A 72,089-nucleotide genomic window follows, 5' to 3' on the forward strand; every position below is an offset into this window, starting at 1 on the left:
ATAGAGAGCATAGGCAGGCATTGAGGTGGGGAGATTATACATATACCCTGGAAAAGGTAAGGAGGGGGTGTTTACACAGTTATTCTGCAGTTTCACACCACTTAAGCAGTGTTTACTGTGTTGACACAATTACCTTGTGAAGAATGCTAACAAGAGGGGAGTCCCCTGAATTGCTGGTGCCTGACTACTACAGCTGCTGGTCTCACCACACCCACTATCTCCTGGGATACCATGCTCCTACATTTTGTCTCTCACCAAAAGCAAAGCCTTACTACCCAATCCCACATGAGGAGCAGGCCACAGCCTGTCTGTTCATCCACATAGTTGTCCTATGTCATGCAAGGCTGTTTCGGCTTGATATACCCTTTTTCCCAGTAGATGGCTTGAGTAGCAGCCAGAGGAATCTTTACAGTTTAAATCAAAATCAAAAATGAGATGCCACACAGAGAAGGTATAAAACTAATAAAAGTTAAAATCCAGGATGAGCGCTTTCATCCTTTTAACTCCTTCTTCACATCCTAAAAAACAGGTAATCAGTTCCTCTTTTTCAAAATGTAATCAGCCAATGAAATGTCATCTTTGCAGCTCCCCGCCCCCACAGTATGGGCTTCAAAGAGATGATACCATTCAGTCCCAGGGGTTGGTAGGCTTGCAAGCCAGCTGTCCACCTTGTCTCTATTATTTATGTTTTATTTACAATATCTTCACCTCTCAAGTCAGCCAGTGTTAATTTCAGTGCCATGAAATAAAATTTGTGCCCTGGATTTGATATTCTGTGTTGTCAGAGTGCATTATTTTTAACTAAGGGAAAACCCTACTTCTCTAAGAGGAGGAGATTGGATGATGAGACTTCAACAGATTTGGATCATTCAGAAGAAACAAGTTACCTGAGATGCTTAATGAGCTATAGTAGTGATATTCCTGAAATATATGATATTGTAAGAAAGAGTTGGCGTATTCTGACCATGGGAGAAGATTTGAAGAGAGTAACAGCTGAGATTCCACACTTCTGTTTTAAAAATAAGAACTTGAATAGGTTACATTGCTATATAAATGGAAATGTTCAAAACCATATGAGTGTCAGGAAGGGCACCTTCCTATGCAGGAATTGCAAGGCTTGTACTTTTATCAACAGTAATAATCTATTCATATATCCCATCACAAATAGGACCCATAGGTTGAATAATTATGAAGACTGTAATAGCAAGAACTTGATATACTTGGCCAGCCAGGGGGTAAATATTAAAAGTTTTGTTTTACTGGGACTGAGAGTGACATGGTTCTGGGGCATCCGGGTTTCAGTGAAAGTAAATGCTTATTGGATGAGATGCTGTAGAGTGGATGCAGATTTAGCAGAACAGATGATAGTTGCTGGATCTGCATATTGGATGGCAGTACTATGGGTGAGAGAGGAATGAAAGTTATTGACAAATATGCTGAATAAGAGGGTTCCCAGTATTGAGCCTTGTGGGACACCTGTATTTGTAGATATGAAAAGGGAGGTAGAGTGTAGCCATTTAGTAGATTGCTGCCTGCTACTGAGATAGTTAGTAAACCATTGTAGGGTAGGGGGAGATAGGCCGAGAATAGCGAGTTTATTAAGCAGGATGGAGTGTGATATAGTGTTGAATGCCTTTGAAAGATCTAGGAATAGTGTTGAATGCCTTTGAAAGATCTAGGAATAATGCTGAGACTATGCATCCGGCATCTTGAGCTCTGTTTACTGTGTCAAGGAAGGAAATGAGGGCAGTATTAGTACTATGTCTTGGCCTAAAGCCATGTTGATTGGGAGAGAGGATTTAGTGTTTTATCAGATGACTGAGGAGCTGAGTGTTAGCCCAGGAGGAAGAGGCAGGAGTGCCAAAAAAACAGTCAGGTACAGGATAACAGGTAAGTAATGTTTTATTGGGCTGCAAGACAAACTTTTGAAGGGGAATTTGAGTGAGAGTGAGGAGCTTACGTTCCCGACTCGTTACATGTGTGGTACATATAAATACAGAAGATGGCAGGGATTTCACTAGGAGTTATTTGTATTGGGTTCTTATTGTGTTTTTGTCCTTACAAGGGTGATTTATGCAGTGCTTATTGGCTTTACATAGATATCTACTGTCATCTTGTGGTTTCTAAAGGGAATGACACCTTACTTAACTGAAAGTTGAGAAATAAAAATGGGAGACAGAGGGGGAATAGAGATGACTTTGGTGGGGTCTGCAAGTGTGCAATCCACTAATTACACCACAATTACATAAAAAATAACACCATAATGCTATAGGCTGGCACGTACACTCTGGGGTAGGTTGATAGGCTCTTGCTTGAAGTTTGGCCAATGGTTTGTGGCTAAATACTGCAGAAAATAGAGCCAGAGTGGAATTGTAGGATGCAGTAGTGATGGGAGGGCAGATTGGGTTGGATGGAGGTTTTTCAAGACAGTAGGGTAGGCTGGGAAGCTCTTGCTTGAAGTCTGGCTGAGGGTTTGTGGCTAAATGCTGCAGAAAAATAGCCAACGCTGAATTGTAGCATGCAGTAGTGTTGTACATCTAGATTATGTACAGAAAAGAGACATTTGAGTATGAATCTAAACAACTCCTGGAATGTTTTAATGCAAATGGCTACAAGGACAGAGACATGAGCCATACTGTCATAGAGAGACAAGAATTTAGAAAAACTAAGGTATGACCCTATTTCTCTAACAGGAGGAGATTGGATGATTGCATCGTTCAGAAGAAACAAGTTAAATCAGATTTTCATTGACATATAGTAGTGATATTCCTGAGATATGTGATATTGTAAGAAAGAACTGGCATATTCTGACCATGGGAGAAGTTTTGAAGAGAGTAATAGGTGAGACTCCACACTTCTGTTTTAAAAATAAGAACTTGAAGAGGTTACTCTGCTATAAAAATGGGAATGCTCAAAACCATATGAGCGTCAGGAAGGGCACCTTCCCATGCAGGCAATACATGGCTTGTACTTTGATTAACAGCAATAATTCATTCATATATCCTATCACAAATAGGACTCATAGGGTGAATAATTATGCAGACTGAAATAGGAAGAACTTGATATATCCGGCTACCTGTACTCAAAGAACAGATTCTCCATTATTTAAGCGACATAAGAAATAAAAATAAAAATAATGCATGCCACTCTCACAACACATAATATTAAATCCAGGGTACAAATTTTATTTCATCGCATTGGAATTAACACTGGCTGACTTAGGAGGTGGATATATTGTAAATAAAACTGAAATAATAGAGACAAGGTGGGTAGCTGACTTGCAAGCCTACCAAACCCTGGGATTAAATGGTATAATCCCTTTCAAGCCCAAACTGTGGGGGCAGTGGCTGGAAAGATGACATTTCATTGGCTGATTACATTTTGAAAAACAGGAACTGATTACCTGTTATTTAAGATGTGAAGAAGGCCTTAAAAGGGTGAAAGCACTCATCCAGGATTTTAACTTTTATTATTTTTATAGTGTATTAACAATAAACCTTCTCTGTGGTGGCATCTCGTTGTTTTCATTTTGATTTACTCAATTGAAGAATGAGCTGCCTCTGGTCATTCTAAATAATTTTTAATTGTTTCTTTTTGTGTCCAGAAGGTTGCAGGTGGCTGATGGTGGAATTGATGTTTCTGAAGTGAATACTTGCCACAGGAATAAATTGTTAAGTGCCATGTGTTGTATGATGCTGGATTTTTTAATCAGTCAAGCAAATTTGTTGCTTGGCCTTGATTTAGTTAATACTGCACCAGCTGACTATGAGGATTTGAGCAGAATGGAGAGTTTTGAAAAAATACTTTCTGAGGTGGAAAACAAAGCCTACCAGCTCAAACAGCTTCAGTGGCAGTGATTCCACCTTGAAGCATGCATTCACTATAATGTTGTTCCAACAGGCTTATGAATTAAGATTATGCCAACCTATGGAAACACATATCCTCAATTGCTAGCATGCGGGCATGCACTTAATTTGGAAACAAACTTTTAAGTACATGAGGATGCTTATAGATTATTTTAAATCTGTGGAGGAACAAGTAGCCAAGCAGATCACATGTAAACAGATGGAGCTGGAAGACACAGTCTTACTGGAGACTTTTTTGAACAAGATTGAAGCATTACAACACAGCCCCAGCCAAAATGAGTACAGGCTTAAATTATTGAAGAGTCTCAAACTGGCTAGGGATTTTCAGAACTTTAGATCTGGAAATCTTTTTGATTGGCCAAAGACACAAATGAAACAGGATGCAGTTACATCTGCAGGAGTAACTGAAATAGCAAATGGTTCACATATAACACAGGAGGTACACGGGCAGAGTTCAAATATGCAAAGTGATAAGAATAGAACAGTGAGTAACAAAGATACAGTATCAATAGATAAACTTCAACAAGGTAAGTGACTCATAGTCCCTGACAATGCACTCACCTTCCAACATAAATAATGGGAGTGACACAACAATGGCAAGCACTAAATGTATACCTGATTTAGGAACAAGACTTAAAAGTAATATATCACACATTCTGTTTTTCAAAGCTGCCCATTTTAATCAGGTCACATTGGCCATGCCCACAGAAATAACTGAGCAGAGAGAGAAAGAAAGAAACAAAAAGTGAATTAACGTCTAAGGGTATGAATTGGTTCTTTTGGTCAACACTTCTAGTCATGAAGTGAGCGAAGTGCAGATCAGAGTTAAATAAAGGACTTTCTTTTATACCAACCTCTCATTTGAAATTAAGTGAATTTGTCATTAATATAAAATTATTTTTAAGAAGTTTAATGCTAAACAACATCTTTGGAAACAACAACAATGAACAGGCATCAGACATTTCTAAAAGACCCAGTACTTTTATTCCACTACCACATCCAATAGTGGAAACCTTTACAAAGCTGTGTGAAATGCGTGTTGCTAAGTTAAGAAATTGTAGTAATAGCAAAGGCTTTCACAACCTAACAGTTGATGAGAAAAGTGGGCTACAATAATTATACTTGATGATGCCATAATAGTGAAGCCAGCAGACAAAGGAGGTGCCATAATTGTGTTAGACGCAGCAGACTATCATAAAAGGATGATTTCTATGTTACTTGACCCCAGCAATTATCTTTGAGTAAGAACCATTCTGGCCACTTTTACAAACACTTGTTCCAAAAACACACACACACAGAGACACACACACACACACACACACACACACACACACACACACACACACACACACACACACACAAACTATAACTGATTCCAAATGAAAGGTTAGTGAACTAATAAAAAATGTACAGAATACAGTATATGAACTATTCATGATGAGGATCATTACACAGGAATTCGATTACCTTACAGTACAAATTCCAAGGATACCTGTCTACATAAGAGAATGAATGACCCACTCCTCTGTCCCATAGTATCAGGTGAAGGATGGGTCATGGAACCTTTGTTTATTTTTGCTGAACACAAACTGAAGATGTTACTTCATAATGCAATAGCAGTATTAAGGGACAATTCCCATTTCCTGGAATCACTCTTTGAAAAAATACATCCACTTAATGACAGTGAATTTGGTAATGGCCACAGTGGATGTGAAGAATTTGTTCACTGTTATTCCCAATGAACATGACATGAAATACGTCAAAGAGTTCATGGAATCTAGTGGAACAGTTGATTCTAATACAACAGTAATGTTATGCATATTATTGGAACTTATATTGAACAACAACATTTTACTATATGCAGGAGAATACTACTGGCAGAAATGGGGAGTAGCTATGGGCACCTCATGTGCCAAAAGTTACTCCAATATAGTGATGGCCAAATGGGAACATGAATTTCTACTTAATGAGACTAACCCATGGAAAAATAATATTAGATACTACAGCCTGTTTGTGGATGATATTTTTCTTATGTGGAGAGATGATGAACAAGTCTTGCCTGACTTTATGAGATATTTAAACTCTACAACATATTTTTGTGTTTTGAAGTATACATACCCACAACAACAATAAATTGTTTTGGTTATTAATTTAGCCATCAATGACAATGGGGAGATTCATACCAGGCTACATAGAAAGGACTGATGGAGGAATCATCTTCTCCACAGTTCTAGTATGCACTCACGGCATATTTACTTACATGTTGTGAAGGGGCAACATTTACATATATCTAGATTATGTACAGAAGAAGAAACATTTGAGTATGAATCTAAACAGCTCATGGTATGTTTTAAAGCAAAGGGCTACAAGGACAGGGACATGAGTCATACTGTCACAGAGAGACAAGAATTTAGAAGAACTAAGGGATGACCCTACTTCTCTAGGAGGAGGAGATTAGGTGATCGGATCATTCTGAAGAAACAAGTTACCTGAGATGTTTAGAGACATATTGTAGCGATATTCCTGAGATATATGATATTGTAATAAATAATTGGCGTATTCTGACCATGGATGAAGATTTGAGGAGGGTAGTGGGTGAGACTCCAGACTTCTGTTTTAAAAATAAGAAGAACTTAAAGAGATTACTTTACTATAAAAATGGGAATGTTCAAAACCATGAGTGTCAGGAAGGGCACCTTCCCATGCAGGAAATACATGGCTTGTACTTTTATTAACAACAATTCATTCATATATCCTATCACAAATAGGACCCATAGGATGAATAATTATGCAGACTGCAATAGCAAGAACTTGATATATCTGGCCAGCTGTACTCAAGAAATGGATTCTCTGTCATTTAAGTGGCATAAATAAAAATAAAAATAATGTACTCTAACAATGCATAACGTCAAATCTAAGGCACAAATTTTATTTCATGGCATCAGAATTAATACTGGCTGATGAGAGAGGTGGAGATATTGTAAATAAAACAGAAATAATTGAGACAACGTGGATAGCTGACTGGCAAGCCTACCACATCCTGGGATTGAATGGTATAATCCTTTGAAGCCCATACTGCAGGGGTGGCAGCTGCAAAGATGATATTTTGAAAAAGAGGAACCAATTACCTGTTATTTAGGATCTGAAGAAGGTCTTAAATGCCTGAAAGTGCTCATCCAGGATTTTAACTTTTAGTATTTTATAATGTTTTAACAATACACCTTCTCTGTTGTGGCATCTCGTCTTTTTGATTTTTATATACTTGGTTGAAAAATGAGCTGCCTCTGGTAACCCTAAGGAATTTGTTTTATTACAGTCATTACAGTTTTGCATGTGTTGTGCTTTGTATTCCAGGGTTCTTAGGATTTTAGCAGAGTAATGAACAGATGTTGAGTAGGAGCACAGCTCCAGTGTCAAAATATAATGTTCAGTGTCTGCTGACATACACATCTAAGATTGCTTGAGCAAGCACCACAGTGGTAGTGATCCTTTTTGGTGACAATTTCACAGCTCTTCATGCAGCCTGACCTTCAAAAGCCTCATGGGGCATGTCTGCATGTCATGGATCTGAGGCATACTGTAGAGGAGTGGCCACCTTTTGCAAAGTGTGTGTACCCACACATGTCCCATGTATGTCATACTGTAGATTTATGTAACTGGAACACATGTCTATATTCCCATATCATGTCACACATCTAGTGTGTTGTCTGGTTGCTTGACAGCACTGCAGACTAGCAAGGCCAGAGTAATGATAGCAGAGTTGAACAAGTTCTCTGTTCATGCATGGACATTTTCAAAGGAAAAACAACTTCAAAAAGATCAACACACAGCAGGTTCAGGTTAAGGCCTATCAAATTTATCATTTTCCTGACCTAGCAGATAATAGCAAATACTAGGTCATTGACATATAAATTAATACATATTTTTCTGACAGACATCCACATCTTGACTGCAAAGAGTGCTTAAAGGCAGTGTGTTTGAGGATGTCAATACCAAGGGTATGCTATTGCGACCATGGCTAATCACTGGATTATAGTTAATCCAAGGGCCACATGCCTGGCAAAGCATTGTACTCACTCAACCATGTTATGGCAAACTGTCAGGTGCTGTGTTACATTAGGAGAAGTACATAAAGGTGATAACATGTTACATTTCAGCATCTGTCAGGCCACTGCCTAATGAAGGCCTGCTGTGACATACACACAAGCAAGATTGTATTGGTAATGCCATTATCACTGACTGCTGTTGAGATGTGGACAGTGTCCCTGCCCCTATACTGCTATGCCACACAAACAAAACATGTGAGAGATGTGACTATATAACAGACTTTGATTCCATGCTGCCTCACTTTGACAACATGCACACCTCACCATGTACTCCACCCGCACCCATATCCCACACATCTGCATGTGTGTATCTCCTTACCAGACACATATGCAAAGAACAGACACCTCAGAAACCCAATTGCAAGCTCAGTGCACATACTTATACCTCTGCTGAACACAGTAAACATAATAGCACATGCACCATTGTCTCACCAGTCAAACACACGAGGCAAAACACAAACTCAACACTATTTTTCATAGGTGATAACATCATGTGACACATTGATGTCCCTCTCACAAGGCTACACATAGGGAAGGTCACAGTTAGTGGTCTGTGATGTGCCAGGATATGTCACACCATACATGCACACAGGTTTGTCAACATCAGGTGGCATTATGATGATGTCATGGTTCAGGTTGATGTGTACAACTTGAGACATACCTCAATGGACTGTATGCATTCACATGACTGAGCTTATAGAGCCTGTTTGTGGTGGGTATGCTCATAACCTTCAGCTGCATTACACCTTCACCTAGGATGATGGCTCAGTACACATGGAACATTACTGAAGTCAATAATTGGCTTATTGTGTAGTGTCATTTTAAGGAGACACAGTAAATGCCAGCCCAGGATGAATTGCTCAACAGACCTCAATGCTTTGCCACAGATAGTGTTCATTTGTCACCACTGGGAGTTTGTGTAGTGACCAGTTCTGCTGACATCACCATAGTGCATCTTATAGGTGTTATCTCATGGGAAAACATTCCAGAGAGGAAACATCAGCCTCAAACAACATTGCAGATATGCTGGTACACGCTAGGAATTCCAACACTAAACTGCAGTTACTGTAAGGTGTCCCCACCTTGGAAGATACAGACATTTGTGCAGTCACATACACCTGGTTCAAGGCTGTGGACAGCAGCACAGCCATTCCAGGTTACACGCCCTACCACATGTTAAGAACTCCCACTAAAAGTGTGCCAGTTAATGCAGGTGGTGTATCCATAGTAATTAAATATAAATACATATTCAGATTGGTTAAACAGAGTGCTTCCCTGGAGACACTGCAGGTGCTATTCAGTGCTGGTAGGCCACCTAATGAAGCCATTGTCAGCTACAGGGGCACCTCCATGAATCAGGACACCTGTTGTGCTTACTTGAATTTACCTGCATCTATGAAGCTATATCACAGCACCATGGTGTGTGGGGTGACTTTCACTAACCACCAACTGTGTTGGTCAGTCATGCTTAAACTCACTTGGCCAAATGTTATTCCATGTCCTTAACTACAATGCCATGAACCAGTGCAGTGATATCCCCACAAGGGGAGCCAACTTACTGCATCAGGTGTTTACCACTATGGCTGACCACTGTAGCACCTGCACTGTGAGTTGTTCCAGGGTAAAATCTGGCCACAAATTGTTCACCTTAAATATAAAACTCACACCTGAACCCCCTGCTTCAGCAAACACAGTAGCAAACTTCAACAAAGCAAGGGATAACTTCCTATGGGATGGCATAAATAGTGTGACTGCACCTCCACCATCAGATGGGGCAGGCAAATATGACAATCTCTACAACAATGCTTTATGCAATAACCTGTATAACTGCATAGACTCAGCTGTAGTTGACAGGAGGACAAGAAGCACCTAATGGCACAGCAAACTGGGAGCAGTCATACAGTCTCCTAGTTATGTCACTCTCCTACAAGAGGGTCTTCATGAACATATGTTTGTTCACATACTCATGGCTGTAACCCTATGCAAATGTGTTTGTCATATAATTTCCATCAGTAACAGCAATGTTCCTGGTAAGTAGCACATCATTGACAACACCTGATGTACATACTCAGGGGTTATAGGCCTGGGCACACAGGTTTACACCTACATTAACATAGATCGCCATGTCTCCCCAGTAGTAAGAAGGGTAGTCTATCATGTTCATGTCATTAGTGACGGCACTGTCACCTGATAATGATGTAGCTATAACCTCCATGTATTCTTCCCTCAGCATGTCAATATTTCACTGCAATGGCCATTTTCTCTTGTACTTTTGCAAGTACCAGTGTCAATTGCACACAACTCAAAGTTTCCTCAGAAGGGAACTTCAAGTCCCTAGTATCTGTCCTACAGGGATCATGTGCAATTACTGTCATTGTAGCTTGTGTCATATAGACTACACAGAAGTGATCTCTGTCTTGCATACAGGGAAATATATTACTCTGCTGTATTGAAAATGCTGCATACCTGTTGGCATGATACATGTATTACCTGCTGTAAGTACATTACCTGGTATGTGATGTTACTAATACATGCTAGTGGGGTAGGTATGTCTACCACACTTCCACAATCTACATGATTGTCTGGATGACTGTCATGTCATGTTACCATAGGGTTTCTGCATGTGTCCCTTGTGGACAGAGGCAATATATGCCGATTTTGTAAATAAGAGTAAGAATGTGACAAGGATTTTATAGGACCTAGACCCATTAGGCTACTAATGTACAATGATCCTATAATCCCATAAGCTGATGTAAAATACTTTAACATCTGCACACACACACACACACACACACACACACACACACACACACACACACACACACCTGGCTACAGTGAGAAGAGTGACACTATCTAGTAATAAGCCACAAGCCACTTTGTGTGTGTGTGTGTGTGTGTGTGTGTGTGTGTGTGTGTGTGTGTGTGTGTGTGTGTGTGTGTGTGTGTGTGTGTGTGTGTGTGTGTGTGTGTGTGTGTGTGTGTGTATGTATCCTCCTGTAAACCACAAACTGAGAATCCCTCATTGACTACGAAACTGCAATGGTTCTGCACTTTATGGCCCTATAAGTTGATGCCAACTTCCAAGCTGCCATCTTCTGCAAGGCCTGCTGATGTGATGTATCTTAGGACTACCAGTTGCCACCATTGTAATGTTAGATTTAAGCTGTGGCATGTGTGATAATTACTGTGATATATTGTGTAAGCCTAGATAGGTAGGAGCTCTAATTTCACTTGACACCACTCAATGTGTGTGTATCTCCATATTATATAAATGTGATCAGCTCAGTAATTTAGGCAGAGGTAGGGTTTTGCTGCATTTTGGTTGCATCAGGTGATGTGAGTCTCTAAATGCCTTACCACACCTAGGGCTGTTGATGCCAGTAAACATAAGATGTCCTAAAGAGATTGTAGTAGCAGACTTGAGGTGTAGTGTGTGCATCATGTACTGTGATCTATAGTGTGTACCATTAGATAGGTAAGTGTTCTAATCTACATGCAGCTAACTTGGAGTGTGTGTATGTGCTGCACTCTGCTCTATAAACAGGAATTGGAAGTGGTGCTGTCCTCAATGTAGCCAGGTTTGTATGTGTGGCTGTAAGATAATTTTACATCAGCTTATGGAATCATAGGATCTTTGAACTTTAGCAGCCTAATGTGGCCCTACAGCCCTCACAATCCTAAGTACGTTTTTACCCTTATTTACATGATCAGCACATATTGCCCCTGTCCAAGAGGGACAAAGGTAGAAGACCTGTGGTGAAATGACAGTCACCCATCCAATCATACAGATGACATCTGATGAGGTCCATTGAGGTGCTCTGTTGTCATTAGGCAGGTTTCTGGTTCAAAGGTGTTTCAAAGGTGTGCTAAAGTCTGCTAGGCAGATCTCTCCCACCAGCATGTATTATTAATGTCACATACCAGATTAATGTCCTTGAAGTGAGTAATCAGTGTACCATGCCATCTACAGATATGCAGCATTTCCAATCAAGCATAGTCACACATTGCCCCATTTGCAAAGCAGAGATCACCTCTGAGTAATTTATATGCCACAGGCTACAATGACAGTGGTTTTAGATGATCCCCATTTGACAGATACTGAAGACGTGAAATTCCCTTGTGAAGGACCATTGTGTTGTGTGCAACTGCCAGTAATGCTTGGAAAGGTACATTACCAAATGGGCATTGTAATCAAACATTGGCATGGTGAGTGAAGAGTACATGGAGCTTATGAGTATGTCATTTTCAGGTGACTGTGCCCTCAGTTATGGCATATGAGTCCCGTATTATCACTGGGGAGACATGGTGATCTCAGGTACATTAAGTATAAACCTATGTTTCTAGGCTTGTGTGCCTAGGTCCATTACCCCTAAGTATGTACATCACATGTTTCTACTGGTGTGCTACTTACCTAGCAACATAGGCATTACCTATGAAAATGATACTACATATATATTTTCATGGAGTTTATGGCTATTAGTATATCAACAGGCATTTTGTTCATCAATACCTCTTGTAGGATATTGACATAACTCACAGATTATATGACTACTCACAGTTTGCAGGCATCAGCCAACATTGTCAGCCACAGACATTCAGTTTTTTCTTGTATTGAGGTTAAATGGATTCCAAGCAGTACAGGACCCAGGACTGAGCCCTGTTGAACTCTGCTGCTTACAGATCAATATTGGAGGTGGATTCCTCTATTTTGAGTATGTGTTCCATAGTGACCCCTATAATGATATTACTGTGAATGAGTAAGTGGGTGCTTTTGTCAATGAGGCCTAAGTAGGGGATAGAGTCACATAGCTTGGCTAAGTCCAGGGGGTTGTATGCCCTGATGTCCCCTCACCCAGATCCTTGGTGACTGCCTCTGACATGTCCACCAGTATTTAACAGCCATGATCTCACTGTTAGAAATCCAAACTGTGTACAGTCAACTGTTTGTCGATTACATATACGTTTTCTGCTCAGCTCCATGATAATTTGCCCCATGGGCATACAGATATGGCTACTCAGGCAAATAGGTATAAAGTTCTGGTGGTCAGTGGATGCACCACCTCTGTGCAAGGGTATAGCAGTTGCTGTTGTCCAGTCAACTGGGATGCAGCCAGTGGTTTCAGTATGATTGCAAGGTGTTCGCAATTGTGTTAGTAATACTTGTTGGATCCCATGTAGGACTTTGCGTGGGATGTTAGCATGCCCAATAGATGTTGTGTATCCCCCATAGAGAGGCAAGTTATGACCTGCTCTGTAGATATAGAAGGTTTGGGACAGGTTGTATGAATGTCATGTGGCACATGTGGCATGCACAGGGGAGTGAAGTTGCAACAGAACCTGTGGGACAACAGTTTAGCTCTGAGTACTTACCCATTATATGTGGTATCATTAAGTACAAGTTCACTGACAATCTGGACCGTTCCTCTGAGGTTACACATGTAACTACACTGTGTGTTGTGGTTCTGCTTTGTGGGAGAGACTAATTATGTCACATACTGTGTCTGCATGACTTCACAACAAAACTATGTGCTTGTTTTAGCTGAGGAGGTTGTGCTTCCATTTTAGCGGGCACCCTCACCCCAGCTGTAACACAGCAGTGTCCAACTTTTATTGTACAGCCTGCTAATGGCAGTTGTCCACCAGTCAGGTTTGCTGTGGCATGAGGAGCTCATTTTCCTCCTGTCAGCTTCAGCTGAGTCTATGCAGTTGTACTGCTGCCTACTTAAAGCAAGGGTATATAGCTCTGCATACTTGCCTGTCACATCTGGGGGGGAAGGGTACAGTCAAGCTATGTAAACCATTCCATAAGATGTAATACATTGGTTTGTTGTAGTATATTTCTGTATTTTCTGCAAGGGGGGTTAGTTCTGATACTTAGTTTTAATAAGATTGATCTGTGGTCAGATCTCAACAGGGAGGACCTTACAGTGGGGGGGGGTTGCAGTGGACACCCATATTGGTAAACACATGATGCACTACATTGTCTCCCCTTGTGGGGATGTCATGCCACTGGTCCAGGGCATTGTAGTAAGGCTGTGGACTAACCTTTCTGCAAGTGAGGTTTATCGTGACTAAGCAACACAGTTGGTGGTTATTTAATGTCACCTCAAACCATATTATATCTTGATAGACTAGTACATTCAAATAAGCACAACAGGTGTCTGGATACATGGAACTGCTCCTGTAGCTGGCAAAGGCTTGATTAGGTGCCCTTCCAGAAATGAATAGCACCTGCAGTGTCTCCAGGAAATCACAGTGTTTCACCAAATATGGATGTGTATCTATCCTTAATAAATATGTATATACCACCTGCATTACCATGCACACTGCCAGTTTGAGGTCTGAACATGTGGAAGGATGTATAGCCTGGTATGGCTGTGGTGCTGTCCAGAATGTTGAATCAGGTGTCTTTGACTTGACTGCACAAATGTCTGCATAGTCCAAGGTGGGGGACACCTTCCACAGAGTGGGGTTTAGTGTTGCCATTCCCAGCGTGTAGCAGCATAACTGTGATGTTGTATGAAGATGAAATTCCCACTGGAAAGTTTTCTCTCCAGATAGTGCCTATAAGATGCACTGTGATGGTGTCAGCAGCCTTGGCCAGTACTCAACATCTCATGGGTGAGAGATGAAGACCATCTCTGGCAAAGCATTGACATCTGTTGAGCAAGTCATCCCAGGTGGACATGTAGTGGATCCCCTTACAATGACACCACATGCTAAGGCAATTATTGACATCCATCATTTTCCATGTGTATTGAATCATCATCCTAGTTGTTGGTCAAATGCAGCTAAAAGCTATGGGCATACCCACGAGAGGCACAATGTGTCTAAGCACAGTCATGTGTCTGCATACAGTCCTGTAACGTATGCCCCTAGTTGTACACATCTGCAGGAACCATGATGTCATCATTATGTTACTTGATATTCCTTTGATTGCAGCAATGTGTGGTATGGTGTATCATGTCAACCCACAGACAGCTAACTGTGACCTTTCCTATAGGTAGCCTGGTGACACAGACATAAATTTGTCTCACAATGTAATTACCTATGAATAATAGGTTTGATTTTGTGTTTTGCCTCAGGTGTCTGACCGGTGCAACAGTGATAGCTGAAATATGTGTACTGTGCTCCCCAGAGGTATGATTTTCTGAGGTGTCTTTTGCTTGGGAATGTGGCTGGTAAGGAGCTTCATGATTGCAATTGTCTGAGATGTGGGTGTGGTTGGACTAGAAGGTGAGCTGTGCATGTTGGAAAAATGCTCATTGCCATATGTACTGACTGCAGTTTGAAACACTGTGTAATCAAGGTTTGAAATAGAGACACATCTGTCACACATTGTGTTTATGTGGCATAGGAGTAGTGGGGTGGGGACACTTTCCACATTTCATCAGCAGTTAGTGATAGTGCCATTAGCAATACGGTCATGCTTGTGTGTATGTCGAAGCACACCAGTGTTAGGCAGTGTCATGACAGGTGGTAAAATGTAACATGTCACCGTCATCTGGGTCCCCTAAGGTAACACAGCACCTGACTGTGAGCGATATAATTCTTTGCCAGCCATATAGACCTTGGATTGACTTTAATCCTGTTATTAGGCTTGGTCCCAATGCCATACTTACAAATGTAACACTGTGCAAGTCCAGCAAAGTTAGGGTTATGTTGTCACACCCTTGGGTTTGACAGCCTGAAACGCAGTGTTTGTACGCACTCCTTGCAGTGAAAATGTGGATGTCTGTGCCTGCACAGAGGACTTGTTCACCTTTGCTGACATTACATTGGCCTTGCAAGCATACAATACTTGTCAAGCAACCAGACAGCAAACTGGTTGAGTGACATGATGTGAAAACATAGACATGTCAGGTGGACACACTTTGACCAAATTGGCCGTTCCTCTTCAGTAGGTCTCAGAGACATGTCATGCAGATATCCACCATTAATCTGTTGAAGGGCAGGATGCATGAATTGCTGTGAAATTATCACCTAAAATGGATCACTGCCCCTAAGCTGCTTGTTTCAGCAACCTTGGACATCTGTGTTAGTTTACCTTCAAAATGTTGACCATCACATCATTGAAACCACTTCCGCAAACAACTAACTGTGACTTCTCAAAATCACAAACACTGGTATTCTGAATCAGAAATCTTGCCCCCTTCTTTACCTATGTTAGCACTTGTTTTTGGGTGTGGAGTGGTCAGATATCCCAACATTTTTTTTTTTGGCTTTCTGAAATTTCAGCAGTACAGATTTCACAGAAGCATTTTGACAATGTGCACATTCGACTATGTGCTTTCAACATTTTGAAGGTAAGCCTCTATGTCACTAGACATTGCACATTATATTGTGATGCTGCAGCTGTGCTCCTAATCATCATCTGGTCAATTCCCCAGTCACATACAGCCAACCCTGGTACAGAAGGCATAATACAATCAAAATCCAACTGATTGCTCAGGTAGCTAATCAAGACATCTACCTGGAGAAGGGTATGTGAAGCCTACAGAGCATTTTATGCTGTGGGATAATTATGTGGATGAGCAAACAGGCGGTATCCTGCTTTTCATCATGAGCTTCATAGTAATGTTTTGTGTGTGATGACAGAAAAAGTATCAGAGCATGGTATCCCATGAGAGAGTGGTTGCGGTGAGAGCAGCAATAGTAGTAGGTGGGCACCATCAATTCAGGTGGATTACCGTACTTTCTGAATTCTTCACAAGTTAATTGTATCCTTTCAGTACATGCTGCTTGAGTAGCATCCAACCACAAACTACCTGTGTAAAACCTCTCACCGTACCTTCACAGGGTATACATATTACCCTCCCCTCCATTGTTTGTCTGTATTCTGTACAGACACCTTGGATGACTCTTTTCTTGGAACATGATGGAAGTAACTGCAATACTTAGTTGTACAGAGGACAACTAGCATGCATTGCCAAGCAGTGTCCCCAGATCTCTCAGTTGTCTGATATGTAAAGCCATGAAAGGAGTCAGCATGGATATGATATGTAACAACTGACACTGGACCAAATAAAGTTTGTTGTGCTCACAGGTAGATCATGCCTACCTCCCCTAACTGGTGGACCTCATTGAGTGTTAAACTATGCAATGGATGTAGTCTGTCTCCTACATGCTTTGGAGGGGATGTGTATTGCTGCCATACAAGGAGGTGTCAGATCCTACTGTGTACTTCCCGCTTATTCAAAACAGGACTAACACGTGCATTACCTGTTTTACACATCTACACCATCACTGTGGTATAAATAGTACATGCTGGAGAGACAGGTATGTAACACAGACACTACACCCTATATATAACAAGCTCTGCATGCATGTGAAGCACACTCCTGCTGTAACACACATCATGTGCAAGTTACACAATGGGATGTAGAACACGATAATCATAACTAGTGTCGAACAAATGTCTGTAATGGACACAGAAAATTTATATATGGGTCATCTCTATCACCACAGCTTGTAGATGTGGTAGTTCCCGAAACTATGGTGACATTAAGCAAGGGTATCAGACATTTTCATAGCTTAGTGATGCATGAGTAGGCTGAATGATGCCATTGTCCCTGTTAGCCTGATATACACATATGTGCCTATGGAAACATGCACCTATAGTGCTGTACCTTGCTGAACACATATTTCTTCTGTCCTGACATTCCATCCTGTGCTGTGATGGCTATGAGTTTATTGCGGCTGTGTATTCATAGATTCCCCTGCAGACACCTGAAACTGAACCATAAACAGGTCAATGATACACCTTTCATTGTGTACGTATACAGCCATTACATCATACAATATAAGGTACACAAAATAATGTGGCTTACTCATTACAAATGTTAGCATACAGTATCTGTCCGTAACCTGTACAAGTGGCATGGCAAAGCAACACTGGATTACACAATTGCATATTAATTAATATAGTCACGCCATGCATCAGAAACATAGCTTAATTTCCCTGCCTTGATGAAGAGGATAACAGGGATGTGGCATAGGTATTATCACTTGCACGGGGTATTACTCCTACTCCATATAATCTTTCTATACTCTCTACTGTATCCCCCCTTTACTCTCTCTACCTCAGACAGTAATAATCTATTCTAATAGTTCCCCTCCCCCAAAAAGCCTTATGCACCTATCTACTCACACTTCTTATCCTTGTGCCTATGATATAATGTGTAGGGGTGCAGAAGGCCTAAGCTGACCAAATAGGTTGAAAGCATGTGTGTGAGTCAGGAAGGGAAGCAGGCAAGATGGACCATGGAAATGTGCAATGTGTGTCTGTAAGTGACCTGATTTTAACAGTGGTTTGTGAGTGTGTGCGTGAACACAGTCAAGCTCAATACTAGCCCTACATTTGTGTATGTCAGACAGCGTTGAACCATGCATGGTAGAGCTGACATTTCACAGTCTCTGCCCCCAAACATGGAAACTTGCTCCACCAGGTGTTGCACTGACACAAGAAGCAGTGCTAGTACCTGATGGTGACTGCTGTCTGCTGGGACTGTGTCCTCCAGAGAAACACCCAGGAACATAAGCCTATGGCCTGCCACATCTTAGTGTGGACAGCACACTCATCTCTGGAGAGCTGGATGTGCTGCCACTGCAGAAGCATGATTGTGCACGGCCACGTGGACTTTCAGTAGATGGAGTTGCTGACCTAAGTCCATTAGTCCAATGCTCAACTCCAACCAGACATTCCATCACAGAAAATTTGCATTCCAAGACAGATATTCTGCGATCTGTCACAGACCAACATCTTGGATAAAAAAACAAAGACAGGAACAAACTACTGAAATCCAAACCAGAATAACAGCAACCGTAGGAATAACTCAAAAGCTTTTATTAAGACCTTTTCATCCAGTTAATAACTTGAACTTCTTCAAATAAAAAACACAGAAACTTTTACATTTAAATAACACACCATCCTAATCATGTGATGAGTCATCTGACCATAAAATTCTTCCCCTTCCTTCCATTTAAAAAAATACCATAAAGTAAATATTAAAACTGCCTGTATGTTAAGTAATTTAATCTGTCTAAACTTTTTAATTTTAACAGACAAACTATAGAACAATTATCATTCAGTCCAGGCTAACAATATGCATTCAAGCATATCTGCCACAGGAGTTCTAATTTATCCAATTTTAAGCCACTAGAACCACTAGAACCATTAGTCCCTGCCAATTCCATTTCTAAAGTGGGTTAACTCATCCATGTCCAATGAGTGAACTAACTGGTTACTTAGAATTGGTTTATAAAAAACAGTATTTCTTTTGTTTTCCACCTCAGTTATTAAATCTACAATTAGAGAGTCAGGGTAACCCCATCTCAAAAACATCTCTCTTAAGTTTTCACATTCCAAAGAAAATGTGTTATTCAAAGTCACCATCCTTGCTGCTCATACGAGTTGGCCCTTTATCAGAGACCATTTTGATGAAATGGGTGGGTACTTGAAAAATGTAAAAAAGCATTTGAGCAGGTACTCCTTCTAAAAGGTTAGGCCACATATCTTGCACTACACCTATCCCTTCTGTGTTCTACATCTAAATAGGAAACAACTTCTTGATGATAGCTTGAAGTAAATTGTAAAAAATTGGTAGTTGTGTTAAAAATTATGTAATAACTCAAAAGCTGTCTTGTTGTCCCCTTTGATTATCATAAAAATGTCATCCAGGTACCGAGTAAAACTTTTATCCCATACTTTGCTATTTTTAAATATAAATTCATGTTCCCAGTAATCCATTACTAGATTCACAAAAGTGGTTCCACAAGGGGACTCCATTGCTGTACCTGTTCTTCGTAAATAATATTCATTATTAAAAATAATGAAATTATTGGTAAGAATGATATCCAAGATTTCTTCTACTAAAGAAATATCAGTAGGGGTGCACCTTTCTACCTCAACAAGTAGGAAACCCATTCTATACCTGTACATGTGGTATTGATGTGTATAAATCTTTCACGTCCACCATCAAAAAGTTGTAGTCACCATTAAATACCAGATTGTTTATTCTACTTTAAAATGACTAGGAATCCTTACATATTTGATATTCAGAAATTACATATTTGTTCAAAATGGTGTTGACTACATTAGCACTTGAATAAGTTATAGAATAGCTACCATCAACAATGGGTCTCATGGGCAGATCTTCAAGGGCTTTATGGACTTTTGGTATAGCAAACATTATTGGTATTAATGGTGCTGACATGCTTAAGAAATTATATAAATTAATATCTATCTTATCTTCAATAAATAAATCATTAATGTACATTTTAATATGTTGGTGTGCTCTATTTAATTCATTTAAGGAAACTTGTTGGTAGGTGTGAGTCCATAAAAAAATAGCCCACCCCCTTTATCCGGCTTCATCACTCTCACCGGTGAAATTCTCAAGTTATTTATAGCATTCCATTCTGCCTTGTTAAAATTATTAATTAATCCAAAAATGTTAGGTTTATTATACATGGCTCAAAAGTCTAGTTCAAAAATTCAGAATTGGCAGGGCTAATGGTGTCAATAATTTTACCATTGGTTTCACTACATCATTCAGTTCTGATGTATCGATTTTAAAACAAATTATTAATAAAAACTGGGATCTGCTTACTGAAGACAGGGTTATTACAGAAAGAGTGGGTGCTTACCCTAAATTTATTTTTAAAAGGGGATTTAACCTTAAGAATTTACTGGAGAGTAAGGCCCAATTAATTTGAGATATCCTGGCATGTTCAAATGTGAAACTTGCTCGTAGACACATGGATTTGGGTAGATCATATAATGTGAATAACATGAAATTTAGCACCAATATGAAATTCAACTGTAACTCGAAGATGGTGATTTACTTAGCTACGTGTCAGGGATGCCCTGGTTATTGTGTTGGGAAAAATAAATGTAAATTCAAAGAACAGGTTTATGAACACTTATACAGCATAAGTAGGGATAAACTGGAAAATGCATTAGCTAGACATATATCTCAAAACCAGACCCATTGCTTTAAATTTTGTGTTATAGACCAGATTATTTTTCCTGACATTAAGGGTGGACCTAGTGGCTTAAAATGGGATAAATTAGAACTCTTGTGGCAGATACGCTTGAATGCATATTGTTAGCCTGGACTGAATGATAGTTGTTCTATAGTTTGTCTGTTAAAATTAAAAAGTTTAGACAGATAAAATGACTTAACATGTAGGCAGTTTTAATATTTACATTACGATATTTTTTAAATGGAAGGAAGGGGAGGAATTTTATGGTCAGATAACTCATCACATGATTAGGATGGTGTGCTATTTAAATGTAAAAGTTTCTGTGTTTTTTATCTGAAGAAATTCAAGTTATTAACTGGATGAAAAGCACTTAATAAAACCTTTTGAGTGGTTCCTGTGGTTGCTGTTATTCTGGTTTGGATTACAGACCAACATCTTTCCACTGCATCAGTGAACCAATCCAGGGTGTCAGCAATGCAGTGGAATAAATCACAGATGTCAGACTGTGATGCTTCTATAACCCTGAGCATTTATCTGGAGTTCCATTCAGAACATATCTGTGCCTCCATGATGGCCCAAAACATATGCCAATTGATCCATGATGAGACACCAGTAACAGGTGGTGGAGTGACAGCAGGCCTCCTATGAGCACCCTATCAATCCGCATGGGTGGAACCTCACCAGCTCTCTAGCTATGGCCAGTGTTGATAGTCACTGGAGCCATAGTTTCACACTTTCCTATTCAATGTCCCCACCCTCTGACTGTCCAATATTTGTGGCCTCTGGGGATTGGGTATGTGTAGGCATACTGATTGTGTGTGGTGATGAAGGCAGAAAAGGGATGTAAAGCTCTGGGACAGATTCAGCCCCTGACACTTGCACCTGTGCCTCACATTGGCAGCTATCATCATTCTCAGAGTCTGAAGAGACACTGACATCAGGTTGTGTAGGGGATAGAGACCAACCTCCCTGGTCACCTGTGATAAAAAAAAAGATAAAGCAGTACATTAATACCTGCATTATTATGCTCTGCAGTACTATGTTGCAATATATGTAAAGCTGTATACACTGTTGTCACTATTACAGACTTGTTTAACCCCCAACCTCATATAGTAGGACATGAGAACATTACTTTTCCCACAAACATCTGTAGTTACTTGTAAGTAAAAGCTCATTACACTGCAATCTCATTAGCAACAATGAGGTACACTGTTAACATTTGTAAAGACTCTGCACAGTTGATGCATATGGCAATCTGTAAAGTCTTGACAATACTGTCACATTTATCATTGTGGTCACACCTAGAAGGCATAGGTATGACTCTAAAGTGTGTACAGTCAGAAAATATCTGTGTATTTGGCAATCATGCTGACAGTACAGCAATCCAGTCAGCAAGCCTGGGATGACACCTTATGGAATACATTGCAGTAAATCTACATCTGTAACAAACCAGTGTTATGTTTACAAGGAGCAGGACTACAGCCCTGTCCGATTCCTGACAGACCTGTGAAAAGTTGAGGGAGAGGTAATGTAAACACCACTGCATCTTGCATTATAACAAGGTAATATGTCCATATATCTCAAATTTACAGTAGATAGTTTGTCAATTGTTATGTTGGTCAAAATCTGAGCATGAGAGTCAAACTGCAGTTAAATTCCTCCCCTCCCCAAAAACAAGCGCCTGACACCCACGTAAAAGTATGTACACTGTAACACACTGAATGCTACAGTATTCAAACGCTGATCAAACTAAGCCTACCTGGACACTTCTCTGGCATGGAAACTGTGGAAACCACATTCATGATATACAGTATGTTGGAGGCCTGGGAGCTGTCATGTTTTCCTAGGTTCACCAGGAATTCCTCAGTGGCTGAGAGCAGTTGTTCCACTGCAGACCATCAACCAGTGACATCACGATCCCTGGCCACATCTGCTACTCTTCTATGTGCAGAATTTATCATATCTGTCACACAGTGTCAAACCTGATATGTCCTGCTCTAGTGACCTATGGCATTAACATCACAGACAAGGTCAGACCACAATGCTTATCGCTGTTCTCTGTTTTGCCTTCTCCTGGACAGTAGGAATTCATGGTGTTGATGGAGACCTTCCAGGATTATATCATTCTCAGTATCCGTAAAAGGGATATGGTATCTTGCACACATGTTTCCTGAAAGACAACAAAATGGGAACACATGTCATGATCACGTAAGTGGGAGTATACTATGTAAAGATACAGCAAGAACAGAATGGCTGGCAGTATCCACTGCTTGATCACACATGTCATATTCCACAGTGTGCAAACATACTAAGGGTGTGGATACAACTAGGATACTAGCAACTGTCAGCTATTCCTTTCTGTGCCATGACAGGTACTGCTGTATGACTACACACCCAACACAAGACTCCATTGTAGTGTGTCCCCTAGGGGCAACCCCTGATAATATGTCAAAACAACAGTGGCAAACAAATAGCAGTGTGCTATTATAACCACTATAAAGGGCAGTCAGTGTGCCACATTGACAAAAAGCATTCTACCCTTGATGTATTGTACATCCTCTGTAGGTATAACAAATATGGAAATCAATGACATGTCACCATTACAGTTCTCAGAATGGCTTAAGGTTGTAATCCCTATTCCCCCTACATATATCACACATATGCACCCTATTGTAAACAAAAAGGTTACATACCTGATGGAGTACAATACTCCTCTGTTGATATGTGTGGATATATAAAGTTTTTGGCAATGCATTTACTGTGTTAAGAAAGTCTCATACAGACTGGTTCCCCTATCCAGCTGCTTGCCTTTTTAACATGGTTCTCATTACCAGGTGATTGGCTCTTATGCAATCTGTGGTTCTGAAATGCTAATTGCAGCCAACACACCTGATTTGCAGTATAATCAACCAATGACATCCAACCACTAAAAAATATATAAGACCTTCATGCAGATTAGAAGCCCTTTCTGATATATTGTGCTGGACATTAATGGGGTCAAGATACTATATCATTGCAGAGGGTACATCTATAGCATCTACTTTTACATACAGGTGTGTGTGCTACAGGCTGCAGCTGATGCTACAGGCAATAGACATAGACAGAGAGTGTGAACACTTTGTAAGACAACAAGCTGTGAGAGTAACTGTGGCAGCTATGGCAGCCTTGTTGTAGAGGCAGAGCCAGATTGAGGGTACCCCTTCCACTGCAAATTAAGGCATGTGTATAAGGTAGGTATGTTAGGCAATGGTATAAGTAACACAGGACTACACAACATGTGTTTGTGTCCTTGAGCAACATGGGGGTAAATATACCATTATTTCAACCATGTGGGCAACTGCCAGGATATGTGTTACATTATGGTAATCATTTGGAATGTGTGTGCTTGCAGTCCTTTTTTGCTAGCAGGACCTGCATATGTGTATGTTAGTTGTGCAGCTGTGCTAATCTATAATATCATTAAGAAGTGATTGTGTGCTGCACTCTGATATTAGTCAGCCTTATTTGCATTACCTAAGTTAAAATCCTCTTTGAATGCATATTAATGCATGACCTGAGACTTTATGTACTTTATAGTGCTGCTATAGGGGTATGTCGTGTGTTGCTATCTGCAGGCCTTTGACTGCCATCATTTAAAATCAAACATTGCATTTGAAATGCATTGTGTGGATAAGAGTGCATGACTCAGTCATTCATTGATGACTTCACAATAATGTAACATAAATGCTACACACCACTGGATTTGAACCCAGGACAATGTGTGGTAAAACTTACTATTTGAAAAGCATTTAACAGACTGAGCTACTGAGTCACTGCTACAGCAGGTATATTTGTGAAGATATAAGTGCACACATACAGGCTGTGACATAGCTCTATTACATTCATAATTATGTACCTGGCTTTATATGGATGTATTTCTCCACCAGAGTCCCAGCTGAACATGTATTTTGCCATTAATGTCTTAGCAGGTGTATTTATACATGTTGCTGATAAAAGTGCACATTTACCTGTTATTAGAGACCTCACTTACATCCATTATTCTGTGTCTGGCTTTCTAATGGTGTAGTCCTGTACCAGACTCCAAGTTACACTTCCAGTTTTTCCATTACTCTTTCAGCAAGTTTGCGGGATGTGGCACTGTGTGCAGCTCAGCTTAAATATGTTTAATAATGGTAACTTGCAATTACTATATTTTGCTTAAACCACCTGTTTGAATTAACAGCTGTGTGGTGTGGTAAGGTAATGCAGTGCTCTGCAGGTGCAATGGTGTTGGGTTCAAAATAGAGGACAGCTGTTTATTTTGTATGAGTTTATCATCATTTAAAACACATTTATTAATATAGCTCCATTTAGCTAAGCTTATAGACGCTGAGCGAAGTGCTGAGTCATGTAGGGTCATGCAAAAAATCTTTAAAGAAAGGAAAAACGGGGAGATAGGATGGTGATGAAATGGGGTGCAAGCAGGGGGGAAAACATAGTGAAAGGCAGGTAGTGATATGCAGGAGGGGCTATCCATTTCTTCATCAGCAACAACTGTGCACTTTGACAGAATTTGTTGATGAATTTGGACTGTCACCCCAGAGAGAGGTTGTGACAACATAACTGTGTTGTCAAGCCAAATGGACTAAATTACATGTGTCCAGTGGACATGTGCAAAATGGAGAGCTATGTATGGGACTATATATTTTTGGGGGGACAGTGCACATTTTTTAAGGTGAGAGTGGAATGTTGGGGAAGGGACATAGGTATATGTGATGGAGGTAAGTTGGGAAGGTGAGGAAGATTTTGCAGCCAGACAAGACAGCATACAGGGGTGGTGTGTGACACAGGAATGGGTGAACATCTTGGATGGGGAGGGTGTTGTGGAATCCCAGTCTCAGATGCCTCTACATGTAGCAGCATGACTCAAGTCCTCACCCTTGGGACTGTCGGCATTGCTCCTTCACTGCCCCTGTGGTGGAAACAGTGGAGGCTGGGCTCCAAGGTGAGGCTGCTCCACCAGGTTGGCGAGCATGCCCTCCATCTGATGTAGGCAATGTCCAAACGTTCAGAAGAACATCCTGTGCACCAATCCTGGTAGTTTGTCATGGGTGACAACACCACCCCCTCCACCACTGCTCCCAGGGCCCAGCCCCAGCCTGTAGGATGGAAGTACCTGACACCACATGTAGTTCAGTGGCAACAGAAGGGACACCACAAGGCTGTGGCCCAGACATGCGGGGCCCCAGTGCCATGGCCAGAGGAGCTAAGGTAGGTGGATCACCTAGATCCAGCCTACCTTGGTGCACAATAGTAAATTAGATATAACAATAAGTTAAAATTATTAGTAACCAAACCAATGGTAGTATTAATATAATGGAACATAATATTGATTAATCCAAATATATATTAAGGTATATTATGTGGAGCACAACAATAAATAACATAACAGTAAGTATGTTAACAGGAAACCAGTTTAAAATGACCCATAAGTCCAACAAAACAGTTTGTTTAACAGAATATATTAATATTAAATTATAATAATAAATAAGGCGAGGGGAGAGAGAGAAAAACATACCAATAGTGAATTCACAGATTATATTAATACACAGACTACTCATATATCCTTCTACAGGTGTGCAGTGTCAGTTGTGAATACAGTGATTCAAATTCTTCTATAGATTATGTAGCACATACATACCTCTCAATCTGTTAGCATGGGACAGTATGAGCCAAGCATTAACAAATGTAGGTACACAATGGGCCAAGCACTAACAAATGCAGGTACACAACTACATGGAACTGTTTCACATACTATGCTCATACATAGCTACCATGGTGCTCTGTAAATGGAGTTGCAAATACACTGCATTCCAGGTAATCATTTATCTGCTAATCAAGGACCAGACAGATTGGGCAGTTGCCATTATATTGTGAAAAATCATGACGGTTGAGAGGTATGTTTGTGTACATTAAGTAGACTAGACAGCTGTCATGTCTTAGTTGGCAGGCATGGGAGTAGAGCCCAAAAGCTATGACTCCAGGAGACGTGCACTTAATGTAACAATTAACTGCAGTGACATTACAACACACATGCAATGAATACAGCCCTATTGCAGTTATTTGAACACATTATTTATCAAACCACAATCCTGCTTTACACATTATTGTTATTGCTCCTTAGAATCTGTGAAGTAGCAATCTGTGAAGATATCTGCCCAGAACATGGGCTACCTTACCCATTTACTTTGTTCCTGGAGTGGGAGGAAAAGAGAGCATTACTTGATTGAAAGTGGCCTGCAGACAGCCCTGATCCAAACTGTGGGTTGTACAATACATTTATCAGGCAATTGCTTTTGCATTCTTTATTTATTTCAGTTTTACATTTGATTTCAGTGACAACCCAGCCACTGGGGATGCACAAGACAATGCATTTCTTTGTGCCGGTCCCAAGCCCGGATAAATGGGGAGGGTTGCATCAGGAAGGGCATCCGTTATAAAATTTTGCCAAATCATACATGCAGACAACAGTACAGAAATACATATCGGATCGGTCGAGGCCTGGGTTAACAACGACCGCCACCAGTACTGTTGGCCAACAGGGTGCTGGTGGAAACTGGGCTACTGTTGTCTGAAGGAGGAGAAGAGGGGGAAGGCATGCCCGAAGACAGGTAAAGGCTAGGACTGTGATACTGAGGGTCAGAACTTTGAATGTTGGCAGTATGACTGGTATAGGGAGACAGATAGCTGATATGATGGACCGAAGGAAGGTTGGTATATTGTGTGTGCGAGACACCAGATGGAAGGGGAGCAAGGCTAGGTGAATCGGAGGTGGTTTCAAATTGTTTTATCATGGTGTGGATGGGAGGAGAAATGGTGTAGGCATTATCCTGAAGGAACAGTATGCTAAGAGTGTTTTGGAGGTGAAAAGAGTGTCGGATAGAGTGATGTTTATGGAGCTGGAAATTGATGGTGTAATGATGAATGTTGTTAGTGTATATGCACCACAAGTTGGGTGTGCGATGGATGAGAAAGAAAAATTTTGGAGTGAGTTGGATGAAGTGGTGATGACTGTACCCAAGGGTGAGAGACTGGTGATTGGGGCAGATTTCAATGGGCATGCTGGTGAAAGGAACAGAGGGGATGAGGAAGTGATGGGTAGGTATGGTGTTAAGCAAAGTAATGCACAAGGTCAGATGGTAGTGGATTTTGCGAAAAGGATGGACATGGCTGTGATGAATACATATTTTAACAAGAGGGAAGAACATAGGGTGACATACAAGAGTGGAGGAAGATGCACACAGGTGGATTATATATTATGTAGAAGGGCCAGTCTGAAAGAGATTGGAGACTGTAAAGTGGTGGGAGGGGAAATTGTAGTTAGGCAGCATAGGATGGTGGTTTGTAGGATGACATTGGTGATCAAGAAGAGAAGGATGAGTGTGAGGGCAGCACCAAGGATCAAATGGTGGAAATTGAAAAAGGGTAATTGTGAGGTGATGTTCAGGGAAGAGTTAAGACAGGCACTAGGTGGCAGTGAAGAGTTACCAAATAGCTGGGTAACTACAGCAGAGCTGGTAAGAGAGATGGCTAGAAATGTGCTTGGTGTGACATCTGGAAAGAGGAAGGAGGACAAGGAGACCTGGTGGTGGAATGAAGAAGTACAGGAGAGTGTACAGTAAAAGAGGTTGGTGAAGAAGAAGTGGGATTGTCAAAGAGGTGAAAAAAGTAGGCAAGAGTATAAGGAGATGAGGTGTATGGCAAAGAGAGAGGTGGCGAAGGCTAAGGATAAGGCGTATGAAGAGTTGTATAAAAGGTTGTACACTAAGGAGGGAGAAAAGGACCTGTACCGATTGGCTAGACAGAGGGACCGAGCTAGTACAGATGTGCAGCAGGTAAGGGTGATAAAGGATAATGAGGGAAACATACTCACAAGCGAGGAGAGTATGTTGAGCAGATGGAAAGAGTACTTTCAGGGGTTAATGAATGAAGAGAATGAAAGGGAAAGAAGATTGGATGATGTGCAGATAGTGAATTATGAAGTGCAGTGGATTAGCAAGGAGGAAGTAAGGATAGCTATGAAGAGGATGAAGAACAGAAAGGCTGTTGGTCCAAATGACATACCTGTGGAAGCATGGAGGTGTTTAGGTGAAATGGCAGTGGAGTTTTAAACTAGATTGTTTAATGAAATCTTGGAAAGTGAGAGGATGCCTGAGGAATGGAGAAAAAGTGTTTTGGTACCGACTTTAAAGAAAAAGGGTGATGTGCAGAGCTGTAGTAACTACAGAGGGATTAAACTGATCAGTCACAGCATGAAGTTATGGGAAAGAGTAGTGGAAGCTAGGTTAAGAAGGGAGGTGATGATTAGTGATCAGCAGTATGGTTTCATGCCAGGAAAGAGCACTACAGATGCAATGTTTGCTCTGAGTGTGTCAATGGAGAAGTACAGAGAAGGTCAGAAGGAGTTGCATTGTGTCTTTGTGGATTTAGAGAAAGCATATGACAGGGTGCCTAGAAAGGAGTTGTGGTATTGTATGAGGAAGTTGGGAGTGTCAGAGAAGTATGTAAGAGTGGTACAGAATATGTACGAGGGTAGTGTGACAGTGGTGAGGTCTGCAGTGGGAGTGACGGATGTGTTTAAGGTGGAGGTGGGATTACATCAAGGATCAGCTCTGAGCCCTTTCTTATTTGCAGTGGTGATGGACAGGTTGACAGACATGATCAGACAGGAGTCCCCGTGGACTATGATGTTTGCAGATGACATTGTGATCTGTAGTGAGAGTAGGGAACAGGTGGAGGAGACCCTGGAGAGGTGGAGATATGCTCTAGAGAGAAGAGGAATGAAGGTCAGCAGGACTAAGACAGAATATATGTGTGTGAATGAGAGGGAGGATAGAGGAATGGTGAGGATGCAGGGAGTAGAGGTGGTGAAGTTGGATGAGTTTAAGTACTTGGGATCAACAGTTCAGAGTAATGGTGAGTGTGGAAGAGAGGTGAAGAAGAGAGTACAGGCAGGATGGAGTGGGTGGAGAAGAGTGTTAGGAGTGATTTGTGACAGATGAGTACCAGTAAGAGTGAAAGGGAAGGTCTACAAGAGGGTAGTGAGACCAGCTATGTTATATGGGTTGGAGACAGTGGCATTGACAAAAAGGCAGGAGTCAGAGCTTGACGTGGCAGAGTTGAAGATGTTAAGATTTGCACTGGATGTGACGAGGATGGACAGAATTAGGAATAAGTATATTAGAGGGTCAGCCCAGGTTGGACGGTTTGCAGACAAAGCCAGAGAGGCAAAATTACGTTGGTTTGGACATGTGCTGAGGAGGGATGCAGAGTATATTGGGAAAAAGATGCCAAGGATGAAGCTGCCAGGTAAGAGGAAAAGAGGAAGGCCTAAGATAAAGTTTATGAATGTGGTGAGAGAGGATATGCAGGTGGTTGGTGTGACAGAGCAAGATGCAGAGGACAGGAAGAAATGGAAACTGTTAATCTGCTATGGCGACCCCTAATGGGAGCAGCCGAAAGAAGAAGAAGAAGAAGAAGAAGAAGAGTTGATTGCAGTGACATTAGAACACACATGCAGTGAATACAGCCCTACTGCAGTTATTTGCATACATCAGTTATCAAACCACAATCCTGCTTTAAACCATATTGTTTACTGTTATTGATATTGTTTATTGCACTATAGTTATCAGAAATTATCCATACTTACCACACTCACGGTGGATCCTGACCAGGAGCCTGGCATGATATTGGACTTTGCGAGCCTTTTCAGCTGAAGTTATTGCAAGAGAAACATGCCATTATGCATACCAGTTTTGCAAGGATTCAGCTTGTATTTTAGTAAAGTAATAAACATATTTACATATCTGTGGGGTATGCCCAGCCCTATCCTCTTACACCCAGGTATCCAAGGCTCCCCTCTTCCTTCACTTCAGATCTTCATAGTGGTGACGACACTGCTCATCAGTGCGTGGGATACCAGTAGCACTGGTAAGATCCTTGACCAACCAATCCCAGGCTTCAGCTTTACATTCTGAGAGCTGGCAACCACCTTGCAATAGCTGGGGTTCATAGCTCTGAAACAGGAGTCCAACAAACACTGTGGACTCCTGCACATCCCACCTCTGTGCCCAAAAGCACACTCCCTCAGCAACACCACCAGGCATATCAGCAGGTTAATGATACTCCAACAAATGCTGCAGAATTCCCACCTATTAGCCTTAATATAGGCTGTTTTCCCACCCTTACACATCATACTGTCAAATTCAAAAAAGTGCTGCATTGCTTAGCATTGCACAAACCAGCTTAGCGGAGCTGAGCATTGTGCAAAATCACACAACAGTGTTTTAGCAAAGCTTAACAATGCACAAACAGGAATAGCCATTGGCCATGTTTAAGTAGTGCTTAGCACTGCACAACTTTTACAAATGAAACAATTTTGTTTTTGAATTAAACTGCCCTTTAGGTCACCTTACACATTTACACAGCAATAAATGTAAAAAGGAAAGCTGCTGGGGATTCGAACCCAGGACCTATTACACTTTAAGCCATGACTCAACCTATTTAGCTACTTGAATAATGATTACATATACTACTTAGCTACATGTCAGCATTACTAAGCACTGTGCCATGCAAACATCCATTCAAAAAAAATAAACTAAAAAAGTAGACAACTATAACTAATTACATCCAGTTTCTATTTTTAGATGTCTAGCGGGTGTCAGCCGTGCATGTGCAAGCACAGCTCAGCACTGCTGCGCTCCATGCCTCACCTCACAAATGGGCATACAAAGAAAAAATTAAAAAAATAAAATTAAAAAAATAAAACAGCTATTACAATCCACACATATTTCTACACTAGCAGGGTACATTGCAGGGATTATATTGTGTCCAATTTCAGACCATAATGCAATAACTTTGGAATTAATTCTAAAATAAAACGACAGTAATCCCATTAAACATATACCTGCTTATATAACTAACTTGAAAGACTTTAAGGAATATTTCTCAAAAAAAATTAAAAAATTATGGTTACCAATTATATACAGGACACATTTAAGATATATTATATCCTGGTATACATTAAAGACTAAACAATGGGATAAGGAACTGATTGACTTACAAGAACAAATAGATAAATTATAATTAGCCAAAAAAAAACAAAAAAACAAATACAAACATGGTAAAAGATATAAATAAACTGAATATTAGATACTTAGAAATCTTAAATCATAAGACCATGGTCAATTTGGAGATGATTAAGATAGTTAATTATTCAGTTAATCCTAAATGTATACATAAGTTAGCTATCAAAACAAAAACATTTAACAAATCTAATCACATTAAAGAAATATACACCCCCTGAAAAAGAAAGTCACTGAATTAGAGGACATTTTGATATAATTTAGGTATCTCTTTAATGCAATAAATACAAATAACTCTTTAATGAATTCCCAAGAGAGAGAGAGAAAAAAAAAATATATATATAAATAAATATATATATATATAATATATATGTGTGTGTTTGTGTGTGTGTATATGTGTATATATATATATATATATATATATATATATATATATATATATATATATATATATATATGTTTTGTTGAAGCTCATTTCACTGAATTTCATTTCATCCCAGCCACTTCACTAAAAACACAAATTACTGAAAATTCATTTCACTGAATGTCATTTCACTGAACTGCAGTTAGTATATATGGCAGTGTGTAGAGTACTGAAAGGCAAGTAAAAGGTATATGCCCTTTTCCCTACTTGTAGTATGATCCTGGAGTTAGTGTATATAGTTAAGGATGGTGGGGGGCACAACCCCTAAAATTGTGGGGTGTGGGGAGTGTAGCCCCCCCACCTTATTTGCTTTATATTGAATTTCACCAAAAACTTCAAAACAATACATTTTAAACAATATACATAGATAGTTGCAACACCAGTGACTAACTCTCTCCAGAAGAAATATGTACTCAAACTAAGTAGAGGGCTATGGCCTGACACCCCCCAATGAGGGGGGCTGTGCCCTCCATACCCCCTAACTATATATATATATATATATATATATATATATATATATATATATATATATATGTATACTAACTCCAGGATCACACTACAGTGGGGGAAAGGGCACATACCTTTTACTTGTATTATAGTACTCTACACAGTGCCATATATACTAACTGCAGTTCAGTGAAAAAGTGAAATGAGATTCAGTGAAATGAGTTTTCAGTAATTTGAGTTTTCAGTGAAGTGGTCAGTGTGAAATGAAATTCAGTGAAATGAGATTAAATGAAACAAAGTAGACCCATATATGCTTAGAGAAAATTAGCTAAGGATCAAATTAATCTTATTGATAGACCTATTTCAAATTCTGAATTAAAAATAATAACTAAATAAAATAAAACAAGGTTCCTGAGAATGAAAGCATAATTTCTGAACTTTATAAGCTAATTCCCAAATAAGATTTAGATACACTGCTTAAAGTTTTAAGATAGCTAAAAGTGTAGAAAATGTTCCTCCCCCTTGAAATACACCCTTATTTCCCCAGTATTAAAATCAGACAATGATCCTGTAAAATAGTTTTCTTATAGACCAATTTATTTATTAAACATGGATTATAAACTTTTTATGTCCATTCATGCCAATAGATTAAAACAATTTCTCCCATTCCTAACTGATGATGATCAAACTGGTTTTATCTTAAATATGAACTCTTATGACAATACTAAAATAAGTTTAACATTAATTGTGTTTGCAAATAGAACAAAAGATAATTATAGTAAGTCTGGATATCAATAGTGCTTTTGGTTTGGTCAATTGGAACTATCTTTCATTGGTACTAGAAGAAAGTAACTTTTCAGATAAATGTATACAACCTATTTACCTTCTCTATGTTAGTTCTTATGCATATGTGAAAATAAGCTCATTCACTTCAGAATCAATTAAGATTTCTAAAACAACTAGCAAGGATGCCCAACTTCACCCTTACTATTTACTTTAGTTATAGAGCCATTTACTAATTTGATAAGACCATGCCCAGACATCAAAAGTATTCAGATAGATAAGAACCTAACCTCTAAAATCCAATTGTTTGCAGACAGTATTCTTTTGACATTAAATGAATGCAATAATTCACATTCAACTCTTTTTATCCTAAAGGAAATCTTCCAGGAGAAATTTGGATTTCTTTTACTGAAAACAAAGCAAAAACTTTCCCTATAAGTTATAACATTAATGATATAAAAAGGGATTAAATAAATACACAGTCCAAGAAAAAGGATAAAATATCTGGAAATTATTGATGAAATCATTAATAAAATAATAGCTATCAATTATAATAGTAGTTCAACTTCTTCAAAAATAAGTGGAATGAATATTTTTTGCTATGGATGAGAAATTTCCATAATTAAAATAATTATCTTACCAACAATTCTATACATTGTGCAATAATTATCTTTAACCCCTCCAAAAACCTTTAGAAAAAAAGTTTAATTCTTTAATATTAAAGTTTCTGTGGCATCCTAACAAGACCAGAATTGCTTTGAATAATCAAATTACAGATTGGGCTTTGGTGGTATTGGGTTACCAGATGAAGAACTACATTCCCTATCATCTGTTGTCAAAACAATAGTTCTTTGGTCAGTTATTATACTGCTAAATGGGAAGACTTCCAATGAAACTTTTGGATACAATCTAATTCCTCTAAAAACTTGAATTATTATTTAACTCCAAATAATTCCTTGCTCTGGCTATTAAAAGAATACTTCATAAATAATCCTAATCAAACAATTAATTCAAATTACATTGCTATTATATTGAATAATTGAGAAATTTTATCTAAATATATCCAATGTATAAAGCTTGATTTTTTCTTATTTTTCCAGTAGCTTATACTCAAAATAATATTCTACTTTAAATCTATCTGTAATTACTACTTTCAAGGAAAATAATCTGATATGTTGGTCCCAGTTAATGAAGAAATGAAGCACCTCCAAAATCACCAGCACGCAATAAAGAAAAGCAAAAAAGCCAGTATTCACAAAACATTTTTAATCACTCTGACATCTCATCTTGAATGCCTTCAAAAGTATAACAAATCTAAAACCACCTGCCTTATATACACTAAACACATCAATTAACACCCAGATAATTAGTGATTACATTAATGTAATCAAACAAAGAAATGCCAGTTACACTCCATATTCATTCCTTTAGGAGTTAAAGTATCAAACTTTAAAATATACACAGATTCTTTGTATAAAAGCTTGTTCTTTAAATTCATCACCTCACCAGAAAAAAAAATGTCTATTCTTTCTAAAATAGTACCTTTCAAACCCACATATTTACCTTAATGCACTTTATAAAAATGTTCAGCCACGGAACTCTCCTTTTTGTTATTTTCTATATCACAAATATGTTCCAACAACCTCACTTTAAATGCCCTCTTTGATTCGCCAATATAAAATTTGTTACAAGGGCATTTCAGGGCATAAATAATGCCTCCTTTATCACATTTAAAATGGCCCTTGACTATAAATCTTATACGACTGATCTTATCAAAACTTGAAACTACATGTTTACAAGTCTTACATTTGCCACAAAGCTTGGTCCCATATTATGTCAGGGGTATATTTAAGTTGATGGATGGCATAATAAATTTTCCTTTGACTAAGAAGTTTTTCAAACTCCTACCAGTTTTATATAAAATTTTAGGCCTTTCAGTAAACCAGTCTGAAATATCTTTCAACGATGTTATGACGCCCCAATAATATTAACTTTTTTAATAATCCTATCACTAAGACAACTATACATAGTGACAAAATAAATGTCTTATTTATCCTTTTTGGAATGGCTAAAGAAACCTTTTCTCTTCTCATCACCTGCCCAGTATATTCACTAACAAACTTCTGCCAACTCTTGTTAAGTAGTCCATTATCATACCTCTACTTTTAAACATAGAGAAAGTTTTCAATATTTCCCCATTAAAGTGTATTTCTTCAATAAACAATCTAAATAGTCATATAAACTCACCATAGGGTAAGACCTCTATTGTGTGGGGAGGGTGGCAACCTTGGGCTTTCAAATATTGGTTGCTCCCTTCAAATTTTCTATGTAGTGTAGTTATATTTCTATATCCATTAGTAATATCCACAGTAACATCCAAAAAGGATATATTTGCTCCCAACCGAAGTCCATCAAACTCAAGATCAAATCTATTCTGTTGTAAAGTATATATGAACATTTGGCCTTCATTTTCCCCACCTTCACACAAAAATAAGGTCATCAATAAATCTGAAATATTTTGTGACATTTTTGAAAAATATTTAGATCTATAAATATATTCTAGTTCAAAGAGACCCATACTTAAGTTGACATATGAAGAGGCAAAGGCTGCCTCCATCACAGTCCCTTGTTTTTGGTGAAACTTTTCTCCATTGAATTCAAATTGTTGGTAAAAAAAAAATCAGATCTACAATATATTCTGTGGCTGGATATTCACCCAGAAAAAAACTCACTGCCTCTATTCCAAAAGTGTGCAGGATGCTGGTGTATAAAGGTTTGCATCCAGTGTTATCCAATACATGTTATGCTTCCATCTAACATCATTAACCTTACGTATAAACTCAAACACATCCCTAATGTATGCAGGCAACATTTGTTCCTTAGGTAAAAGTAAACAATGTAATAATTGTCTTATTTTATTTAAAAAAAATATTTCCAAAAACTATAGGACGACCTGGAAGAAGATGGAAATTTTTGTGTATTTTTGGTAACCAGTAAAATTGTGCAATAGTAGGGCTGCCGAGGTGGTGCAGCAGTTAGCGTTGCCACCTCACAGCAAGAGGTTCTCCAGTTCAATACTTGGCTGGAGTGCCTTCTGTATGGAGTCTGCATGTCCTCCCTGTGGTCGTGGGGATTTCTTCCAGGTGCTCCGGTTTCCTCCCAAAGACATGCTGCAGGTGGATTGGACACACTAAATTGGCCCTAGGTGTGAGTGTGTGCATGTGTGTGCCTTCTTTGGAAGGTTGGATGTCGGGCTGGCACCTCGACACCATAAATCTCCACTGCCAATCATGAGCTGACAGGTGATCCGCTGTGGTGATCCCTAACTGGGAAAAGCCAAAGAAGAAGAAGAAGAAGAAGTGAAATTGTGCAATAGTGCATCCATCAACATTAAATTTCTTTTTTTACATCTACATGGGATAAATAGCTCAATGTAATACCTCTATTTAAAAGTTCATTATATTCCTCCAATGCTGCAGCATATACAGAAAATTCTCATGCACACTGACATCTTTTAAATGTTCATTACACATATTAAAATATTGTAAATAATGCATAACAACCAAATTGTTGCCTTAGTCTGTGGGTTTGAATATAAGTCCTTTCATTTCACTCAATGATAACAGAGCTTGCCACTCATTTTTAGTAAGATTATATAAAATATTCCCCTTATTACTATAAAAATTAGAACATTCTTTTTCTACAGAAAAATCTAACATTTTGTGAAACTGTGATATCCCCTCATGAGTAAACGGAGGTATAAATTTACTTTTATATCCCACCTGACTCGTATCTAGCATATAATACACATTCATATTCTGTTCTGATGTACATGAATAAAAACTTGGATCATCAGATATTGATTCACTTTCCATATCATCTAAGCACTTATTTTCTGTAGACGTGGAATGAGCATTATTATTAAAAAAATGTTTCAGATGTAATTTTCTCACCAATTAATATACATCAGATTTTAACTCATGCAATCACGGAAGAACAGTTGGCAAAAATTTTAGTCTACATCCTAAAAACAGATAACTCATAGTCATTAAAGGTGTAACCCAATAAATTTACAATATAAGAGTCACAGTTACCATTTTCCTTTCTTGTAATGTTTTTGGGGTTGCTGTTCCCATTGTTATACATGTGCAACATCGCATTAGCATTTTTTCCTTGTTGGATAAATTGCTGATGGGGTGGTCCAGTACAAAAAGTCTGTTAAAACTGTTGCTCATACAAGGCTTTAAGAAGGGGGAAAGTTATTTTTCCTTCACTTTCATCTCCCGTGGTGGAAAGAATTTTATATGAGTTCTGTGTAGAAGAGTACAACCAACATCCACCATTCCCCTTCCTTCCTCAAATCTCACATGATTCTTGCCTCTTCTCCTGTTGGCTCCACCCCCAAAGGCACTATCATTATCATAATCACGAATGCTCCTGGTTAATTTTTTTCTTTTTGCGTTCCATTATTTCCTCCTCATAGTCTTTGAGTTTTATGTTAATGTCCTTGAGGAGTTTATCCACAAACTCAGAACTAGAATTAGATAGCAAAGCTGCACAGGTGGACCCAATCTGTGTATGTAGCTCCTTCTGTTTCACCGTGTCTCACTCTATCAGTATAACAACCCATTCAGTAGCACATTTATGTGCGGCCAAATCCATCACTTATGAAACAGTTTATCTGCATCATTGTTTAGATCAAATGGTGTAGCAGGATCTTTGTTAGCCCTCAACTCTCTAGGGGTGACGTCAATTCCATGTACTTAAGCAAGCTTTGTAAATGGAAGAAAAACGTAGTTTCCTTCCACATACGTTTCTCCAATTTATCACACAGTACCTTACTCTTACATACAATGAAGAAAGGAAACTTGTATTCTGCTCAATACATAATCAATAAATCTGATATGGAAAATGACTTATGGTTGCATGTAAAAAATTGTAGACAATTTGTTGAGTGCAAAATTGAAGTTATGCAACCATCAGTGAGAAATTACTTCTATCTATTATGATACAACAGAAAATTCTGGAAATGTTATTTTATCTAAAATTTATAAAGTAATAAAGAATTATAATATAACAACAAAAACTATTGGAATTACTTTAAACTTATAAACAACAATTGGAATTACTTTAAACTTATAAACAACAAACACCCTAATGATGATAAAAAAAAAACTAATTTTATCATCATCTAAACAAACCACATTCACTTAAATGGAAACTTTTCTCATGGAATTTTTACATAGATCTTATTTTTTACTCTACATAGAATATAATTAATATCTAAACAAGTTAGGTTGTTGGCAATGTAAGTCAGACATTAGGGTTGACTGGGAGCATATATTCTTTGAATGGGTTATATTTAAGCCATACTGGAAAGAGATCAATGCCTTCCTACAGGATTTATTTTCTGACAACTTTAATTTAACTAAATTAGTAGTTATTTTTAATACTCCAATCCATGAGTGTGTTACAAGACTGAAATATCCAATTCTGTGGAGCATACTAACAATTGCAAGGAATGTAATTACAAGAAATGGGTAGAATGAAAAATGGGTAGAATTACTCTACGCTCTCCTTCAATGAATTTTTGAACATTGCAATTGAAGTTTGTCAAATGGAACTTATCACCATTAAGTCAAGATCTACAAGAATCACTTCTTCATACAATGATTGGAAAAGTTTAAAAGAAGTATTAAGTAAACAATGATTGATATTTTTAGGACAATTAATAAACGTGTCATTTCATTTAGTAGATGCCTTTGTAAATAGTTGTTTTATGTTTTTTAATATATGGCTTGCAACTTGTTTTTTATGTCATTTTTTTATTATGTCAAATACTTCCTTTTGAAATGAAATGTTGCCATTTTAGTTTATGTTTAAAATTCAATAAAAAAGATATTTAAAACAAAAATGAAATTGTAGCTGTTTTTCTGTAAACCTTGAACAAACGTTTTAACTTCATTATAGACACCATCACAAATGAATATTAAATCATCAATATTCCTAAAATAAAGTATGACATATTTGTTCATAAATTCATGATTGCACAAATATTCAACCTCGAAGAAATACATTATCAAATTACCATACATGGGGGTAAAGTGAGCCCCATGACTATTCTCTGAAGTTGATGATAGACGTCATTGTGAAAAACAAAAAAAAGTTATTAACAAGGTAAAAATGCAATATTTCAATAAGATAACTAGAAATAGGACTGTCACCCAAGAAATAATATAATGCCCATATACCATAATCATATTTGATGCTGATTTAACCACTTTTAACATCTAAAGTAATCCAGTACACACCCATAGTCCATCTAAGATCTAAGACTTTATCCAAAATATCAAATTGTGTCCCTAATGTATGAAGGAAGTTTAATTACAAGGGGAAGAAGATACTGATTGAACAAAAAGCCAGTGTTATATAAAAAGTACTTGCAGGCCGAGATGACAGGACAACCAGGAGGGTTGGTTAGGATCTTATGGAAGTTTGGTAAGCAATAAAAAGTCGCAATACTGTGCAACCCTCAGTGCTAAACATTTTCTCTACATCCTTCTTAGTGAAATAGCCCAACCTATAACCTTTATCCAGCAATATCTTATATTGTAGCAATACCTCATTATATACCTCAATATTAGCTTTTTTCATAAACAGTTCATTCTCTTAAATGCTCATAACACACATACATGTACTGTTTATAGTACATAACTGCTATTTTATTCCCTTTGTCTGCAAGTTTAATAACTAAATCATGTTTCTCACTTAAATTTTTTAAGGCATGCCATTTATTTTTAGTTAAATTATAATGAATGGGTTATTTATTACACAGAAAATCCTCATAAGCCCTTTCCAAAGAGTAATTAAACATCACTGAAAATTGCATACATTCATTATTGCATGGAGGTATAAAAAGAATTTCATGTTTAATACAAGAGATATTCAGTAAATAATAAGCATTAGCATCTGAATTATCAGGCACTTTAGATATATATGTAAAAAATCTATTCTAAGCTATCCGTAGTATTTGAAATGTCATAAATATCTGTTTCAGCCTTATTATTATTATTAAAAATATACTAAATGTATTTTATGAACTAGTTGAAACATTTTCTCCTTTAAAATATACAAATGTGACATAACAGTCAAAACAAATTTTAAGCCAAGATTTAAAACAGAAAACTGTTCATTTGTCAACTCACAACCAGATAAATTTAACACCACAGAGTCTGAATTGATATTGTCAAAACATAATAAAAAACACTTAACTAACTGAATTAAATTACTGCCATGTACCACTTTTGTGGGTATGTTGTGATTGTCCTTCTGTTGCAACATATGGATTAAATCCATTGGTATTCTTCCCTCATTTTCTATAGCTGCTTTCCATTTGTCTGCCCTTCAAGGTGGAATTCCAAAATTGTTGTTTATATACTGCCAGCTCCTGTGCAGGTGTAGGGGGGGAAACATATTTTTCATCACTTTCCCATTCTGTAGTATAGCTGGTATCTTCAGAGAAGACAAACAATAATATTTTCTGCTTTTTGGAAAGTCTGGTTAGATATAAAGATGTTCCCTGTTGTTGAATTCTTTGATTAGTCTTCCACAGGAAAGCCTGCCCACTATTATAATCTCATAGACCTTGCTTAAGTTTTACTTTTTTTCTTTTCCACACATTCTAGTTCATGGGTTTTCAGCTTTTCATTAATGCCCTCTAATACAGCATCTAAATGGGCAGCACTTAATTTCACTGAAATTTCTCTACACAAAGCACATATTTCCTCCTTCCGCTTATGTCGCTTATACAGGTCTCATTCAACTATGATATTAGCACATTTAGTAGGGCAACAATGTACAGCAGCTATCCAATGAGCTTTGAAAGTCTTGGCCTCTTCAATAGTAAGATCAAATGGGGTGCTAGGAGTTTTAAATGCACGTCATCCCCTTGGGGTTACACCCAGTTCCAAGTATCACTGTAAGCTGAGAATGTTAAAATGCACACTCCTTTACTTGTACATAAGACATTCTAACTTATCACACAACTCTTGTGTTTCCACAGGAAAATTCACAGTCGTACATTGACCCACTGACAGGAAAAGGTTTTCAGTTCTCCATTTTCTTTCTTCCGTGTATTTGTTCCAGAACTTAAATGACACATCTCCATTACACACAGATTGACTATAATCACAATGTATAATGTACTTTTCCATAGTTCATTGAGAGGAAGCCACCCCCCATCCCAAAAATATGTAGGGTCAGTAGCAATAAAAATACAACTAACTGAAAAAAAAATAATAATAAAAAACAAGCGACTGACCAAAGGAGAAAAGCTTTAATATACTCTAGCGCCTCAGCTAGCAAGCCATCAAGGAGTAACAAACAAATCTAAACGAACATAAATCAAGTATTTATAATTACATTCAGAATTCAAGCCCAAAGGCATTAAAGTGTCATACTTTAAAAGAAAAACAGACTCTTTGTACAATAATTTGTCTTTAACTGAACTATTTTCCCCCGGTCTACAGATATCAGGCATGCTGAGTAAAACATATTTGCCAGAGATTCTGAAAAGTTGCTAGAAAGTGAAATATTGAAGTAATGATATTTTCAGTTTATACTGGAGTTCTAATGACTAAAGAAAAAGTAAAAGAAAGTGAGAAACTATATTGGCATATACTTGAAGAAAGACGCCAAACAAAGGGTGCTTTTATTCAGGCAGAAATAAAAAGCGCGTTTTTTTCTATAACAACAACAGAAGCTTCATCAGCATACAGAAGCATGTGACTAGTTCAACTAGTTCAGGGTTTTTAAAAACAACATAATATAATAACTACAAAATTTTTGAGAATGATAGTGAAATGAAAAAAAAAATAAAATAAAATGTTGATTACAAATACCTACAAAATAAAAGTATTGAGTTTAAAAAATATTAAAAAAAAAATAAAAGTATTGAGTTATTAAAAATTATACTGACTTAGAAAAGAAATTACTGACAGATTTTACAATAAAAGGCTGGCCTAAGTAAAGATAATCAGTAGAGAAAACAATTTAAACTTACTCATCATTCAAAGAAATGCCAAGTTTTATCCAAGGACTGATGTTCAAAGCTCACAAAATAAAATATCTCCACCCATTAAGAAAACAAATGCTTGAGAAGATGCATGGGCACATCTGGGAATAAAGTTGTAAGAAACATGTAGCGATATTATGTTTTGGCCAGGAATGGCAACACAAACAGAACAAGTAGGCCAGAGTTGTAGCATCCACAATGCACACTGTGCCAATACAAATGAAAGAGATGCTAACAATCCCGACACCAAATCACCCATGGAACAGAGTAGGTTTTGATTTGATCCAGTCCAAAGATAGCATGGATCTCATGTGTGGATTATTATTTCAACTCCATGAAATAAAAAACAACTGACTAATACAAATGCAAGTGTAATGATTGCACTGAAGGCTATATTTTCAAGAAAAGGGACAACAGATACTCACATATCTAATCAAAATCCAAAATATCAGCAGCAGCAGCAGCAGCCCCCTTTTTTCCATTTTCCATGGGGTGCTCAGGGTGTGACATCAACTGTTGCAACATCAGTTGATTCAGACCTACTACTATACATTTTCTTACAGCCATGTCTGACTGTTCCAGGTCTTCCCTCACACAATCCATCTATCTGTTGGCTGAGTACCCTTTTCTCATCTTGCATTCTTCCTGTAGTTTCCTGCATATCTGATTGTTCATCCTCATTTGTTTTCCTTGACTTTCTGTGCTTTTTGAGACACTTTGGTTTCTGCTCTGATGTCCTAATTTCTGCATTAGCCCCACAGTGCATATCCTACTACTTTAGGGCCTTTATCTCAGCCACCTCTAGCTTCCTCATTTGCTTTGCCTTCAATGCCCACTTTTGTATCATAAAGAAGTACTAGCTAAGCCACTGTTTTGTAGACATCACTTATCAGCTTCTTTATACTGCGATGGTGGTGCTGCGGTAACATTGTCACCTCACAGTAAGATGTCCTGTTCGATTCTCAGCTAAAGCATCTTCTGTGTGGAGACATGCGTGAATGGGTATACCTTCATTGAAGATTGTGCGTTAGGGTTGGCAACTGGGCAAGTAAAAATCTACTGCCAATCATTAGCGGACCGGAGTTCCACTGTAGCGACCCCTAACTGGGAAAAGCCGAAAGACACAACAACAACAACAACTTATCAGCTTCTTTGACTTTCTTCTGTCTTGCAGTATAGGAACACATGAGCAACATTAGTCAAGTGATCACAGGGATCATAAGTGGTCTGGCCATATACATCTTTAAGAAAACACACTTAAAAGTTCTTGCCTTCCTTTATGAGTACTCAGTTGTGCTCACCTTCCAAATTAGACATTACTATACACGATAACCCTAATGTAAATTTATGTCTACACATTCAGTCATCAAGCCTACCCTTAAATGCAGGTAAAGCAGTACTTTATTTGGCCTGTAGTGGTAACTTATTCCATAGGCTGGGGATATGTAAAATTAGAGACCTATTCCTCCAGTGAGTCTTGTTTATTTGTTGTTGTACATTTCGTTCTTTAGTATGGGTATTTATAGAACCACTGGTTTTGTGAAGAAATAAGGAGTCAAACAGAATTCACTTTTTCATGGCTCAGAAAACAAGATACAGGTCCCCCCTGGAGCAGCCAGTAGGTTACCTGGCATACAAAAAGAGTAGTGATAATTTATTTGGATTTGTAAGTATCAAAGGGAGCACTGTATTCAATGGTGGGTCTGATAAAGGAATAGTACTCAGGAAAGATGACTTATTTGGATCTTTAAGATATTCTATCTAAAATTATCTTGGTCAGATAGCATAATTTCCTAACTATGATGAAAACGTGATCATCAAATGAGAGAGGGAGTTGTCAACTCAAGTAGCCATGTCTCTAATGAGTCTCTTTGAAGAGGTGTACCATTTATAACATACGATGTGGGAGCAGATCTTTTGCCAAATACCACTATGATGCACCTTTGTGCATTTAATTTGAGATGTTTTTCAGTACACCAGGTATGTTGCATATTCCAGCTCTTTGTGGAGTAGTTTATTATCCATGGATGAGAGGATAAAAATGCCCAGCTTGCAGTCATCAGCAAACTTGGTCAACCTGACTTAAGTAAAACTGGCATGGATGTCTGCAAGCTAAATGTCAAATAAGAGAGAGACCAGTACTGATCCTTGTCATACCCCACTACTTACAATTTTGTATTCAAAAAGGGTACCAACAATTTTCTCTACTTGGGGTCTGCTGGATAGCCAGTTTGCAGTCTAGCAGACAATGTTGGCGTTTACATTAAGTTATTTTAACTTTTCAGCAATACCAGCATGGGGCTAGCGTCAAAAGCCTCAAAATAACTAGCATGCACAGAGTGCCAGTTGTCCACACTCTCTGTAACCATTTCAAAGAAGTTTACTTGCTTCAGGAGACAGTACCTGTCTCTCACAAAATCAGACTTATCGGGATCTAGATCGGTTATGTTACCAATGTCTGAAGAAATTACTTCTGTTAAGGTATGTTCGGTGGCTTTGCATGTAATGCTGGTGAGACTGATGGGTTTATTATTATCTGGGTCTGTAGAGGGGCCACTCTTGTGGATAGGTGTTGCAGTGGCTGTTCTACAGGTATCAGGCACAAACTACGTGGATAGACGTGAAGGAGAACAGTTTAAGTGGAGTCTTTGATAGTGCATAATTAGTGCTGATGACAATGCAGTCTGTTTCATTATCTGGTGCCACAGAAACATTATTTTTAACCTTTAAAAAAGATTCTATGACTTGTTCCATGGTGATTACAAAAGAAACTACATTTTTTGGGATAATGGGTACAACAATGTGAATTGATGGGGTAAAGTTAACATTAAATTTGTATGATAATATATTGGCTATATCCTTAGTATTTGCATAAGTATTATGATTTTTATGAATGCCCTCAGTGCATTGTTGAACATTATTCCTTAATTTCCTGACATAACTGACAAAACATTGGTAGTTTTCTTTGGTTTCTGTAGCAAAGTTCATACTCTGCTTTATATTTCATAATAGTGTGCTTAAGTTCCTTAATAACATGTTTCAATGTAGTTTAAAGGAAGGGGGTGGAGATTTCTTACAACTTTTCCTTATTAGCCTTCTTTTGATATGCAGTTTACTAATATGGAAGTTACAACAAAGAGTGTCCTGTCATATACATAGGGCAAATGGGTACAGACTTTTCACTGTTTAATTTCTCCAAGTCTATGTAGCTGCTTAGATGCTGGTTAAATGTTATGGTGATTCTGGCAGCCCACGCAGTTTGATCCATTGTTGGGGGAGGGAGTTGCTGGATAATTTGCATAGGTTTTCTGTGAGTTGAACAAGGTTTGATCAGATAAATCTCTAAAAATGGTTTCATTTGTTTGTGGGATGGTACCATTAAGCCTGACAGAGAAGGTAACTGATTTCTGGTCAGGGTTTGTAATATACATGAGGAGATGCATGGTGGGATACAGGCAGGGGCTAAGTTGGTAATGAGCAGGTCATGGATATTAGGACCACTAGTGGGCCTTTTTTACAGTTTGCATTAGTGTATTAGCTTTAACAAAGCAAATCCATTTTGGGTGATGCAGTGGTGCAGCGGTTAGCATTTTCACCTCACAGCAAGAGGCTCTCCAGTTCAATTCTTGGTTGGGGTATCTTCTGTGTGGGGCCTGCATGTTCTCTCTGCATTTATGTGGGTTTTTTCTGGCTGATCTGGTTTCTTCCCACATTCCAGAGCATGCATCTGGAGTGTTTTTCCCCAGGCCTCCTGTGAAAATGGCCTCTGTCCCAGTTGGACTTTCCTGGTAAATAAATGCATTTTTAGAGATGTAAGTATGCAGTCAATGCCAAGAAAATTGAGGTCTCTTAACAAAAAATATTTTGTTTGATTTCTAATCCCTCAATGTATTAAGTTAATTTCCCTGAACTTTGGGGGACATTGATGGAGATCTGTTGCTAGCAATGAAGTCATAGCTGGATCTGTTAAGGGTAATTTTAATCTCCATAAGTCCAAGTTAGGATTGTTGGCAATTTGATGTGAGGTGGTGGTGTTTCTGAAAAATACAGATATTCTCCTGCAGTTACTCAAGGACCTGAAGGTATGATATGTGCTAAAACCTGTGATATTGGGAACACTGTCATTACATTGAATCAAAGTATTAGTAGCTACACAGATATAAATGCCTTTGAGTTTCAGGAGGGTCCCAAGTTCTGACACCTTTCTTTTTAGACTCCTAGCATTGAGTGGTTCTACCATGATGTTGTTAAAATTTGGGTTTGTGTTTGATAAGTAGGAATGTCCAGTAGGAAACATCTTGCACTCACAAGAAAAGGGTTTATGCCTATAACCAGAAATAGAAGAAGGACATCCCTCTGAATAAGTTTAAAATTCTAAAAATGAAAAACCACATTGATATCCTATATATTCTGTCATTACTAAAGGCATTTGGAGTATAAAAATTACAATTGCTACTCTAGCTCAGGGATTCCACATCCACAACTGTGGCCAAATCACTACTATTTGCTAACATTGCACAATAGTATGTGATAAGCTGTTACCCCATGGCAGCTTCAGTAGGGACCCACAGAAAGACTGTGTTGGATCAACATGAGGCTATAATAATGTACGAAGAGCTGTAGTAAACTCTGAGTGAGCTCAAGCTTCTAGGGAAGTCATCACAAAACTGTGGGCACAGCTGGTAGTGCTTATGTGCAGATCTATTTTTGTAACTCAAGGACACATTTATGCAGTTTATTGAGGAAGAAGTAGGACAAGTATGCTGGGGGGGTAGAGGCAGTAGTACGCTCACATAAACATACATTTAACAAACACAAGAATGCAAAGGGAGGCAGTGACACATTCAGGGGTGCAGAACACAATGGAGAAGGGAGTATAAGACATACACACAGATAGCAAACTGAAGTACTTGAAGTTAAAAAATGTGAAAAGCACACAGGTTAGTTGGGTAGACAAAAATAACAAGGTATTGAATGAAGCCAGTTATGAGATCAGCAGAGTTTAATTATTGTACTGATGCTGTAATGCAAAGTTCATGAAAAAATACAGTCCTGAATGAACTTGAACCTACTACTCTTTTTACTGATGTCCTCCTACCAAGTGCTTCACTTATAGGCTAAGCCACAGAAACATTCATACTGAAAATGTCAGCGAAGCAGATAGCAGATGATTATTACACATTTACAGAGTGGAAGCAGGAAAGTTAAAAAATAAAACCCTGGTGGAATTTGAACCCTTCACTCTCTTCAATGGCTTTCTGAAAAATCATTTCATTTCCATTTGTGCTATAAAAGCAGTCTGACTAAAGGGTAAGTTTTTATTTTATTTCATATTTGCACATTGCTGCACAAAGATGCCCAGCTCATTAGCAGATGACAGTGGTTGGATGAAATTATGGCTTTACAATGACCACTGCTGGCAACTCGACACCGTAAAACTCCACTGCCAATCATGAGCAGACAGGTGATCTGCTGTGGCAACCCCTAACTGGGAAAAAGCCGAAAGAAGAAGAAGAATGACCACTGCCATTCCTTATTGGGTGTATATGGCCATCAACAGTGCTCTTCATGACCTGCACAGTATGACCACAGAAAAGCACTGATATTGACGTGTGTGTGTGTGTGTGTGTGTGTGTGTGTGTGTGTGTGTGTGTGTGTGTGTGTGTGTATGTGTGCGTGTGTGTGTATCCCAGATTCTCTATTCCCTGCACGGCATGCATGATTAGTGCAGAAACTCTGACAGGCAATATGTCTGCCATGCAATCCAGGAACAGCCTGCAGGGGCGTGCATGACAGCTCCTGCACTAATCATGCACGGACTAAGCCCTGGTATGCAAATCACCTAATTTCCAGGAGAAATCCATGCAAATGAGGTGATTTTGCAATCCAGGAAGCTTGCAATAGTCTGTACAAGACTAGTGCTATCTGCAGAAATGTACTCGGTTAGAAACTGAGTACATTTCTGCAAAATCTGAAACGGAGCTATGACAGCTCCAAATAAAGATGCATATCATTGAGGAAGCATGCCAATGACCAAGTATAAGGTCATTGGCATTGCAAACTCTTTCAAAAATAAAAAAATCTACTTTTATTTTTTTTTCGCCGCTCTCGGCTGTTTAAGCATAGGGCAGCAGGGCACAAACGAGATCGGGGGAAAATAATAAAATAAACCTAAAATAAGCATTCTAACTAAAATCAATATTCTGCCATGCAAGTCAATGGCAGGCAGAAGACAACCTGGCCAGGGAGTAATGGTTGCTAAGAGGGGAGGCTCAGTGTGAGACATGTAACTATGCATTAGCAGGCAATCCTATGCAAATGAGGGGAAGGATAGTGAATCCCAGTTTTCCCCAGCATGTGAGACAGGTCCCAACAGTGTAAGAGTATGAATAGCTGGGTGCAAGACTAGGATATAGGTGATATCATGGGGGTGTGTGTCAGGCATACTGTAAGCGGATTGAAGCCCTGTGGCTCAGGATTGCTCCTAGCTTAGCTGTGCTAAGCTAGGGGGTACGTGTAAATCTGCCTAGCACTCTTTACATTGCCTAAGCGGGTGTGCGTGCTATGCACTGGGTTTTAAAGGAAGATAACAAAAGTTAATCAGGAAATAGCAACACTGCGCACATTTGAGCACTCTGCACGGCGCACAGACGAGCTTAAACAGGAAGGCAATGGGAAGGGAAAACAGCAGTAGGAAGGTAATCAAGGAGAACTAGCTTAGCTGGCAGGTGAAATGTATCAGAATCAGCCAATTACACAGACAGTAGACCAGCCCAGCCCAGAACACTACTATAAACTAAGCAAACACCTTCCCCTCTGGTAACACAAAATAAAAAAACGAAAAGTGAAAACTTTAAAACCACTTTATTACCACCGGAAAGTGAAATAAATTCTCTCAGAAACTAAGCTCTTTCACCAAACTCTTTGGCTTCATCAGTGTTATCAGTGTGTGCCCTTGTTGGGTTAACCTTCCCCTCTGGTTTCTCCCACACTCTACACCACCGGTGTATACTAGCAGGGAAATTTTAACAAACAAACCTACAAAATGAGAAGGGCTGCAGGAGGCAACATAGAACAACATGTGCAAGAGGCTGAGGGTGGTGAGGATGTGAATGCTGCTGAACTACCCACAGTGAGGAGACAGAGAAGAGTGTACAGACCTAGGGTAACCTATCAGGGGCTACATGAGCTGGAGACAGTGGAGCAATATGGGGTGGACAGAGACCACCAACAGCAAATTGTTGGGCTGTGCCGGCCACACCTGACACACCAAACTGGCCAAGGGGAACCCATCCCAGTGGATACCAAGGTATGTGTAGGCCTAGGTATACTAGCCACAGGTACCTCCCAAAGCACAATTGAGGATATCATCAGGACCTCACAGGTATCAGCATCCAGAGTATTCCACCAGTTCCTGGATGTCATGTCAGCACATGTCAGTGAGCACGTATATTTTCTCAACACATGTGAGGTGTTGACAAGCAATATGCGTCTTTTCCACCCAATAGCAGAATACCCTGGGGTAGTGGGTGCTGTAGACTGCATGCACATACACATCAAAGCACCACCCGATGAGCAGGGAAGGGCCTACATCAACCACAGAAGCATCCCCTTTATCAACTGCCAGGTCGTATGTGATGCCCAGGGCATTATAATGAATGTGTGTGCTGGTTTCCCTAGAAGCTATGACGATTCACACATATGGCATCTGACGCAGCTGTACCAGAGATTTGCCAATATGGACATCCCCTATGGTCACCTAGTGGGGGATGCTGTGTACACACTGGAGCCATTGCTGATGACACCCATCAGAAATGCACACACACCTAAACATCAATGCCATAATAAGGCACACGCACAGGCCAGACATATAATAGAATGTGTGTTTGGGATGCTCAGGTCACGGTTCCGGTGTCTGGACACATCCAGTGAAGCCTTGCAGTATTCACCAGCTACATATACTCAAATTGCTATAGTATGTGCTATGCTACACAATATGATCCTGTGGAAACAGCTGCAGCATGAACAGCATGGGGCAGGGCCAAACAGCCTCCCACCAATGTCAAGGCCTGCACAGGCAGAGAGTGACTTGGAGGAAGAACAACCTGAGCCTGCCCCAGTAGGTAGAAGGAGGCATGCCCAGTATGCCCTGGCCTTGGCAAAGAGGCAACACATAGCACATGCACTGGCACAGTAGGGACCCAGGGAATGACTCCTCCCTCTGACTTGCACATACAGTAAAAGAGATGCCAAACATGACACTACCTGTGCTCAGCCATGTATAGGGAGTGTACTATGTGCATCTGACATGGGCAGCCCACTAGCACCACCCACAAGTCTGGCACACCTTCAAGGTAAGTCAATCACCTACCAATTGCCAAATGGAGTAGAATGTGTTGTTGCCTGTAGCTATGGTATGGATGTGAGCATGCAAGAGAATTGGGTGGCCGAATATTATGGCAGCAAACAGTAGACACCCATAGTGGCACCATGATATCTGTGACACATACTGGAGTCACCATAGTAGCCAGTACTACACAGGGTGACAAAACCCACTGCAGGAAATGGGCTGAGTGACATATGTGTCCATAAGACCCACACATGCCAGTCAGGAAGGTTCACATACCCAATAACAGCCTCAGCCAGCAGGACAGGTGTAGACAAATCCAAACAGAGCCTGTGCCATGGCCCCAGAATGATGGCTATGGTTACCCCCCCCCCAGGCCTACACAGATAAACCACAGCACGGCAGGCAGTGGGATGTTAGTTCTGATGGGTAGGAAGTCAGACAATAATATGTAGGGCAACCAAAAGCATGATCTGTAGTACACTGGTATGCCTCTAGTCAGCATGATAGTTAGCAATACAGAATTAAATTGAATACCTGACATACCAGTACAGTCATAGCAAATGTGTACAAGTGTCACATGTGCCCCCCACATCCTACACAGTAATGTAATAACAGTCAGGTGTGCCTCCCCTAACCCTGTGTAGAAATGTGCCCCCCCATCCTACATAGTAATGTAATAACAGTCAGGTGTGCCCCCACCACTCCTGTGTAGAAATGTAGAAACAGTCAGGTGTGCTCCCCTATGCAGAAATGTAGTAACAGTCAAAGCCAAATGATTGATGTATACCCTGCAGAGACAGCATGCTATCTGCTGGTGTACAACACAAAGGTCAGCACTACAGCACCAACTACCTGGACACTATCCACAAATTCAATACAGATGGCCATACTGGGCATGCTCACACACACAGAGAAATGAAGACAATGTCAGTCTACAACATACTGAAAGGTCAAACTGGGCATACTCACACACTTAAACACATGAATGCCATGACTGCAAATACCAGTGCACCAGACATATCTGGCAGTTGCAGTTGTTAGTGCAGACACTTGTCATTATGCACCACTCATGCCTTGCGCACACAGTGGATAGGAATACAGACATATATGTCAGGACAACACACTAATATAAGCCAAAGGTAGACATACATAGATGTGTGGAAGAGGGTTACTGTGACAAGGAGACATCCAGGCCTGTCTCACCCAGCACACAGCCAAATGGTCCCAAACACATGAGGTGCAGATGTCACCCACTGCAGATACTAGCCACCAGTATCTGTTAGCATTACAGACAATGTGGTGCATGTGCCAGCTGTGCAACATGACTGTAAAAGGAAGTAATAATCTACTATCTGTATACACGTACCTGTGACATATGACCCCTTGTGTGCCCGCATATGGCATGGCAACCCCTAGATGAATAGGTTATGGCCTATGCACACACCTCCCTCCCCATAGCCCTACTATGACAAGCCTGCTGAGGTCATCCAATGTGAAATACACCTTTGGGAGAGCTATAGCACAGTAATCTCCATGGTGTGTCCTGTAACTGCATACTGCTGTAGTGCGATAAAGTTGTTAGGTAGATGTTCTAACACCAAACCTGGCAACTGTGTGGGTGTGTCCATCTGTCTATGACAGAGTAGAGAACAATGCTTTTAGAGTACTGACACACCTTACAAGTCATATACTCAAGTTTAGCAAGGCTGCTGATGTCACCCACCTAGAAATACACCTCTGAGAAAGCTGTAGCTCAATAATCTCTGATGTGTGTTCTGTAACTGCATACTGCTGTAGTGTGATAAAGTAATTAGGTAGATGTTCTAACCCCACACTTGACAACTGTGTGTGCCTGACTGAGTAAAGGACAATGCTTTTTAGGGTACTCACACTCCTTACAATTCATATACTCAACTTTGGCAAGGCTGCTGATGTCACCCACCTAGAAATACACCTCCTGGAACATTGCAGCCCAGTAACCTCTGTAGCACATCTGGTAACTGCATATTGCTGGAGTGTGATTTAAAACTGTGGTAGGGTTCAATCCCCAACCATGGCAATTTCAGATGTTTTGTGTGTGCTTCAATGTCTGTGTACAGAGCAATGCATTATAAGCTAGTCACCCGCTGTACATTTGCAGTGCCCTGCTTTGGAAATTCTGCTGATGTCATTCCTTGTGAAATACACCTTTGGGGAAAGGGTTCCCTAGTAATCCCTGTAGTGTGTCCTATAACAGCTCCATGCTGTAGTGTGATATAAACCTTGGTAATGGGTTCTATACCCATACATGTCAGTTGTAGATGTTTTGTGTGCGCCTCACTGTCTGTGTAGGGAGCAATGTATTTTAAGTTACTCACTTGCAGTACATTTGAAATGCCCTACTTTGGTAATCCTGCTAATGTCACTCCTTGTGAAATACACCTTTGGGGAAAGAGTTCGATAGTAATCCCCATGGTGCATCCTATAACAGCTCCATATTGTAGTGTGGTGTATACCTTGGTCATGGGTTCTATACCCACACACATCAGTTATGGATGTTTTGTGTGTGTCTTACTGTCTGTGTAGGGAGCAATGCATTTTAGGTTACTCACTCACAGTACATTTGAAATGCCCTACTTTGGTAATCCTGCTGATGTCATTCATTGTGAAATAGACCTTTGGGAAAGGAGTACTCCAGTAATGTCTGTGGCATGTACTATAACTGCATAGTGTTGTACAGTAATAAACTGATTAGTTAGGGGGTTTACTCCCACACATGACAGGTGTGTGTGTGTTTGTATCCTATATAGAGATGGTTGTGAGTGTGTTCATAGGTTCATAGGTTGGTACTAGGCTATCAGCCCTAGGGCCTATACAAGCCTAGCCATAACAATTCCTTGGCTATTTCTTCCCACACTATTTACTTCCCTGGACCCCTGTCTAGCAGGGCGACTGACATGATCCCTGGGGTGAATTTCCTTTCTCCCATCCAATCATCAAGGTTCCGTTTGAAGAGGACAAAAGAGGCACTCTGCTTGACATGTATGGGCAATCTATTCTCTGGGACAGGAACCTATCCCTCCAGCATGTTTTGTTTATTGTGATGACAAGGTTTAGATCCCTGGAGCATGTGGCTCTGAGGGATTGGGATTTCTTTAAGTGTAGCATGTCCAACAGCTCTGGGTTTGACATGGCCTTGTATGTTAAGCAAAGATTGCCTCTGAGTAGACGATATGCAACAGAGTATAGCTGGAGTTTTTTAAGGCGGTCAGTGTAGGGCATCTGCTTTAGGCCTGTGATTCTTTTAGTGAGGTATTTCTGTGGCCTTTCCAGTTGTTGCAGATGTCTTGAGAGGTACATACCAAACGAGGCATTGTATTCTATAATGGGTCTAATGAGGGATGAGTACAGTGGAACAATGACCTCCTTTTTTCTGGATGAAAATCCCTTAGTGATGAGGTGTGCAACATAGAAGGATTTCCTGACTGTTGTGGCGATGTGGTTATCAAAGGTGAGACCACTGTCCACCTGTGTCCCTAAGTCTCTTATCAAACTTTCAGTGTTTAATGTACTGCCACCTATATGGTAATTCACGGATACATGTTTTTTCCCAGAGGGGATAACTATACATTTCTTGGCATTGAGCTTGAGCCCATGGCTCTGGCACCAAGCATCTGTTTCTGTAAGGCCCTTTTGTAGAGTATCCACATCATTTGGGGATTCAATAATGGCTCCCAGTTTGCAGTCATCTGCAAACTTTGTTATCCAGAGTCCCTTAGTGTTGGCCTGTACTTCAGAGAAGTAGATGCCAAACAAGAACGGTCTCAGGACTGAACCCTGAGGTACTCCACTTGTCACTTGTCTGGAGCTGGATTTGGAGTTGGCTACATTTACAGTGTGGGTTCTATCAGTAAGCCAGTTAGCAACCCATTGGGTGACATAGGGATTAATGCCCAGCTTAGTAAGTTTATCTATGATTCCAGAGTGGGGGATGGTGTCAAAGGCCTTGGCAAGGTCTAGATAGTCTGTGTGGACCACCTTACCCTTGTCCATGGCTCTGGAGACTGATTCGAAGAAGTCAATCAAGTTCAGGAGACAAGATCGTCCCTTCACGAACCCAAACTGGGTGGGGTCCAGTGTTTGAAGGTTGCCAATGTCTTTGTTTATAAGTTCCATGATAATACGCTCCATGGCCTTGCAGATAAGGCTTGTCAGACTGATGGGATGGTAGTTTCTGGGATCCAAGGTGGATCCCCCCTTGTGGAGTGGGATAACTGTAGCTGTGCGCCACTCAGTGGGCACAAAACCTGAGGTGAGGCTATGATTAAACATGACACTTAGGTGAGGTGCCAGTTCATATTGTAGTTCATGCAGTACACAGCCCAGGATGTCATCTGGTCCCATGGATGCTGTATTCTTAGCTTCGGAGAGTGCATTTTTTACCTGTGTGGCCATTATTACCAGAATTTGGCAATCTTCCGGTATTGAGATGGGCCATTTAAGGGGTGAGAGGGGGGTGAAGTTGGCACTGAATCGATCTGCCAGGATATTGGCAATATCCTTGGGATCAGTATATTTAATGCCATTCTGTTTTAGCTCAGAGCAGATCTGAGCATTGCCATTTAGATTCTTGACATATTTATAGAATGCCTTGTTGTTGTCTTTGGAATCTTTGGCAATTTTATTTTCATAACTAGCTTTGGAGGATTTTATGAGGGATCTCAGTTTCTTACTGAGGCTGGTAAGGATGTTTTTTGCATCCTGGGATTTTCCTCTTTTCTGCAACAGTTTCTTCCTTTTGTTGTAAAGTTTGTTTATGGCAGGGGACCCCCAGATTGGCTTCTTTTTTTTGGATGAGAGCATCTTGGTTCTATTTGGGATGGCACGATTTATGCATGAGTGGATGTACTCGTACAATGCCTTAGTGTAGGATTCAGCAGTGGAACTTTCAGCTCCCGTCTGCATGGGTGTCATGAAGTTTGTCACTTCTGACTTGAGTAGCTTGAAGTTGGCTTTGGAGAAGTTTTTTATGGAGGTTTCCTTACTGGGGGGTGGGGGTGGGATGTGGATGTTAAGGGTGATTAGCTTATGGTCAGACATGACTAACGAGGGGGTGACCAAAGGTGTGTAGCATTGATTTCCCATGTTGGTAATGACCAGGTCTAGGATATTGGAGCCCCTGGTGGGACTATGGATTAGTTGATCCAGGGCATTGGAATTTATGAATTCCAAGAACCGTTGGGCAAAGGTGTTGGTACATGAGTAGCTTTCCCAGTTAATGGCAGGGTAGTTAAAATCACCCAGTATTAGGGTATTTGGTTCTATCTTAATATTTTCCAGTATGTTTAGAAAGGTGTAGTGAGAATCTTGGGGTATGGTGGCCAATGTAGAGTGGGTTTTGCATATTTCTTATATGGTGGCCCTATGATATATCACAATGTCAACCGTACTGGGATAACAGATGTAAAATAGCTGAGAGGCTGGGGTGCAAAGCCATACCCATACATGTGACATGAAGGCCAGACAATCACAGTTAGCTACCCCAGTATTACCCAGAGCACACTCTCAACCCATGTCTCATACACATACATGCCTAGGCAACAGCCAAAATGTTGGTAGTAGCCTGCATATTGCCCAAAGATATGGAGTGATAGCAGTGGGCTACAGAGGGCATGTCACCCTGCCCATCTGTCCAATATGCATGTACATGCAGACAGTGCACCTTCCCATGTTCCCCAATGGACACCTGCACCACCTGTGGTGTCTTCACATGTGACCCACAATGGACATACCATGCCTGACAACATGCCCTGTATGGTCAGATGCCACTAACACCAGGGAATGCTTTTAGCATGCTATCAGTGTTGGTGCAGGGTAATCTTGCTGCCCATTACCAGTACCTGCCACAGGTGGGCAAGACTGGCACATCTGATCATAATCTGTGTTCACAACATGGGCCAGACACCCCAGGTAGAGTTCCACATGTCACTGTACATGCATGTGGGAGGTGTGCACATCCTAGACACCATCCATGTCATGGAGTAAGGAACACATACATGGCAGGGGGTGCACAGCATTGGCCACACACAATAGTCACTCAGGTGACTGGATGGGGTATACAATACCCACCTGTGGGTAAATGCAGAAACAACAGCCCTGAGCCACAATGCAGACCATTGTAATGTGGCCTGATGCCAAGGTATACCCATCACCTACCCTTGTATAGCCTCCTGGCACAGTTAACCACCACACACCCAAGCAGACATGTACCCTTGCATGTGAGTACTGGCACTCAGTGTGTTCATGTGTGTGTTGTATGGTGCGTATGTCCACATCCACACTCACTACAACCCCCTGGGCATAATGAAGCATGCTGTCTGATGTCTGACACCGCCTCATAATCTTTGCCCATATGACCTCCGTATGACCCATGTAGTGCATGTAATACCTGCACATTGATGTGTTCTGGCAATCCCTCTAGTGATGAATTGTACTCCTGGCCCTGCCAAGTGTCAGTGTGTGTGCATCCCTGTGCGAGCATGGCTGTGTTGACGCTGGCACCTGTTCATGCGGACAGGCATGTGTACGTCACCTACTGTATATCTACCATATCCCTGTTGTAGATGCCACTCACCATCACATATGTGTTCTGAGTCTACCACAGCAGGTAACCCATGTGGAGCATCCTATAACTGCATCGAACTATGATAGCACTACATAGTTGTCAGGGGTTTGATACTCTGTGCTGGTAGGTGCATGACACACACACACACACACACATGCTTCAGTTTTACTCTCCCACCCCTCCTTGACATGTATTCACCTCTGTCTGCCTCCCCCACTCCCTCGCTGGTGGATGTGGAGACCCACACCTGCTTTGCTTAGGCAGCAGCATGTGTATTTTAAGTGATGCTCTTGATCAGATGATGGCATCTGCACAAATTGCAGCCCTCCCCTAGCTGATTGCATGTGGAACAGCTGTGGTAATATTCCCATAGCCGATTGCATGGAAACACACTCCAATATCTAGGAACATCATGGTGGTGTTGGCCCTTTTCATTCACTGTGAGCAGGAACTAGATCTGTTGTTTGGCAAACAGTATCTCAGACAGATTGGAGATGTACCTCTAACAACATACACTGTGGAAAGAGGGCAACAAACCAGAGTGAGATGTGCTTGACCTGACTACAGACTGTAAGTGCTGCTATACTGCATTTGGAGTAATGTTGGTTTAACAGTGTTTGTCTGGATATGGCTGTCTTACATGTCACAATGCAACAAAAGTAGACCAGCAAGAGCAGTTGCAGAGGTAAATTACAATCATTTATTACAAACAGACCGGTTTCGGCAAATGTTGCCTTCTTCAGTGTAGGACAAAACAACAAAGTCCCATCCATCATACATTAAATATACATTCTGAACCAATAGGCAAACAGAGGTCATGAATATTAATGGAATATTGAAAAGTGGCCATAGCTCAAAAAAAGTTTTTGATAAAAACAAAATCCTAACAAAGTTTTAACTCCTAAAATTTCAGTGTAACATCCAGATCCCTTGAAAAACCAAAAAACAATTGAAACAAAATGTATACCAATAGACACATTTTCAAAAACTACATGTTGGAAAAGGGAATGCATACAAAAATAGATAATAGACAAAAATAAGCTGTGTGGTGCCATAGGAACACCCAATGGCCTATGATCAAATTATTTATGATAAAGTCAGCCATCAGACATCCTAAATAACAATCAGAACTAGAATTAGTTCATGATCAGAAATGGTGAACAACAACATAATAAAATGCAATATGGTAAAGTAGCCATCCACAACAGAATGACTCAATGTACTTAAGGTGCCTAGAAATATACTTCTACACTAAACATAAATAGTCTGAAAATTATGTAGCCATAATATAGCATGATACGCCAATCAAAATGTTCCAATATGTCTAGGGGAAACTGACATGTAAAGGAAAAAAATATATATATATATAATAATTATTCTCCATGCCATGAGAGACCAGTCAAGGAACACCCAATCAATAAAATTGATAATCTCTGTACCACAGCCAAACAGAACCACCCCCGTCCAATATCTGTATAACAAAAGTACTAGGAAAACTTTGAACATGAGTTCAAGACCTGGACCTAGATTATATAATGCTATAATGCTAATATGGTCCCAGAAAATGTATATAAAACATAAAGAACCAACTACAAATGATCATTAAGTCCAGGAGGAAAAAGACCCCCTAGTGTGACTATCCAATATTTCTCTTTATGATCTAATAGGCCATGCCAACCCTGTTTATGACATCTGTCACCAGTAATACGATCTATAACCATAAAATTGAATCTAGCCTGTGAATGTTTGAGAGTATGTTGGTACAAGGCACTAGTCAGTTTGTGATTCCTGATATCACTGCGATGTTCATTCATTCGACATCTAAGGGCCCCTGAAGTTTGGCCCACATAAAATGCACCGCAATGACAAGAAGCTAGGTACACAACCCAATCACTACTACAGTTCCCAAATATTTTAATGTTAAATATCTGGGTGGTATTGCGACTTGAGAATTCCTTTGATTTATTCATATAGGAACATGATCCACAGTGGCCACAGGGAAATGAGCCAAAAAGCTCATCCCCTTGTAATGTAAGTTGTTTATGAATAATCCCTCCACTAGCCATATGTTTGCAATGTGATAAGTACGAACCCAATGTTTTGCCTCGTTTATAAGAAAACCGACATTGTTGTCCCAAAAGTGACCTCAATTGGTCATTGGCCAATAAGATATTCCAATGTTTGTTAATGATATTCCTGACCATATTGATGTTTCTACCATAAGTGGTAACAAAACGTATGGGAGTACTAGATGTATTATTTCTCATGGATTTGTATTCTAACAGTTGTTCCCTGTTCATTTGGTTGACCCTACATCTGGCTACGTTAATGTCATGATGGTCATAGCCCCTATTGGCAAACCTATTACCCAAATCCATGCTGGCTGATTGATATTCAACGTCCTTCAAACTGAGGCACTTAATACGCATGAATTGTGACACTGGAATGCTTCTGATAGTGTGGCGTGGTTGCATGCTGGAAGCATGAAGCAGGGTATTATATTGTGGGTACTTGCGGAACACCTTGCTGGATAGTGTAAAATCATGATTTCTGGAGACCGTGACATCCAAAAAGTTGATTGTGTTTTGGTCATATGTTACTGAAAACTCCAGTCCCCATATATTGCTGTTAAGATAATCAACAAATTTGTGCAAGTAACCCAAATCCGCACGCCACACTAACCAGCAATCATCCAAATAACGTCGCCAGATGTCCATCTCAACCTGATAAATGTTATGTGAGTTGTCATAAATCATGTACTCCTCAAAGTAAGCCATGAAAAGGTCTGCATAAATGGGAGCAAACGATGCTCCCATAGCCATGCCTTGCAGTTGCCAATAACACTGGCCTTGAAAATATAGCACATTTTTGTTGAGTACATGTTCTGACATACAAATGAGTAAGGTATTAAACCCTGGTGAATAGAGATTTGCTCTGTTAAGCCAGTATTGAAGTGATTGTAAACCTGCCCAATGTGTAATACTGGTGTATAATGCTTTTACATCTAAAGTGCACATATACCATCCTGGTTCTAACTGGGTATCTTGAATAATCTGTAAAAATTGGGTTGTGTCCTGCAGTCTTGCCCTAATCAAACCCAACAAAGGTTTAAGATATCTCGTGAGAAATGCAGATAAAGGTTCGGTAAGAGATCCTGTTCCAGTGACAATAGGTCGACCGGGAGGTTTACTAAGAGATTTATGAATCTTAGGTAAAAGGTATAGAATCTGCTTAGATGGTTCAGACACTGTCAGTGATGACAAACATTTTTTACTAATAATCCCCTCCTCAAAGGCTAACTTCAAAAAGGAGTCAATTTCATCCTTGAAATTAGGTGTGGGATCTATCAGCATATGCATATAACATGTTTTATCTGATAATTGTGACAACCCTTCCTGTATGTAGTCAACTGTATTAAGAACCACCACAGCACCTCCTTTGTCAGCTGAAAGTACAGTGATTTCCTTGTTATTGCGTAGTTGGTCTAAAGCCAACCTATCACCAGTGGTAAGATTACTTCCCAACATAACATGCCCGTAGTTCTCAAAATGGAGGTCCCTCAAAATAGAATCCATAAATATGGAAACATATTTGTTCATAGGTGGTTGAAAAGATGACCTACCAAACCTAAACTCGTCAGATATTCCTGAACTGTCCTCAGCAAAGAACAATTTTAGATTAAGAGTACGGCAAAAAGACTGTAAATCCTGAATGATATGATATTCCTGAGAGAAAAAGGAAGGTATGTAGTTCAGTCCCTTATTCAGTAGGGCTAATTGTTCCTCAGATAATACAGTATTGGACAAATTTAATACATTCTGATTCGAAGTCTGAATGGACACTAACTCAGAAAATTGTTCAATAGACCCTGAAACAAAACCTGTGGAGGTTCTTTTCTTGTGCTTCCTGCCCCCCCCCCCGATGTCCCGTGCCCCTTCTAAAGGGATATTCCTATTACTTTTCTTTCTGTTAGGAGAACCCCTATCAGAAGTCCCCTCACTGTCAGTTACTGAGGAATCATCCCCTGAAGTACTATTAAAAGATCCATCTCTATTTTTCAAAATAGATCGAGGTCTCTTTTTGGTATGACTGGGCCCCGTCCTGACTTCATTGGTGTCAGCAAATCTAACAGACCGACTGAAATCGAATGGTCTACCCCGTTGATAGTCCGAATAATCCCTGTGAAACTTTTTAATCTTACGTTCCTTAATAATTTTCTCATGTGTCGTCAGATCCTGTGAAAGCTTCTTAATATTATCTTGATATTTCGGAGAAGATTCGAACTTACTGACATCCGAACATAGTGTCTTGATGTCTTGTATATTCAAATCAACCGTTCTTTCATAGTATTGTAATGAAATATTCACAAATGACATGGACCCCAACTGTAAAGCTTCCTTCCAATCCTGATTCAACTTTTCATCTGGTCTCCCCACTAAAGGTTGGAGACGTATCCTGAGTCCCCTGGGAGCCATGTTCTGAGTAGAATATGCTCGAAACAGTTTTAGTTGCCAAATATTGGATCTGAGTGTTTTAAATGCCTTGGTAAGAGAATGAAAAAACATATCACAATCCACCATCAGTGGTTGTTCAGAATTATCCGGATCATTGCTTGGTGGGGTGTCGATCCCAAAAACACCTATATCCTGCCTATCAGCACATAATCCGGACAAAATATTGTTGAGATCCATGCTGCGAATACAGAATCGTGATCCCCACCCTAGTGAAGAAAAAAACAACTGAATATAATAGGGGCTAAGGGCCCAAAACGTACCAAAAAGTGAGGATTCCTCTGTTGAACCAAATTCGGATTCCTATTTATTCCCCCTATAAAGGGCACAAGAAAAATGGATCGGCAGGAAGCACTGGCAATTCACAACCCAATGGCAAGAAGTTTTGTAATATATATATAGTGGTCCGAAACAGTCAACACCAATAGGACAAATTCCTATTGTTAGTTAAAAAAAAATTTTTCTCATCATAAGAATAAATCATGCGTAATGAAAAATTCAATCCACCATACAATGATTAGAATGAATAGGAATCTATCCGTTTAATCTGTGGGACCAAGCAGTGGGTGTGAATCCCTGGCCAAACTTCAGAAGTACAAAAAATTTAGACTACAATGATCAAGATGCATCTATCAATATCCTAATATTGAAAACATAAAATTATCAAAAAATGTCAGTGGCATCTAAAATAATGACTGAAATAGATGTCCATCCACAAGTTATATATAGGTGGAACCACCAAGCTTGATAATCCTTAGTATTAAAGGAGATCTTATTAGTAAGACAAATGGCATTAACTCTAACTAAAAAATAACCTAAATCAGATACATAAAGTGTCATAAGACCAGATCAACTAGGGAGTGGTACAAGACCCTATAAGGACTATAAACACTTAGATTCCCATACATACATAGACAGTTTAATATGGCTACAACTGCATCAACTACAGCTTGTAATAAACTGTATGGCTAGAAAATGGTTGTAGAAAATAATGCACTCAATATAAAAGGACCAAGTTATCTGTTGGAATACACTGGCCCCGATGGAAAATGTCAAAAATATTACAATCATTAAAATATGTGAGTCCAAAGACCCTGAATCGCTCCTGTTCCTAGCATGACACAAATATTATCAAAGTACAACAAAATATAAATCAGGCACCCATAAGGGAGTCCTAAAGAATAATAGGACAAAATAATGCATTATACTGCATCCTAAAATAAACACCATGAACCAAAAAATCTTTTTAAATGTAAAGTGTACCACTGGAACCAAATATCACAGTGAAAGGGGAATCTACCCAACCCCTAAAGTCCTCCAGCCAAATTGTTGAAAGACCATATACGACAGAAAAAAAGGGTAAGTAATCTGTCGAATACTGAACAAGCTCAATTAGATGGTCCCGTGTTATTGTGTAAAAATAGTGTCCTGTAGTTTAAACAAAAATCCCTGATGGAATATAGTTTTTATCAGTGTCCTGCTGACAATATTATTACATATATAACTTATACATGCAACATCATTAAAGCAATGAAAAACAATATTCCGATCAGTTTAGCAGTACAAAGCCATATAGAATATACACCATTAATTTAAATCAGTACATAAAACATAACCCAAGTCCAAAATGAGAAGTTGCTTGACACGATGTATTCCCTTAATGTTGCGTCAAACCTCAGTCATGGAAATATATGTCGGATGAAATACACATAAACACAAAATATAATAATCCACTGTTTTTTGAAAAATAGACTAATCATAGGCCACTCACAGTGAAACAAACACTCCTGATATCTAGCTTACACGATGCCCAAAATACCAACACCTATAATTATGTCCTCTCGTAAATGAAAGATACCTATTCCACTGTGTGTAGGCCCAAGTCCAGATAACTCAGTTAAGCCAACATTGTTCAAAAGATTCAGGATCCGCAAATGATAGTACAGTCCTTATTACGCCACTCCACTAATCGATAATTCACACAAAAGATAACATAAATATAGTTAGGTGATGATAATGGCGCTTGAAAAACGCACCCTGATCAGCCCAAAAGTTGTAAATCAGTGCACACACCTTTGCCCGTTGTTACACCAGCCAAACAATATTGATATAAATATATAATGTAAGGCGTTAGGCAGCTGCTACTTCATAGGGCCATAGTATGTTAATACTTCGCACATACCCAATCTTGCGAATTTTGATCTTGCCCAAAAGTTATAAATCAGTGCACACACCTTCGCCCGTTGTTACACCAACCAAAAAATATTGATATAAATATATAATGTCAAGGCATTAAGCAGCTGCTACTCCATAGGGCCATAAAATGTTAACACTTCGCACATACCCAATCTTACGAATCTTGTGAATCTTGATCTTGCCCGGACTGGCAAAATTCAATGAAACTCACTCCCCGAAAACAGGATTAGCCATGCAAAAGTTATATTGGCATAAGCGTTAAAAACAGGCCCCTTCAAATGCTGGCGAGGTAAGAAACAATGCACACATATGCTGGGTTCTGATTTAGTTCATAACCAAAGAAAGGATATATAGTAAACCATCAGCGAACTTAGGGCTTACCATACATTAGTCTGTTCAAAAAATAGTGGAAACAAGAAGTATTTGACATGCGACCAACTCCACGTTTGACGCCAAAACAAAAAGATGCAGCCCAACTCCCAACAAGAGATCCAGATGGTCCACTTCAAATAAATGGGCGTCACAATAGCTGCCATGTCAGTTCCATGTATATGAGGAATCCCCATCTGCAGGGTCATCTGCAGACTGGGCAATGTTGTGCCTTTGGTTTCATGTGTTAGCCATGGAGCATCTATCTGTGGAATGCAGAAGGTAGTGTAAGGATTACAGTCTGTAGATGGTGAAGGACATGACAGTTACTGACTTCATATCCCTCATAGGACATATGTTGCAACAAATCCTGTTACAATGGTAAATGTATGAAGTTCAGGGGTGGCCCGTGCTATTGGACTGCCGGACTGCAGCCCCCTCAGAAGAAAAAAAAATAAAAATAGAAAAAAAAAATGTTTTTAAATTTTCGGGGACTTATGCGCAGTAGTCCCGACTACTGCGCGTCTATGCGCATGCTCCAGGCAGTCCGGCAGTCCCCATAGGGGGACACATGGAGACGTCTGTGCACTTTTAAAGTGCACAGACTCGCTGGGATAATGTATCGGGGCCGGACTGCAACAGCAGCAGTCAGGAACAGTCTCATCGGGAGGTTTGATTTCAGGGATCTCGCGGGTCTTCGGAGTATTGCGAGGGAAGGATGTACGTTAGCTGGATATTATGGAGAACGGACAGGTAAGTGTATGGTGCTTTTTACTTTTACAATGTATGGTACTTGGTGCTTTTATACTTTGTGCGTGTATGGTACTTGGAGCTTTTATACTTTGTGTGTGTATGGTACTTGCTGCTTCTAGTGTGTGTGTGTGAAAATGCCCCAGGTGGTGTGGTAGGGAATACCTCAGGCTTGAACCCTGTACCCTGTATGCAGGTGTTAAAGACTTGAGTTCCCTACCCACCACAATTTGTAAAAGAATTGCAGATTTTTGCCTCATATTTGATCTGATCTGTTCCTCATAATATCTGTGGTTTGTAAATGTTGCAATGCTTGATATTTGAGGGTGTAGTAGTGGCATTGTTGCCTCACAGCTGCAGGTTCTCAGGTTTGATTCTTGGCTGGGGTTCCTTCTTTGTGGGGTCTGTTATCTTCTCCCTGTGTTTGTGTGGGTTTGCTTTTATTTGATGTTGCACTGGTAGCATTGTTGCCTCACAGCTGCAGGTTCTCAGGTTTGATTCTTGGCTGGGGTTTCTTCTTTGTGGGGTCCGTATCTTCTCCCTGTGTTTGTGTGGTAGCATTGTTGCCTCACAGCTGCAGGTTCTCAGATTTGATTCTTGGCTGGGGATCCTTCTTTGTGGGGTCCGTATCTTCTCCCTGTGTTTGTGTGGGTTTGCTTTTGTGTCCTCCCATGTTACAAAGACATGTCTGCATTATTTCTTCCTGGGCCTCTGCTGAAAATAGTTTTTTTGTTCCAAGTCAGACTGTCCTGATTAACAAATGGTAAATAAAATTGACAGGCATTTGAATTTCAGACTTCAGGTTTCTGAATGTTTAATTCCTTGCATATTTGATGGTGCAGTGGTAGTATTGTTGCCTCACAACTATAGGTTTTCTGGTTTGATTCTTGGTTGGGGTGGCTTCTGTGTGGAGTCTGCATCTCCTCCCTGTGTTTGTGTGGATTTGCTCTTGTGCCCTGCCATTTTACAAAGACGTGTCTGCAGTATTAATCCCTGCGTCTCTGCTGAAAATTGTTTTTGTTCTGTCCGCAGTAAAATTGACAGGCATTTGAATTTCAGACTTCAGGTTTCTGAATGTTTACTTTCTTGCATATTTGATGGTGCAGTGGTAGTATTGTTGCCTCACAGCTATAGGTTTTCTGGTTTGATTCTTGGTTGGGGTGGCTTCTGTGTGGAGTCTGCATCTCCTCCCTGTGTTTGTGTGGATTTGCTCTGGTGCCCTGCCATTTTACAAAGATGTGTCTGCAGTATTAATCCCTGCGTCTCTACTGAAAATTGTTTTTGTTCTGTCCACAGTAAAATTGACAGGCATTTGAATTTCAGACTTCAGGTTTCTGAATGTTTAATTCCTTGCATATTTGATGGTGCAGTGGTAGTATTGTTGCCTCACAGCTATAGGTTTTCTGGTTTGATTCTTGGTTGGGGTGGCTTCTGTGTGGAGTCTGCACCTCCTCCCTGTGTTTGTGTGGATTTGCTCTTGTGCCCTGCCATTTTACAAAGACGTGTCTGCAGTATTAATCCCTGCGTCTCTGCTGAAAATTGTTTTTGTTCTGTCCGCAGTAAAATTGACAGGCATTTGAATTTCAGACTTCAGGTTTCTGAATGTTTACTTTCTTGGATATTTGATGGTGCAGTGGTATTATTGTTGCCTCACAGCTATAGGTTTTCTGGTTTGATTCTTGGTTGGGGTGGCTTCTGTGTGGAGTCTGCATCTCCTCCCTGTGTTTGTGTGGATTTGCTCTGGTGCCCTGCCATTTTACAAAGATGTGTCTGCAGTATTAATCCCTGCGTCTCTACTGAAAATTGTTTTTGTTCTGTCCACAGTAAAATTGACAGGCATTTGAATTTCAGAGTTCAGGTTTCTGAATGTTTAAGTCCTTGCATATTTGATGGTGCAGTGGTAGTATTGTTGCCTCACAGCTATAGGTTTTCTGGTTTGATTCTTGGTTGGGGTGGCTTCTGTGTGGAGTCTGCATCTCCTCCCTGTGTTTGTGTGGATTTGCTCTGGTGCCCTGCCATTTTACAAAGATGTGTCTGCAGTATTAATCCCTGTGTTTCTGCTGAAAATTGTTTTTATTCTGTCCGCAGTAAAATTGACAGGCATTTGAATTTCAGACTTCAGGTTTCTGAATGTTTAATTCCTTGCATATTTGATGGTACAGTGGTAGTATTGTTGCCTCACAGCTATAGGTTTTCTGGTTTGATTCTTGGTTGGGGTGCCTTCTGTGTGGAGTCTGCATCTCCTCCCTGTGTTTGTGTGGATTTGCTCTGGTGCCCTGTCATTTTACAAAGATGTGTCTGCAGTATTAATCCCTGGGTCTCTGCTGAAAATTGTTTTTGTTCTGTCAGCAGTAAAATTGACCGGCATTTGAATTTCAAACTTCATGTTCTTCAGAATACTTAGTAGCACAATCTTTTTTTCTAGCAATTTTCTAAGTTTATAAGATGAATATTTTAAATTTGTCCATATTTTTGGGACTGTATTCCCCCATTATTGGCTTCGTCCAAGTTGTTGTGCTAAGGTTGACAGCTATGGCAAGAACTGAATTCGCTGAATATGTTTGAGGGCTGTATTCCCTCATTACTGGGTTTGTCCAGGTGTTTTGTACTAAGAGGTTGACAGCTATGGTGAGAACTGAATTCACTAAATGATAGCCATTTAAGTTTCAGTCTTCCTCTCTTTTACAAAGCAGCTGATGTGGCGTAGTGGTATGTTACTCTGACTGTTTTTTGCTCAGGGACCTTGGCAGTAAAATGTATGGTGGCAACACAACATTTTATTCTAGCAACTTTCCAAGATTATACAAGCAATGTTTAATGTGTCCCTGGTTTTTGGGCTTTTGACCCCCCCAATACATTTTGGCTTTTTCCAGTTTTCTTGAGCTGCGAAGTTGAGATGCAGTTGAGTATTGAGTAGATTTTACAAGGAGCTGAGAGCTGCAGGGGAATAGAAGTTTAGTGCTTTTCCTAGTTAATACTATAGCACAACAGGTTGTGTACTTGCTTTTGATGCAGAAGGCTGTGGGTTCTACTCCTACAAGGGGTGGATGCTGCCGTACTGAGAATGTTCTCCTTGGTGAAGATACTAACTATGAGTCTGTTATCAGTTTACCATCCATTTCCTCTTGCAATATTATTACTAGCTTATCATTTTTTAATGTAATATAGGCAATTTATTCCTAAGGGGCAACAGACACTTTATTTTTCGATGAAACCATGAAATATAAAGGTGATTGCTAGCAGCAACTGCTTCATTAGTTACAGATTTCTTTAATGTGGAATTATTTAGATTACTTACTTCAGAGATTGTGCATATTTACTGATAATGGACTATAGAATTGTGCATATTTACTGATAAAGGTGGACTGTAGAATTGTGCATATTTACTGATAATGGTGGACTGTAGAATTGTGCATATTTACTAATAATGGTGGACTGTGGAATTGTGCATATTTACTAATAATGGTGGACTGTAGAATTGTGTATATTTACTAATAATGGTGGACTGTGGAAGTCTGAGTAGACTTTTTTATGATAAATGTTCTCAACTGGGCAGTTTTGCCATTATGGGTACATATGGTTTGTTTCATTGCTTACTGGAAAAATGTTCAAAACAAATTTAAAACACCCTCTAACAAGTGTACTGTATTGTACAAGGAATATAATTTTAGTACAATGAGGAAGATGTATCAAAGAGCACATGTATGTTTCATATGCAAGGGGCCTATGATTTGAAAACAGCCCAAAATTAATCTTTATCTGCCACTGGCAAAATGTATTTTCTTTGAATGTGGGTTTCAATGCTGTTTCAATGAATGTGAGTTTCAAGGGCAGATAAGTTTTAATGCTAAGTTTTCATTGTGAGACTGCATTGCTTTGTTTAACAGATGACTTAGTGTTTGTGCTGTAAAATACAAAATAAAACTTTCAAATGAAGTCCAACTCATCATAGAAGTAAAGCAGTATACACATTAGTGTTTATGGTAAATGGAGTGAAATAGCCAAGTAATGGTTCATTAGAATGGCTGCAGAGGCTCCATTCAACCATTATTTTGTCAGGGGGGAAGGGCAGCAAACTCAGATAGGCCCAGCTGAACTATACCTCCCAACTGTCCAGATTTTCAAAGAATGAATAGATTTTTGCTTCTTATTTTTAGTTTGTTCTTCATAAAATTTGTAGTTTTCTGGCAAATCATTTAGGAATTAAGTCACTAAATAATAAGTTTTAGACTTCATAACCTTCAGAAAAATGCATGTTAAAGCAAGAGCTGTTCTATCAACTGTCTCAATTTATACAAGAGCAATTTTTAGTACTGTTTATATGTGCCCCCAATATATTTGGCCTTGTTCAGATTTACTGCATTAACAGGTTGAGAGGTACATGCAAATAAATTGCTTTATAGAATTAGGCATAGCCAACCTCTCAACTGTCCCCAATTTTTGGCTCAAAATGTTACTCTTCCCCCTAATAATCCCTCCGCAAAATAGCAATTTTGGAAGAAAATATGGAGGGTTTACAATTAAGAAATAACTGTAATAATCAAAGTAATAGATTACTTGAAATGCATGTAGATTCTTTTATTTTGTCAGCTGCTCAAGGTAGCAGTACTAATATTAAAGTGTCCCTTCTTTGACAGGTAGCAGCTGTATTGTGTGTCTATTTTATATTTTTGCATCACATTTTTGGTCCATTTTTCATAAAGTTGTGTTTTTTGGCAAGTTAGTGACAAATTACTAAAGACTGAAGTTAGAAAATGACAGACATTTGAGTTTCAGATTTTATACCCTTCAGAAAATTCATACTAATGCAAGACCTATTCTATTATCTTTCTAAGTTTATTAGAGCAATATTTAAAAATTGTCCTTATTTTTGGGCCTTTGTCCCACTTCTGTGTATGGCTTTGTCCAGATTACTTGCTCTTGAGGTTGAGAGGTATGACAAATGTGTCAGGGCCATCACAGATTTCAAATTGTGACATGCTTGTTGCACCCCACTCCCCCATGTAGTGACACTGGATGTGTCCAAGCAAGGCAAGGAGTAGTTGTATCTACCTTGGATGGGGAGGACACACTGCATAAGTACTACAGTGGCTTTTCATCTGTCCTTGATTTTGCAGAATGGTCTGGTTTCTGTCCTATTTTTGTACTGTTGATTTATGCTTATTACTCAAAGTGCCTGTTGCTCTGTGTTTAAGTAGCAATGCTTTAATGACCATAAGGTAAGCTTGTCTGAGATTGTAAGATGCAAGTAAGCTTTAATAAGCATACTGTTAAAGAATTGCCAACATTGAAAGCCTTTCTGTTGTTGCCATGCAGAGAATACTTGACTAGATAATGTATAAGCCTTGGGTATTAAAGGACAGGATTCCATTATTTTAAAAAGCTCATTACACTTGTTGGAGACTTCCAGTCATCTCTACAGACTTTACCCGTAAACTAAACAGAATGCCAATCATGTGTGGTCCATAACCTGTACAGTAATCCTTTAAGCAATGTATCTTGAGCTTGTTTTTTGTTTGCTTTTCATTTTTTACTTTTATCATGTTTTCCCCATGAAACAAGTTGTCAGGCAGCAGGTCTTTTTGGATAAGAAACATTTTTACAAGTGGGGCATCACATAGATTTCTACTTTCAGCATGTTACTTGGTACTTTAATAAAGCTGAATATATTATAATTAGAACTGCAGTGCAAGGAGAAGTGGTTTGAGTTGAGTGCTTCTGGTTTTTCTTATACTTGATTTTGACTGGCATTCCAGTAATGTATTTAAAAAGTAATTTATTTTTTCATGCCTCACAACCTTTTGTTTCCATCTAGATATTAAGTAAGCTGTCATGCAGCCAATGCATTGAAATATTTTTATTCTTCTACACTTATTTTTCTCTTGATTGGACTTTCATAATGATGGTTTGCCACCCAGGGCAGCGTATTTAATTAAAGTTAGTTTTTTGTGGTTTTGTGCATAGCCCCTCCCCCTTTTGGTTGACCACACCCCTTCCCCTTGACCCCACCCATTCAGCTGTCTCTTGCAGCCCCCCTGTGATTTGAAGTCACCAGCCACCACTGATGAAGTTATCACAGCAACATCTCTATATAGGCCCTGTGTATGTGCTGACAGAAACACCTCTGTCAGCCTTTGTACATATGTCGTGCATGAAGTGGTGCATATGTGCTGTACACCATAAATAGTGTCATCATATCTGATAACAAGCCAGTGATATATCTGATTGCTACACATGTTATGTACAGTAGGGATTATATTTCATAACATAACCTGGACATTCTGTGGATGTTTGTACAGTACTGAGGTCTGTTTAATGATGGTGAATGTTGGTAGTGTGCATCTTGTTAATATGTACTGTAGCCTGTGTACAGCCCATGGTAGATGTCATTGTTCTAGTTTCCCCTCTATCTGATGTGACCTGCTGCCCCACTGTATGGTACCATTTTGGTGTACATGTTTGTAGGGCCATACACATACATGTCCCATACCACAGACAGC

This window comes from Protopterus annectens, chromosome 1.part0, assembly GCF_019279795.1.
Source record: "Protopterus annectens isolate FY-2018-M chromosome 1.part0, PAN1.0, whole genome shotgun sequence".
Taxonomy (NCBI): Eukaryota; Metazoa; Chordata; order Ceratodontiformes; family Protopteridae; genus Protopterus; species Protopterus annectens.